Here is a 69,417-nt window from a genome sequence, read left to right as displayed (position 1 = left end):
TTTTTTTGTAGTGCGCGTCTGTTGCAGGTGCTTGTGGTGTTCAAGAAGGAATATCTTCAACCGGTGCAGTAGGAAGGCTTGTAGTGGCTGCTGGAGGTCTGAGGTATTTCCCGTTAGGGACATACTGATCATCCCGTGGAAGCATGGCTTTGGTGTCCCTAGATCTGTAGGAGACTCTGGCTGCTGAGACAAGATCTGAGATCAAGGCGGGAAAAGGTAAGTTGCCCGCGATTTGGACGTGTCCCATGGCATTCCGGATATGTCTTGGTAGATTCAGAGGTTGGTCTGTAAGGATGCACCATAGTTGAACGGCCATGTCCGCAGTGAAGGAGGACTCGTAAGTGCTCAGAAAGACATAATGGGACATGATCTGTGCCCATACGCGAGCCTCCAAGGTAAGTGCTAAAGCCGATATTCCCTTAGGGCGGGTACGATGGTATCCATAGATCCAACGGCTGCCAGGTAGTGCGATAACTCTGAGAACAGCTTCCCAGTCAAATTGGTACATCTGGCGCTTGAGTGCGGCTTCTTGAAAGGCGTCCAATCCTTCTGGAATAGGGGGAAGACCTAAAGCTTTTTGAATGGCCTCTTCTGTAATGGGGACTTGCTTCTGACGGACAAAGACAGACTGCAGGGTAGGCAGGTAGAAGTTAGAGTAGAACTCGACTACCCAAGAAAGATTGACCTGCCTTGGTTGTCTCTGTAGGAAACCCCAATTCTTCGTTCAATTTACGGCTCAACAAAAGTAGCAATATTGGGCGGGAGGATAAGAAGGTGTTTGTTGTTGTAGCTCCTTTCAGCTAGGATGGGGAACATCTGCTCACAGTAGCGATTGGGAAATCACGCGGTGTCCTTTGCTTGAAAGGCTTTCTCCTTTTCATCAACCTTTATGATCCTCTTAACTCTTTTTGTTGAGGGCTTGACGGCAGTTGAAGAAGGCTCTGCCACTAGTGCTCTTTTAGTTCCTCTTCTTACTGGGGGTTTAGGAGTAGCTTTCTCTTTTCCTTTTTTGGTGGCCATCCTAAAAAAGGGAAAAGAAAGTAAATTAAATTCAAAGAGATATATAGCAAGGAAGAGAACGGAAAAGGTGGTAATGGATGCACATTAAGAGGTAATTGACATTAACACACGCTCATGAGTACATGTGAAAAGTCATCAATGGAAAATAGCTAGTGCATATAATGACAAGTGAATGCAAGGTGTTTATTGGCATGCCGGCAAAGGGCATGAGTAGCATAGATCAAGCATCACGTTGTAGCAAACTATCACGTTTGTATTGACAATTAATTTTAATTAATACAATAGTAAAGGGAGTTTATGAAAAGTAGCATTGAATAGTAGAATAACATAGAGAAGTGCATAAGGCCATATGGGCTTTTTCACAAACACATAGCATGGTGAATAAGGTATAGAAAGTATTAAAGTGAACATGCAAGCAACCCTTTTAAAGAAAATAATATATAATTGCCAAACAATTTGCAACAATCCACAAGCATATAATGAAGAATAATGACTCAAATAAAATTCTAACACCATGTAAAAAGGAAAGAAGAAGAAAGAAAATATGGATAATGAAAAGACTAATTTTTGAAAGAAAAGAAAATAACATATAAAATAAGAAGAATGATAGAAAAGGAAAGAGGGAAGAAGAAAATAAAACCTTGTTAATGGAGGTGAAAGAGAGAGAGAGAGAGAGAGAGAGAGAGAGAGAAAGGGGAGATAGAAGGAAGAAGGGAGAAGGAAGAAATAAGGAGGGAAAAGAAAAATTAGGATTTGGAGAGGAAAAAGATAAGATATTTTGGCAATTAAGGTTGAGCTGTGCGGCGCAAGCGACGCGGCCGCATGGGGCACGCGTTCACACGATTGCGCTTTAGTTCAGGTGACGCGGTCGCGTCAGTCACGCGGTCGCGTGACCCATGTTGTGCTTCTGGCGCGAGTGCAGCCTCGCGCCTGTACAACTCTCTGTTCGAATTGATATATTTGCCAAATTTGGGGTGACGCGATCGCGTGGGGCATGCGATCGCGTGAGCGGGCTTCAGAAGGGAACGACGCGGACGCGTGGGCCATACGTTCGCGTGGGTAGAATTGTGCGTTCAGCACCAATCCAGCACCACTCTCGCACAATAATTCGTTGTGCACCTTTTTTACGTCGAAAATCAGGGCACGCGGCTGCGTGGGAGGACATTATACCCATACGACGCGGACGTGTCGATGACGCGACCGCATGGGTCGAATTGTGCCACTGGCACGCCTCTAGCCACGCTCCAGCGTGACTCTCTATTCGTTTTTATTTTTCTCCCCTCTCCTTGCGACGTGGACGCGTCGCTGATGCGGTCGCGTCGCGTGGCATTTTTTTTTTTAATAATAAGAATATGCAAATGTAGATGCACGAAATGTACTGATAAAGAGAAGAGTTGTTGAATAGAAAAACTAAAAATAAAGAAAAGAACGATCATACCATGGTGGGTTGTCTCCCACCTAGCACTTTGCTTTAACGTCCGTAAGTTAGACGCTCCACTAGCTCAATCTTCTGCTATGTGGGGATCTTCCAAGAGGAAGATCTCAAGCTCCTTGTTTTTCGGCATCTTCTCGCCATGGTATAACTTCAAGCATTGTCCATTAACTTTGATAAGTTCAGAACTTGAAGGATGACTTAGGTGATAAACTCCGTACGGTTCGGCCTTCTCTACTCTGTATGGACCTTCCTATCTTGATCTCAACTTACCTGGCATGAGCCTCAGTCGAGATTTGTAAAGGAGGACTAAATCTCCAGGTTGGAACTCTTTTTTCTTGATGTGCAGATCATGTGCAACCTTCATCTTCTCCTTGTATAGTCTTGAGTTCTCATAAGCTTCTAGGCGAAGGCTCTCCAGTTCTTGCAGTTGCAACTTCCTTTCAGCTCCGGCTTTCTCAATTCCCATATTGCACTCCTTGACTGCCCAAAAGGCTCTGTGCTCTACTTCAACTCGGAGATGACAAGCTTTTCCATAAACTAAGAGGAAAGGACTCATCCCAATGGGTGTTTCGTATGCTGTTCTATATGACCAGAGTGCATCTTGTAGCCTGGTGCTCCAGTCTTTTCTATGAGGTTTGACTATCTTCTGCAAGATATGCTTTATTTCTCTGTTTGACACCTCGGCTTGCCCATTGGTCTGAGGATGTTATGCTGTCGTAACCTTATGAATTATCCCATGCTTCTTCATCAATCCTGTTAGTCTCCTGTTACAAAAATGGGTGCCTTGATCGCTCACGATTGCTCGTGGTGATCCAAAGCAACAAATAATATGGTTTCTCACAAAGGAAACAACAGTGTTAGCATCATCAGTGTGGGTAGGAATTGCTTCCACTCATTTGGAAACGTAATCCACAGCTAACAATATATAAAAATAATCATTAGAATTTGGAAATGGATCTATGAAGTCAATGCCCCAAACATAAAAAATTTCATAGAAAAGCATAATTTATTGAGGCATCTCATCCCTCCTGGATATATTACCAAATTTTTGGCATGGGAGACAAGATTTACAAAATTCAGCAGCGTCTCTAAAAAGAGTAGGCCACCAGAATCCACAGTCTAAGATCTTTCTAGCTGTTCGTTGAGGGCCAAAATGCCCTCCACTCTCAGATGAGTGACATGCCTCTAAAATGGACTGGAATTTTGATTGAGACAAACAACGTCTAATTACCTGATCAGCGCCACATCTGCATAAATATGGGTCATCTCATATATAATATTTAGACTCGCTTTTCAGCTTGTCTCTTTGATGCTTAGAAAAGTTTGGAGGAAATGTGCGGCTAACTAGATAATTAGCTACAGGTGCATACCAAGGGAATACCTCAGATACTGCTTGCAGGTTATCAAATGGAAAATTATCATCTATAGGAGTAGAATCATCCTTAATATGCTCAAGGCGACTCAAGTGGTCTGTCACTAAATTCTGGTTACCATTCCTATCCTTTATTTCTACATCAAATTCTTGTAATAGCAGTATCCAACGTATAAGCCTTGGTTTGGACTCCTTTTTAGCTAATAGATACTTTAAAGCTGCATGGTCCGAATACACTACTACTCTAGTACCAAGTAAATAAGCTCGGAATTTATCCAGAGCAAAAACAATAGCAAAAAGCTCTTTCTCAGTAGTAGTATAATTGGACTGGGCAGCGTCTAAAGTCTTAGACGCATAAGCAATAACAAAAGGATCCTTACCTTCACGCTGAGCCAGCGCTGCTCCTACTGCATGGTTGAAAGCATCGCACATGATTTCAAACGGCTGGCTCCAGTCTGGTCCTCTTACAATTGGGGCTTGAGTCAGGGCGGCCTTCAGCTTATCAAACGCTTGTTTGCAATTCTCACTGAACTCGAACTCAATATCCTTCTGCAGTAATCTGGATAAGGGAAGTGCTACCTTACTAAAGTCCTTAATAAATCTCCTGTAAAAACCTGCAAGGCCAAGGAACGAACGGACTTCCCTCACAGAGGAGGGGTAAGGTAAATTAGAAATAACATTCACCTTTGCTGGGTCTACAGAAATGCCATTATTAGATACCACATGTCCTAATACAATCCCTTGTTTTACCATAAAATGACATTTTTCAAAATTCAATACAAGGTTTGTATTAACACATCTATCTAAAACTTTAGATAATCCATCTAAGCAAAGGCTAAAAGAATCACCATAAACGCTAAAATCGTCCATAAAGACCTCCATACAGTCTTCAATAAGATTAGAGAAAAGACTCATCATGCACCGTTGGAAAGTAGCTGGTGCATTGCACAAGCCAAAGGGCATTCTCTTGTAAGCATAAGTCCCAAAAGGACATGTGAAAGTGGTCTTTTCCTGATCCTCAGGAGCTATATGAATCTGGAAATAACCTGTGTAACCATCTAAAAAGCAATAATGTGATTTACCTGATAGGTGATCCAGCATTTGATCAATGAATGGAAGTGGGTAGTGATCCTTATGGGTGGCTTGGTTGAGACGCCTGTAATCAATGCAGACTCTCCAAGCGTTCTGAACTCTAGTTGCTATGAGCTCTCCATGCTCATTCTTCACTGTCGTGACTCCAGACTTCTTGGGCACCACTTGCACTGGGCTAACCCATTCACTATCTGAAATGGGATAGATGATACCTGCTTCCAATAGTCTGGTCACTTCCTTTTTGACAACTTCCAAGATAGTGGAATTCAATCTTCTTTGGGGTTGATGGACAGGTCTTGCTCCCTCTTCTAAAAATATTCTGTGCTCACATACTTGAGGGTTGATGCCTACTATGTCTGCCAAACTCCACCCAATTGCCTTCTTGTGCCTCCTCAGTACATCAAGTAACTGCTCTTCTTGTTGAGAAGTGAGCTCCCTTGCAATGATAACGAGAAACTTCTGCTCATCTTCAAGATAAGCATATTTGAGATGTGGAGGGAGAGGTTTTAATTCCAACTTCTGATCATGGGCAGGCTCTGGATTGTCTGAAGCTTGTGAAAATGCCGAAGTGCCCTCATTGTCAGTCAAGAAGGTCCCCACACTTGGACCTTGTCCAGTGTGCCTCTCTTCTAATTTTTCCTTGTGAACTTCAGCTACAGTTTCATCTATGACATCACACTAGAAGATAGAATGATCTTCTGGAGGGTTGTTTATGACTCCATTCAAATTGAAGATCACTATTCGGCCATCTATTTCAAAAGAGTATGTTCCTGAAAAAGCATTCAATTTGAATTTTGATGTCTTCAGGAATGGTCTTCCAAGTAGGATTGATGATGGCTTATCTGAGTCATTATGGGGCATCTCCAAGATATAAAAATCAGTGGGAAATGTAAGCCCTTTAATGTTCACTAAAACATCTTCAGCAACTCCAGCCACTGTAATAATTCTTTTATCTGCTAACACAAAACGAGCTGCCGACCTTTTTAAGGGAGGGAGCCTCAAAATATCATATATAGACAAAGGCATTATACTAACACATGCTCCTAAATCACACATGCAATCATAAATTACTACTCCACTAATAGTACAACTAACTATACAAGGACCTGGGTCACTACACTTTTCAGGTAATCCTCCCATTAAAGCAGATATGGAACTACCTAAAGGAATAGTTTCTAATTCATTAATTTTGTCTTTATGTATACATAAATCTTTTAGAAACTTTGCATATTTAGGTACCTGTTGAATAACATCAAAAAGAGGAACAGTTACCTCAACCTTTTTGAATATTTCTACCATTTTGGGATCGGGTTCCAGCTGCTTCCTGGGCTTCCTTGCAAGTTGTGAAAATGGAATGGAAGTGGTGTTTTCTGTAGTGTCTGCGCCTTTTGGTGCTTCCTCCTGTGGTTGGACTTCTTCTTTTTCATCCATGTCCTGTATGTCCTATTCCTCTTCAACATCTTCTATTTCTACTACCTCTTCAGCTGAGGCGTGTTCTGGTGGGCTTGGCTCCTCCTGATTCCTCTCTTGTAGTGTGGTTCCGGACCTTAGGGTGATGGCATTAATGCCTCCCTTTGGATTGGGTAATGGTTGAGAGGGAATTCCAGTGGAACTTGAAGGTTGGTTATTGGAATTTTGCATTGATCCAATCTATGAGACAAGAGCTTGCAAAGTAGAGGTCAGACCATTCAGACTGGCATTAATGTTATTCATAATGTTATTTTCCATGGTCTGTTGTCTCCGCTCAAAAGATTGTAGTAACTCTTCATTAGAAGATGAAGAAGGATGAGTAAATTGAGAGATCTGCTGTTGGGTATTCTGTGGTCCTTGGGATTGCCTCAAGTGAGGTGCTCTGTAAGGTTGATTATGCTGCCTGTTGTTGTTATTATTCCACGTCTGATTTCCCTGATTATCTCTGCCTCCTCTGTTATTGTTGTCCCTCCAATTCTGGTTAGAATTATCCTGCCATCCATGGTTATGATTTCCACCTTGATTGTACCCTTGGTTGGGGCGGTCATAGAAGTTATGAGTGGATGCCGCCATGTTGTCTTCCTGCTGGAGCTGCGGGCATTCATCAGTATAATGGGTATAATCAGCACAAATGCCGCAGACTCTCTGTGGGACTAACTGTTAGCTTTGCTGTGCTGGAGAAGGTTGAGCTTGCTGAACTTGTTGTTGATTCAGTTGCATCTGCTTTAGCAAGTTGGTCATTTCACAGTTACTCTGAGCTAGAGCAGCAGTCTCTCTGCTAGAGGATACTTCTGCAACGGCTTTTGAACGGCCTTGTTTCTGCCTGTGGTTCCTAGTAGATTCAGCTAAGTCGTTGATCAATTGCCATGCCTCATCAGTGGTCTTGTACTTCTTCATAGACCCATTGCTAGCACTTTCCAACGTGGTCTTATCTTGGGGCCTCATACCCTGTGTGATATAGCTGAGTAACACTAACTTGTCAATCATGTGGTGGGGGCATGCTTCCAGAAGATTATTAAAGCGCTCCCAGTATTCGAAGAGAGTCTCGTTGTCATCCTGAACAATCGTGGAAATGTCCTTCCTCAGTTTATCAGTAACTTCAGATGGGAAGAATTTCTCCAAAAACTCTTTTCTGAGCGTATCCCAGTTGGATACATTTGCTAGGGGTTGAGTGTAGTACCACTCTCTTGCTTTTCCCTCAAGAGAAAATGGGAAAGCTTTCAGCAAAATTGAAGTTTCATCTGCACCATCACGCCTGACAATAGAACAGGCTGCTTGGAAATCTCTCAGGTGCTTGATAGGCTCTTGAGAAGGTAAGCCATAAAACTTGGGCATCAAATTGAGCAATGCAGTCTTTATTTCAAAATCTGTAGCCACCGCTGGGTGATGCGCTTAAAATGGTTGCATTGTAAAATCAGGGGCTCTTTCCTCCTGGATAGTAATTGTTCTGGCTGCCGCCATGTTACCTGTACGTAAATCAACCGAATCAGTAGAATGGGAGATGGTTTCTTCCTCAAATAGCGTATCAAATCCGCCCTCAGAGAGGACTAACCGACGCCGAGCTCGCCTTATTCGTGAGATGGTTCTTTCAATCTCAGGATCGAATACTGGCAAGCGTGGATCAGGATGTGAACGCGTCATCTAGCGAAAGAAACAAGCAGCTCATAGTAGCAAAACAAAATAAAATGCAAATAAATAAATAAAAATCCAATTAATAACTTTAGCACTCTATTGCAACTCCCCGGCGACGGCGCCAAAAATTGATGTGGGCAGAGATTGGCGAATTAAAAATTGTTAATTTATATACGTTGTAAGTATAGTTCTTAACTCGCCAGAAATCTGCCTATCAATTTAGAAAGGTGTCACAGAAAATTGAAATTAAAATACTGGGAGTATGAATCCCAGGTCGTCTCCCAACAAGTTGCAGAAAAGTATGCTATTTTATTAATCAGATGTTTTCAAAAAGGTTTGAGTTGAATAAACAGGAAATTAAATTGGTGAATTTGAATAATGTAAATAAAATCCTTGACTGGGAGTTGATTAGTTGGAATCCCTATTATTGTTGGAATACTCTCAAGATTAATTGACAATTAAAGGTTGTCCTGTTTAGTTATCCTTTACTAGGTAAGGGAAAGTCAAACAAGTTGGAATGCTACGTCTGTTCACAAGTTGTAATCCACTTAATTAAAAGAGATTGGTGTTAGTGACTAGAAGGCAATCCAACCATAAACCCAATTACAATTTTTCTTTCAAGCTTTCCAACTCAAAAGTTCCTTTCAATCAACTCCCTATCAAGTTAGGGAACTACTCACTCATTGTGAATATAAAATTCATAGCATATGAAAAGGAATTAAGGAAAGACATTGTAAATAAAAATTGAAATAGTCAATTAAAAATAAAAGTGATCCTTGTATTAAATAATTCTAAAAATATTCCAATGGTAAAATTAAACAAAGCAAAGGACATGGAAGAGTAAAGCCAAGTAAAGAAAACGAACTAGAATGACGAAGTCTTGATGAGGTAATAGCTCTTATCAATATCTCAATGCAAAAGCGAGAGAAAATTAAAATCCTAAGAACTTTGAATGTACAGAGAGAAAACTTAGGGGAGGAATAAAACTAGATCTAAAACTAAAACTGTGTAGAATGAATGTTGTTGTTGGTTTCCGCATGTTCTCTGGCTCTAGTCTGCTGTTCTGGGCCAAAAACTGGGTCAAAATAGGGTCCAAAATCGCCCCCAGCGAATTCTGCAGATTATGCAGATCGCACACGTCACGCGTTCGCGTCGCTCATGTGGACGCGTCATTCGCGCTGTTCCATGCCGCGCGGTCGCGTCGCCCATGCCTCCGCGTCGCTTGTTCTTTTCCATTCTGCGCGGTCGCGTGAGCCATGCGGCCGCGTCACTGCGATTTCTCCTCTTCCGCGCGGTCGCGTGAGCCATGCGGCTGCGTCACTTCTCGCTGGTTGTCTCCTTAATTTCTTGTGTTCCTTCTATTTTTGCTAGCTTCCTTTCCAATCTCCAACTCATTCATGCCCTATAAAGCCTGAAACGCTTAACACACAGATCACGGCATCGAATGGAATAAAGGAGAAGTAAAATGTATAATTAAAAGTCTCTAAGAAGCAGTTTTCAATCATGTAATAATTTCACGAAGGAAATATAAATCCATGCTATTTTAATGAATAAGTGGGTAAGGATCATGATAAAACCACACAATTAAACACAATATAAACCATAAAATAGTGGTTTATCAATCAGCGTGTGCACGCACACCCCTGTGCGTACACACACATCCTGTTTCTCAAACTTAAAATTTGTTTTCAACTATTTCATCTTTCCAACAAGCTTGTATGCTTCTGTGACACCATTTTAATACTCTTGGGTTCAATTTTGGATATTTAAACATGGGATAAAACCTGAGGAATCTGATTTGGTATTATTTCAAAAAGTTAGAGAACGGAGGTTTAGGTTTCTGATGCATGGATGATGAGTTAGGATGAAAGAGAAGGAGGAGTGGTGAACTTGGTGATTACTGATAACGACTTGAGGAACTGATGAACTAATGAGTTCAAAATGGAAAGTTATGGATTGATGATGAGTGTGATGAGATGAGAACTTGGACATGAATGATTATGGTTGATGATATGAGTATGAGTGGAAGTGTGCTATGAGGAGTGGCCTCTGATATTGAATTTGTGATTATGATATGTTTTGTTCTCCGTCGTAGGGACTGTGGCAGTCTCCCGCCTACGTTCAGATGTGAGAGTTGAAGCTGGGCTTCTCACTCATATTTCTCGCAACTAAAGGAAGGTGGTAGGGTACGCTCCCTCGGAATGTTTCACTCTGAAAGGAGAAGGTGGTAGGGCACTCATCCCTCAGAATTATTCCTCCTTATGCGCAATAGAGAAACTAATCCGGGAGTTGTCGATCGGATTTTCTATCGGGTTTGGCAATAACCGACATGTGATATCACAACCAATAGGACAGACCATCATCATGTGCATCTTCTATATGTTTGCTTGCTTTGATTACTTGAGTTTGCCTAATTGTATAATATGCCTACTTGCTTCTTGAATTACTTGTTATATATATGAATACTACCTGTGTTTTACTTGCTTGCATCAATTGTGATTGTCTGGCGATGAGGAGGATAGGTAGGTGGTGGCGATGGGATCGCATGGAGGTTAGGTTGGCGAAGGCTGTGGGATACAGCGGTGTGATTAGAGTTAGTTAGAATTCTCCCTAAGTTTAAATAACCCGGTTATGGTTTAAGTTCCTTATTTATTTATTTTATTCCAAGCTTGAATATCCGTATTGATGTGAAGTTCTCGGATCGCCTTCAGCATCCCGGAGCCTTATATCTTACATTATTGGGAACTGTTTCCATACTGAGAACCTCCGGTTCTCATATCATATGTTGTTGATGTTTTTCAGATGCAGGTTGCAAATCCACCTCGGTGAGATTATGGATATGGTGACAGAGCGGAGTATGGTTCCTCCTTGGTTTATTTCTATTTTCTTGTGGTAGTTACTCTCACATCTCTTTGTATATTTATCTTTTATAGCCTTAGGGCTTACTTGAGAGATAAGTTGTATAAGCTGTTTTACTTCAAAACTCTGTATTTTTCTAATGGTAACTAGTCGGCTTAAACTCCGCAAGCTGCGGCTAGTTCCCTATGATTTATTATATTTTTATATCTATATATGTTCCATTCTTTTACATCTATACATTGGGTCTTGTGCGTTAGCTTCGTGTGGACGTTTCACGCTTTCGTAACTCTATTTTTGAGCTTAATCCTTTATCGAGCTTCTAGAATATATTATTTCCCTCTATATAAATATGTATAAGCCTTAGAATTGTCGTAACCTTTGATTGACCTTTGCCTTACGGCTAGAGGTAAGGCTTAGGGTAATTGGGGTGTTACAGAAGGTCTAGGATCGCCTCTGGCTTTCCCGGGACATTATATGTTATTTATGTGGGCACCGTCACGATGCTGAGAACCTCCGGTTCTCACTCCATACATATTTATGGTTTTCAAATGCAGGATATGAGGCACCTCGCTGAAGCATATTGGAAGCTTTCTGCAAGCGAAGAACTCTACCCGTTTAGGATTCTATTTTGGGTTTTAGATGCATATATACATAGTTATATATCTCCACTACATATAAATATAATGTTTTGTCCCTCTTAGAGGCTGACTTGGAGAAACAGGTTCTGTAAATAGTATTTTGGGTACTTTGGGTTTCACATGTATATAAGTATGTATGTATATATACTCTGGCCGGTGTTAACTTCGCAAGCTGAGTCAGAAGCTTTGTTATCTGCATCTTGGAACTCTTCTTTTATGGATTTATGTTTTTCTTTACTCTTATCCTATTCGGTTTATGCTTATCGCTTGTGTGAGTGATGCACTTTTCTATTTGACGCTTTTATTTAACTTTCCTTCAAAAGGCTCCTAGATATAAACCCTTTTCAACTATATTATGTGTATATTTTACTTTAGAGGTCGTAGTGCCTCGCCACCTATGTTTTACATCCTAAGTGTAAAGCTCTGTGTAGTAGGGTGTTACAAATTTTGGGGCTGGTTTCACGAGGAACTCATGGAAAAATTTGATGGGATTTAATGGATGAGAGATTAACTGAAAAATGGTGGAAATTGGTAACCCTAAAGCTCGAAGACAGATTAAAAATCATATATATTTTTGAGCAAATTTCAATAATGGATATTTGGTTTTTCAGAGCTATGTTTATCACTAATATAACATTATTATTTTGTGAATAAAATTATATTTTGATAAAAGTTGAGATTGATTTTGTAAATATATAAATTTCGGGATATTTTGAGTAAAAAGTAAGAGTTCAGAGATGAACGGATATTTTATAAAATTTATGGGTTACTTTTATAAATATTAAAATATGTGAGATTTAATTAATATTTTTCTAAAAATCTTAGGAAAAAAATAAATATTTACAAGCTTGGGTTTTAAAGTATAATTTCTAAAAGTATAAGAATAGATATTTAATAAAGCTAGTTTTTGTATAACAAATATAAATATTAAATATTAATACTTCTTTATTATTATTGTAATTATGAATATTTAATTAGTATGTTTTTGTTAAATTCAATATTGTATTCTTTGTTAGTTTTTATTTAATAAGAAAGAAAAGTAAAGTAATAAGTCTTTCTAAAAGTATTAGAAACATATAGTATTATTAAAGAGTTTATAATTCTCTTTTCATAAGACATTTAGGAAAAGGTGAGAGAATAGTGCGAACATAATTGGATATTTTATGATTTATAAAGTAAAAGACTAGAGAAAGAGAAAAGATAATTCGGCACGTGTGACTATGGAAAGGTCACGGGAGGGTGACGATAAGTATGGTTATGGTGCTGAAAGATAAATGTTAACAAGATGTGGCTTTGTAAGTGAATGATTGTGTGGGAAAATTTGGAAATATTGAATGTCTTCTGTGAGAAGGGTCACATGCTTCAGCTGGAAAATCAACGCCTGCAAGAAGTAGGAACTTGCAGAGGTTATGTCACTAGAATGCCTTATCTGACTTGCGAGTTGGATTGCATCAGGTGTGGGTCGAAACCAACAAATGAGCTCATTACCTGCGATAGGAATAGACATATATCATCCTTGTTTGCACATTTTGTATTTGGTTTGACGTTGTGAATTATTTATGATTGCTTGAGTGTGTTTGTGATTTTCATTGATTGTTAAGCTAATTTTCTGTGACTGGTTATTGTTCTGGTTCCCTGTGTTTGGCTGTGATTATCTAAAACTATGATAATAAGAACTTAATTACCTACCCTAACCCTACTAAGAACTTTCTAGTTCTTACCCCTTTATTCCTCCCCTTCAGATGGAGACAGGAGTTCTGTTCTATGAGCTAGAGCATCCATAAATACATGAGGACCTTGTATAGCATAGTTTTTATATGGTAGCTGCTAAGCCTAGGGTACGTATGTATGTGCTGCGTGATCATGCCTTCCGACATCCGATCAACACTCTGCTCTTTAACCCCGATATGTGTCACGAGTTTCCCTTAGCATGGCTTCACTCAAACGCTCCTCATCATCCGTTCCACAATAGACCTAGACTTCATCAAGACCCTGTTCAGCCTGAGGATCATGTTGTTCGTACCCGAGCCTGTACCTGAGTGGGATCTTTCTTTAGAGCCGATTTCGTCATCCTCATCTGAACGTTCGACAGAGGATCAGCATACGACTTCTATCAGTAGCCTTGTGTGCATGGATTAGATTAGTGATACTAGTGCCAGGATTTCCCGTGAGATTATTAAGATCATTGAGGACAATGACGAGGATTTGAAGGAGTATCCTAATATGATCGAGATTTCTTCCTCTGATGATGACAATTGATGATTTGGATTGACGGTGTGATTTTGTGAGTTTCTGATGTTAGCTTAGATTTTTTATTTAGTCTCTCACGTTTAATTAAATTCACCTTGAGAGTAAGCTATGGATAGTTTGACTACGCTAGTTTCAGGCATTAACTTAAGGGCTTCCTATATGAACCAAGGCCAGGAGTGTCAGTTGTTTTTATAGTCATAAGTTGTGAAGAGTTGTACGCTAACTAATATTTTGTATGATAGTATATAATTATATATGTATGTAAGTAGTGTACATGATGTATATTATGCTTATCCTTGACGTTCATTTTATTGTTTTTTGTATTTAATTTTATATAATCGTTTGTCTACACATAATTGGTTGTCTTGCGACTCTTTTTGTGTTAAAAAAGAAAAATTTTTTCTGAAACACAATTTCGTACTAACACGATCACAACCTTAATCATAAATATTAGTTAAGTTTTTGGGTGACAAGTTGGTGACACTCCGTTTTCAGTACGATCATGACATACTGAAAATTGGGTCATTACAGTACCACTCATGCGTCTGTGGTTATCGTTTGAAATATTTGATGGTTGCTCACTTATTAATGATAATTGGTCTTTTGAGTGACACCCCGACTGATTTCGTTTTAGTTGCTTTTAATTTTCTTTTTTTCTATTTAATTGTAGGTTGTTTATACAATTGCTTATCCACCATTATTTGATTAAGTTATTGGGAAGGAAGTTTTGTCTTCAAAGTAGTCCAGAAGAAAGTTGGTTATGCACCATATACTGGAATATTCAAAGTAGTTAATTGTTGTGATGATCATGTGATACTAAGCAAATTTAGGACATATCCTGTTTCTAGTGTTAGTAATTTGATTCAGTGTTTTTACTTTGGGTTTTGCTAGATATGAATTAATCTTCTGCTCTTTAAAATACACATAGTGACCAAACCTTTTTGCTTTTTATTCCTATTTTTGATGAATTAACATTTTGTGTAGAGACTTGTGTTACCAGCTTATTTTTGCCAATTTATGAGGATATCAATCAAAATCCTCAGTCTCATAATGAAATATCATATCTTGGTACTAGAATTTCAGTTACTCCTAACAACATAAAATCTATTGAAGTTGATGTGGAGACTTTGGGTGCTGCATACAATCTTTCAAAGCCGGTACCAAATTTTCTACATTATTTCTATTCATGTTTAGGTCATCTCTTTAGATATATTTGCATATTACTTGACTAATATGGTTTTGTGTCCTTAGGGAATTTAGATATGATATGGAGTGTATAAAGTTAATTATACTAGGCTAATATACTAATTTTATGAACAAGTTATTTAAATCCAATTTAATTATTCTCATCCTATTTCTTTTGTTTCTTTTGGACCATTGTTCCGAGGGTTACCTGAAGATGAAGGTCGATCTCGGATAAGATCTACTGTGGTGGTCGGAGCTGTCGTGTCCGATTTGTTGGATCTGGTGGAGCTGGAGATGCCGCAGATCCTTCGTAACCGGAGGGTAGTGGTACCTACAAGAGATTCCGATGCTTAAGTTAGCATGGGCTTTAAGCAGGTTTTTTAGTAGAATCAGAGTATGAGTTATACCTGGGTGCTCCAGTGTATTTATAATGGTGTGGAATGATCTTCCTAGAGATAAGTTAGCTATCTTATCTTATCTTCGAGTGAAGTCATCTTATATTTAAGGGGAACTGCCTTTATCTTTCTAGGCTTTAGCTGCCTTCAGATTTGGGCCGTGCTCCTTTATTTGGGCTTGCTTTGGGCACCCATGGCGATTTGGCCGACGTCTTTGAGAAGAGGTAAGGTATTTCAGATCTGAACAGGTCGGTCGTCTTGTCTTTAATCATCCCGGGCCGTATAGCTCGACCCAGGACATGAACAGTGCCCCTGCTTGAGTGCGAACTTTCTTCTGAGGTCGAGTCCTCTTTTTTAGATTTCGATCTCTTTTTGGAGTAGCCGAGCTCGAGCATCTTTGGTCGGCCTTTGCGGTAGAACTCCCTTTGGTGATTTGAATGCAAAGCATTTGTCTCGCTCCTTTTTAATTGTGACGTTCATTTTGCGTTTCCTTGGAAACGTGCGAAATTAAAGCTCATTATCCCTCATTTTGCCATTTCTTTTGCTTTCCTCTCTGTATCACTTTTGAATTTTCAAAGACTCCCTTTTCAGTTTCTCTTATCTTCGCTTATTGCCACTTCTTCCTTCTTCTTACTTTCGCGCTTTCTCCTACTTTCAAAGAGGTGATCGTCGGTGCTTATTGCTTCATTCTTTGACCGGTTATCGTCTCCTCTCCACTGTAGGTTGGCTTTTCTTTCTTCTCTCTCCCTCTGAAAAGAACTGAAGATTGATGGTTTAGAAGTTATAGTAAACTCTCATTGCAAGTATAGTTACTAAACCAAGCAATCAACCTTTCTTACAAACGTTTTGGTTGTCACAAGTAACAAACCCCTAAATAAATTGATAACCGAAGTATTTAAACCTCGGGTCGTCTTCTCAAGGAACTGCAGGGAAGTATGTTCTTATTATTGGTTATGAAGATTGTAAATTGGGGTTTTTAAGATGAGGAACCAGTAATTTAAATTGCAATTGAAATAAGTAAAAGACTATAAAATAAATAAATAACTGTAAAATAAACTTTTGGCAAGGTATGAGAAATTAGAAGTCCTATCCTAGTTATCCTTATCAATGATGATGAAGATTGAATCTTAATTCCACTCTGTTAGTCTTTACTTAAAGTAAAGAAAGATCACATGACTAATTAGTTAGATCTTCAAATCCTAGTTAATCCCTAAGGAAAGATTGGGATTATTGAAGTTCAATTCAATTAGCAAAGATAACAATTATCAATCATGTTTGAGTTTGATAACTCCCGAGTTACTGATTTCTTAGCCAAGACCAAAAGGGGAAAGATAAATCTACTGGAATAAAAAATGTCTTCAGATTGGAAACAACAGTAATATAAATAAAAGAAACCAATCATAAACTAAAATACCTCAATTAACATTAAATTCAAAAAGTAATCTGTAACATAGAAGAATTCATAAACTAAATTGAGATGACAAGTAATTAAAAAGGAATGTTGAACCTGATAAAAAGAGATAGTCCTGAAAGCGAATAAAATCCTAAATCTAAATCCTAAAAGAGAGAGGAGAGAACCTCTCCCTCAAAACTACATCTAAATCATGAAAAGTAACTAATTGGAGACTCTCCTCTGAATGGATGCATTCCCCCACTTCATAACCTCTGATCTGTGCCTTCTGGACTTGGATTTGGGCCAAAAAGGGCTTTAGAAATTGCTGGGGGCATTTTCTGTAATTTCTGGTGCGTGGCCTCTGTCACGCGTCCGCGTGGGTCACGCGGTCGCGTCAATTGGAGTTTTCCTTGTCACGCGGTCGCTTCAGTCAGGCGTCCGCGTCATATGTGTTTCGCTTAAGGCGCACGGTCGCGTTAATCACGTGGTCGCGTCACTGCTATTTCGCGTTGGCACGTGGCCGCGTCTTCCATGTGATCGCGTCACTGCCAGTTTCTTCCAAAACTCCATTTTGTCTTCCTTCCATTTTTGTATGTTTCCTTTCCATCCTTTAAGTCAGTTCTGCCTTAGAAGATCTGAAACTACTCAACACACGAATCACGGTATCGAATGGAAATAAAGGGTAATTAAAATAATTACTTTTAAAGCATAAGAAACATGTTTTTCACATACATCACATAATAAGGAAGGGAAAGTAAAACCATGCAATTAACATGAATAAGTGGGTAAAGGACTGAATAAATCACTTAAATTAGGCACAAAATATATCATAAAATATGGGTTTATCAACCTCCCCACACTTAAACAATAGCATGTCCTCATGCTAAATCCAAGATAAAGAGTAAGGTAAGGTTCAAGTGGTGGAATCTCATGCAATGCAATTTATCCTAAATGCAACTACCTAAATGAATCATGCAATTCTAATTTTTATTCACTTGTATATAAAACTTACATGTAGTCAAATTAATTCACATTCTCAAGGAATCGTATATGCATAGCCAAACCTTAGATAATGATAAAGCACTTTTACAATTGAGATGGGAAAGAAAAATATTTTACAAACTTGCAAGACAATTAATAATTTAAGCATAGATATATGTTGATGAGCTATTGAACCCTTACTGGATTTTGGGTTTACTCTCTAGTCACTCAGTGTTTATTGGGTTAATCACTCTATTCTTCTTTTTATTCTTACTTTCTATAACTTTGTTCTTCATCTAACCAATAAACAATTATAGAATATAGGCATACAAAAATCATGAGGTCTTTAATCAAGGTTATAATGGGGCCAAGGTAAAGGTAAGGGTATATGTATAAGGCTAAGTGAGCTAATAAGTGAATCATTGATTAGTCTAAGATCTCACCTAACATATATATTTTGTAAAGCAAAGCTTCTTTACTTATTTTCCCATATTTTTCCCACTTTTTATGTTACATGCTCATGCATTAGTTTTAATTTTGTCCTATGTGCATTTGCTTTATCTTGCATTTGGGGAGTTCTTTTGTATCCCCTTTATTCAAATACTGAAATTTTTTTTTATGCACATGGTAATTCAATTATTTTGATTTCACATGAGCATGCTTTTCAAAATTTTTATTTTGAATTATTTTATTCTTTTTAACTTTCTACCCTTTGTTTTTATCATCCATGTTCCCAATAGGTTTCCCACACTTTAAACAATACACTTTCTATCTTAAGCTAACCAAGGATTCAACTTGGGATTTTTATTTTATTTTTCTGCTTAAGGCTAGTAATGTGGTTATAAAATAAGAGGGGAATTAAAGGCTCAAGGGGGCTAACAAGGGTGATGTAAAAGGTAGGCTAATTTGGGAATAGTGAGCTAGAATCAAACAATGGCCTCAATCACTTTCTTGGTATGTATCTATATTCTATTATCGGACATATAGATTAAAATAAAGTAATGAACATCAGAATAAAAAAGAAGGGCGGAACACACAGGAATAAAATATTATGGTTTAAATGTAACCATACAATTAAGCTCAAAACTCACAGGCTGTGTGTTCTCTAACTCAAAAATTATATATCAGTTATATATGTCATGCAAGTAAAAATTAAGAGTTCCCATTATTCTCAATGTAATTCTTAAGGTGGCTCTAAAGTTTTAGTGTTTCTCCTTGATAAAATGTTGTTAACTAACTAACATACAATGCTATATATACAAGGTGTGGGTTGTTTTTATTCTGTTCAAGTCTCTAGTTTACTTCCTTTTTATTTTTTTCAATTTAAACTAAGTTATCTTATGCTAAAAAGGGTAAACTATACTAATTAATCCACATTTTCTATAACTAATAAGTTATAATTGCAACTAAACTAACTAGCTAAAATAACTAAGGTGGAAAATGCAAAAATAGAGTAAAAATACATGAAAATAGCAATGTATAAGTACTGAGAAAATAAAAATAAAAATAAAAGAGAAAAATATAGAAAAATAGCAAAATAAAATAAAAAGAGTCTGTAGTGGTTCAACAAAAGATACGCCAGAGATGGCGACCTCCCCACACTTAAAATGAAGCATCGTCCCTGATGCTCACTCAAGCAGGGTCTGAAAGGGTGTCATCACTGGAAGGGTGGGTAGCTGGAGTCTCTGTGGTGGTGGTCTGAGGATCTGCCTGCTGCAGAGGAGGTTCTGACTGAATAGGGATCTCTGGGTCGGAAGCCTGAATCTAATGCGGGGCCTCCTGCTGTGATGTAGCCTGCTCTGTGCCTGCCTGCGCAGCCTCTCTCTGTGGATGGGTCTCTGCCTCGTGGTCATCCGCCTCCTCCTCAGATGGCTCGGATGGGGTGTCAGGCTCGGAGGGGATGTCGCTGCCAGAACGGATCATCAGCTTCAGGTGCTCATAGCGTCGCCTGCTGCGATGCTCAGATCTCTCGTATCGCCGCCGGTTGCGGCGCTCCATCTAGTCTAGCTGCTGAAACAGGCAGTGCACTAAGTGATAAATTAGCTCTAAGGCAGGTGGAGGTGCAGTGGTGGTAACAGGGGTAGCCGTAGAGGAAGAGGGGCCGGCAGATGGTGTGGCTGTCTCATCAGTAGGAGTGAGGAATAGAGGTCTGTAGCCCAAAGCCAGAAAGTTCCTGCTATGAGGTATAATTTTCTTGCATTCTGCAGCAGGTGGCTTTTCATCAGCATCCTCCCAAGGCACGTCAGCTCGACGGCCAAGCTGTGTAATCAGATATGGAAAGGGGAGAGTACCTCGGACATGGACCCTGACCATGTAGTACCGAATGAAGCATGGCAGGTACAGGTCCTTACCCTTCATCACATACCATAGGAGGGTGATCATAGCGGCAGGTAGCTCCGTCTCGTGAGTACTCGGCATAATAAAGTTGCTTAGGATCTGATGCCATAGCCGAGCCTCATCGTTCAAGTAGATCCACTTAACTCCCTTTGGCATGGTGGTGTTCTGACCCATGATCCATGGAACGGTTGGGTCAAGGGCTATCCTGGTCTTGACTGCATCCCAATCAAACTTCATGAAGCGCATGTCCTCCTCAGCCTGTTGATAACCATCTGGCTGATCGGATTTAGGCAGGAGCTTTAGAACATCCTCTATGGCCTCTTCAGTGACCAGTATCTGCTTCCCTCTTAGGTTTACTGCATCTAGAGAAGTTTTGAAGTAATTGCAGTAAAATTCCCTTACCCAAGATGCATTGACCTCAGTCAGGTTTCTCTCTAGGAAGAACCAGCCTCTTTGTTTGATCTGATCAGAGGTGTATTGATGGAGTTCTTCTGGGATCTTCAGAGTCCTCTCCAGGTACAGGTTCCTAGAGGTTGCAAACACCGGATACTTCAGCTCGCAGTATCGGTTTGCAAACTTAATGGGATCAGTAGCAGGCAGTAGCTGGTCAGCCTTCTCCTGCGGGGTAAAGTGTTTCTCCCACCAGGAGTCATCATGCATGATGTCCAAGATGGACATGGAGGATTCACCTCTTTTCCGTTTGCCAGTTGTTGCCTTTTGGTGCACGAAATTGTGATCCCAGGCAACGGCGCCAAAAACTCTGTGCCCACGTCTTAATAAATTATTTTTCATTCACAACTTCGATACAACTGACCAGCAAGTGCACTGGGTCATCCAAGTAATAAACCTTACGTGAGTAAGGGTCGATCTGATGCCAGGACATCTTGGCCAGTTTCACTGACCTTTTCTTTACTGTTTTTAGGTTAGTTTCATGCATTTCCTTAGGAAATAAGCTAGTTTTGGATAGATATTCACTTACACCTTGACTCAAGCATACATTGTGCATTTTACATTATTTCATGAGGATTTTGCATAAGTGTAGTGACAAATTGTATGTTGCGTTGCCCATGACTTGGACTAGAACTTTGATGCACTCTATTGCTTGATTTCAGGACCAAAGGAAGCAAGGAAAGGGAGGAAACTTGCAAGGTTAATGAGAAAAGTGATTGCCAATGACACTCTCGTAGCCATCATTGCCCACGTTAAGAGTCACGTTAACTAAGTTAACGTGAACTCTAACGTGGGAAAGGGAAGTTGAGCCAACGTTAGTGACACTTAACATTGTCACTAACGTTGGCAAACACTCATGAGTGGCCACGTTAGAGCCCACGTTAACCTAGTTAATGTGGCCTCTAACGTTAAAGGGGGAAGAGAAGCCAACGTTAGTGACATTCAACATTGTCACTAACTTGGCCTAAGGATGCAACACACCACATTAACTCCCACGTAACTTGGTTAACGTGGGAGCTAACGTAAGAAGTGAGAGTTGTCGCCAACGTTAGTGACACTCAACATTGTCACTAACGTTGGAAGCAACCACACAATCCCCCAAGGAGCCACGTTAACTTCCACGTTAACTTAGTTAACGTGGAAGCTAACGATGAGGAATGAATGATGAGCCAACGTTAGTGACACTCAACATTGTCACTAACGTTGGGATGGCTAAGAATGGCCACGTTAACCTAGTTAACGTGGACTCTAACGTGAGATCTAGGGGCACATTGGAACGTTAGTGACAATGTTGAGTGTCACTAACGTTCTCGAAGGTTGGCAAGGCGACGTTAGAAGCCACGTTAACTTAGTTAACGTGGAGCTTTAACGTGAAGCAAAAAAGGGCACACTGGAATGTTAGTGACAATGTTGAGTGTCACTAACGTTCTCAAAGTTTGGCAAGGCCACGTTAGAAGCCACGTTAACATAGTTAACGTGGGCTCTAACGTGAGGCAAAGGGGTACATTGGAACGTTAGTGAAAATGTTAAGTGTCACTAACGTTCTCCAACTTATACTTTCAATAAATGTTAACACCCCTAACGCCCTGAGCTGAAGTCTCTGCCCACTTAGCACTTTCTCTCTGCAAGTAAAGCCAAGCCCAAATGAAAAAAAGAACTGCTTCAAACTCAAGATCCAAAGGCCCAAGACTTGAAGAGCAAACTAGAAGCTGAGAAGAGTAGTATATATAGGAGTAGCTTTGAATTGTAAAGAGAGTGCTGGAGTGCTGGAGGCTGGAAAAAGAGAACTACTCTCTGTATTTTACTTTCTCTGCATTTTCTAGTTTTATGATGTATTCTCCATCTTTGTTTTCATTTTCAAGAGCTATGAACAACTAAACCCCTTTCATTGGGTTAGGGAGCTCTGTTGTAATTTGATGGATCAATACTAATTTTCATTATTCTTCTTCTATCTTTTCTCTTGATTTTACTTGAAAGCTTTCGATCTTCATCCAATTGAGTATTTATCTTAGAAGAGAAGCTATTCAAACTTGGATCTCTTTTGAACGTTGAAAGAGGAATAAAGAGATCAAGCTAGAAATGCTTTCTCATGCTGGACCAAATTGGGTTTGGATGGGTATGTGACTATAACCCTCTCAATACTTGATTTGGGAAATGCATGTGGTATAATCAGTGACCATACTTCATCTCTTCTCATGAGCAATTGACCAAGGAATTGGCTATTGATCAAGATTTGAGAGATTGAATTGCAAGAAATTGTAATTCAATCACTTAAGATTGCCAAGGAGATCAATGAGTGCATTGATTGAGGAAGAGATGAAAATGAACTTGATCCGGAGAATTGCAACATCTCCTAAGCCCAATGAACTCCCCATCTCTGATCTTACCCATTCTCTTTAATTTCTGCCATTTACTTTTATGAGCAAATCCCCCATTACCATTTATAATTCTGCAATTTATTTTCAGTCATTTACTTCCAGTCCTTTAATTCTAGCATTTACTTTTCTGTTATTTACATTCCCGCCATTTTATTTTCTGCAACTCTCAACCCAAATTCTGAATTCGCTCAACTAGAACATTCTTCTAATTAAAGTTGCTTGATCAATCAATCCCTGTGGGATTCGACCTCACTCTATTGTGAGTTTTTACTTGACGACAAATTCGGTACACTTGCCAAAGGGAGATTTGTTGTAAGACAAGTTTTCCGTGCATCACGATCCCACGGAGATTATCGGCTTGAAGCAAGCTATGGTCACCTTGTAAATCTCAGTCAGGGGGATATCAAATAGTTATGGAGTTTTTCAAACATAAATAATAAATAGAAAATAAGGATAGAAATACTTATGTAATTCATTGGTTAGAATTTCAGATAAGCGTATAGAGATGCATTCGTTCCTCTGAACCTCTGCTTTCCTGCTATCTTCATCCAATCAATCTTACTCCTTTCCATGGCTGGCTTATGTAAGGACATCACCGTTGTCAATTGCTACTTTTAATCCTCTCTGGAAAATGGTCTGATGCGCTATCACTGCATGGCTAATCGTTTGGAGGCATCACCCTTGCCAATGGCTGCATCCTATTCTCGATCATGCTGGAATAGGATTCACCCTCCTTTTGCGTCTGTCACTACGCCCAGCACTCGCGAGTTTGAAGTTCGTCACAGTCATTCAATCCCAGAGTCTTACTCGGAATACCACAGACAAGGTTTAGACTTTCTGGACTCTCATGAATGCCGCCATCAATCTAGCTTATACCACGAAGATTCTGATTAAGAGATCCAAGAGATATTCATTCAATCTAAGGTAGAACGGAAGTGGTTGTCAGGCACGCGTTCATAGGGAAACGATGATGATTGTCACATTCATCACATTCAGGTTGAAGTGCGAGTGAATATCTTAGAAGCGGAATAAGTTGAATTGAGTAGAAAAACAGTAGTACTTTGCATTAATTCATGAGGAACAGCAGAGCTCCACACCTTAATCTATGGAGTGTAGAAACTCTACCGTTGAAAATACATAAGTGAAAAGTTCAGGCATGGCCGAATGGCCAGCCCCCATGATCTAAGAACCAGACGTCCAAAGATGTCTAACACAATAGTAAAAAGATCTATTTATAATAAACTAGCTACTAGGGTTTATAGAAGTAAGTAATTGATGCATAAATCCACTTTCGGGGCCCACTTGGTGTGTGCTTGGGCTGAGCTTGAATGTTACATGTGTAGAGGCTCTTTCTGGAGTTGAACGCCAGGTTGTAACGTATTTCTGGCGTTCAACTCTGGTTTGTGACGTGTTTCTGGCGTTTAACTCCAGACAGCAGCGTAGAACTAGCGTTCAACGCCCTTTTACGTCATCTAAACTCGGCCAAAGTATGAACTATTATATATTGCTGGAAAGCCCTGGATGTATACTTTCCAACGCAATTGGAAGCGCACCATTTTGTATTCTGTAGCTCCAGAAAATCCACTTTGAGTGCAGGGAGGTCAGAATCCAACAGTATCAGCAGTCCTTCTTCAACCTCTGAATCTGATTTTTGCTCAAGTCCCTCAATTTCAGCCAGAAAATACCTGAAATCACAGAAAAACACACAAACTCATAGTAAAGTCCAGAAATGTGAATTTAACATAAAAACTAATGAAAACATCCCTAAAAGTAACTAGATTCTACTAAAAATATACTAAAAACAATGCCAAAAAGCGTATAAATTATAGGCTCATCACAACACCAAACTTAAATTGTTGCTTGTCCCCAAGCAACTGAAAATCAAATAGGATAAAAAGAAGATAATATACTATAAATTCCAAACTATCAATGAAACATAGCTCCAATCAGATGAGCGGGACTTGTAGCTTTTTGCCTCTTGAATAGTTTTGGCATCTCACTTTATCCATTGAGGTTCAGAATGATTGGCATCTATAGGAACTCAGAGTTCAGATAATGTTATTAATTCTCCTAGTTCAGTATGATGATTCTTGAACACAGCTACTTTATGAGTCTTGGCTGTGGCCCTAAGCACTTTGTTTTCCAGTATTACCACCGGATACATAAATGCCACAGACACATAATTGGGTGAACCTTTTCAGATTGTGTCTCAGCTTTGCTAAAGTCCCCAATTAAAGGTGTCCAGGGTTCTTAAACACACTCTCTTTTTGCTTTGCACCTTCACTTTAACCGCTCAGTCTCAAGTTTTCACTTGACACCTACACGCCACAAGCACATGGTTAGGGACAGCTTGGTTTAGCCGCTTAGGCCAGGATTTTATTCCTTTAGGCCCTCCTATCCACCGATGCTCAAAGTCTTGGGATCCTTTTTATCTACCCTTGCCTTTTGGTTTTAAGGGTTATTGGCTTTTTGCTCTTGCCTCTTGGTTTTAAGAGCTTTTGGCTTTTTCTGCTTGCTTTTTCTTTTTCTAATTTTTTTCGCCTCTTTTTTTTTTCTGCAAGCTTTGTTCTTTGCTGCTTTTTCTTGCTTCAAGAATCATTTTTATGATTTTTCAGATTATCAAATAACATGTCTCCTTATCATCATTCTTTCAAGAGCCAACATATTTAACATTCTTAAACAACAACTTCAAAAGACATATGCACCGTTTAGGCATTCATTCAAAAAACAAGAAGCATTGTCACCACATCAATATAATTAAACTAAGTTCAAGGATAAATTCGAAACTCATGTACTTCTTGTTCTTTTGAATTAAAACAGTTTTCATTTAAGAGAGGTGATGGATTCATAGGACATTCATAACTTTAAGATAGAGTTACTAAATACTAATGATCATGTAATGAAGACACAAACATGGATAAGCACTTAACATAGAGAAAACGAAAAACAGAGAATGTAAGAACAAGGAATGAGTCCACCTTAGTGATGGTGGCGTTTCCTTCTTGAGGAACCAATGATGTCCTTGAGCTCTTCTATGTCTCTTCCTTGTCTTTGCTGCTCCTCCCTCATTGCTTTTTGATCTTCTCTTATTTCATGAAGGATGATGGAGTGCTCTTGATGTTCCACCCTTAATTGTCCCATGTTGGAACTTAATTCTCCTAAGGAGGTGTTGATTTGCTCCCAATAGTTTTGGGGAGGAAAATGCATTTGAGGCATCTCCGGGATCTCATGGTGATGAGCTTCATGCGTCTCTTGAGATCCATGAATTGGCTCTCTTGCTTGCTCTATCCTTTTCTTAGTGATGGGGCATAATTCTTTGGGTTTGGGTTCTTACTTTGATCATGGTTCCTAGTGATCCATGCATTGGCATAGAACTCTTGAACCATTAGGATGCCGACTTGTTGGATGGGGTTTGTTAGAACTTCCCAACCTCTTCTTTGGATTTCATGTCGGATCTCCAGATACTCATTCTTCTTGAGCTTGAAAGGGACCTCAGGGATCACCTTCTTCTTGACCACAACATCATAGTAGTGATCTTGATGAGCTTTGGAGATGAATCTTTCCATCTCCCATGACTCAGAGGTGGAAGCTTTTGTCTTCCCTTTCCCTTTTCTAGAGGATTCTCCGGTCTTGGGTGCCATCAATGGTAATGGAAAAACAAAAAGCTTATGCTTTTACCACAGCAAACTTAGAATTTTGCTCGCCCTAGAGCAAGAGAAGAAAGAATAGATGAAGAAGAAGAAGAAAATATGGAGGAGAGGGGCGAGGGGTGTATTCGGCCAAGAAGGGGAAGAGAGGGTTGTGTTGTGTGAAAATGAAGAAGAATGGAGGGCTTTATATAGGGAAGGGAGGGGGGGTAAGGTTCGGCCATAAGGGTGGGTTTTGGGTGGGAAATTGATTTTGAATTTTGAAGGTAGGTGGGGTTTATGAGGTAGGTTTATGGGGAAGAGTGGATGGATGTGAGTGGTGAAGTGGTGATAGGGAAGAGAGATTGAGGTGATTGGTGAAGATTTTTGGGATTGTGTGAAAGAGGGGTGAGAAGAAGTGAGTGGAGGTAGGTGGGGATCCTGTGGGGTCCACAGATCCTGAGGTGATCCTGTGGGGTCCACAGATCCTGAGGTGATCCTGTGGGGTTCACAGATCCTGAGGTGTTCAAGGATTTACAACCTTGCACCAAATTAGGCATGCAAATTGCCCTTGCACACAACTCTGGGCGTTCAGCGCCAGATTGGTGCTTGTTCTGGGCGTTGAACGCGCAATTGTTGCCCATTTCTGACGTTAAACGCCAGAACCATGCTTGTTCTGGGCGTTCAGCGCCAGCTCTTCTCCAGGGTGCAATTCTGGCGTTGAAACGCCCAGATGCTGCCCATTTTGGGCGTTCAGCGCCAGAACCATGCTCTGTTCTGGCCTTGAACGCCAGCCAGATGCTTCTTACTGGCGTTTAAACGCCAGTAAGGTCTTCCTCCAGGGTGTGATTTTTCTTCTGCTGTTTTTGATTCTGTTTTCAATTTTTATATTTATTTTGTGACTCCACATGATCATTAACCTAATAAAACATGAAAGAACAAGAAAAATAAAATTAGATGAATAAAAATTGGGTTGCCTCCCAACAAGCGCTTCTTTAATGTCAATAGCTTGACAGTGGGCTCTCATGGAGCCTCACAGATGTTCAGAGCATTGTTGAGACTTCCCAATACCAAACTTAGAGTTTGGATATGGGAGTTCAACACCAAACTTAGAGTTTGGTTGTGGCCTCCCAACACCAAACTTAGAGTTTGACTGTGGGGGCTTTGGTTGACTCTGTTTTGAGAGAAGCTTACTGTGCCTCTTTTTCATGTTTACAGAAGGATGTCCTTGAGTTTTAAACTCAAGGGAGTCCTCATTCAATTGAAGGACTAATTCACCTCTGTCAACATCAATCACAGCTCTTGCTGTGGCTAGGAAGGGTCTTCCAAGGATGATGGATTCATCCTCATCCTTCCCAGTATCTAGGACTATGAAATCAGCAGGGATGTAAAGGCCTTCAACCTTTACTAACACGTCCTCTACTTGTCCATAAGCCTGTTTTTTGGAATTTTCTGCCATCTCTAATGAGATTCTAGCAGCTTGTACCTCAAAGATTCCCAGTTTCTCCATTATAGAGAGGGGCATGAGGTTTATCCCTGAACCAAGGTCACACAGAGCCTTTTCAAAGATCATGGTGCCTATGGTACAAGCTATTAGGAACTTTCCAGGATCCTGTTTCTTCTGAGGCAATGTCAGTTGATCCAGATCACTTAGTTCATTGGTGAACAAGGGAGGTTCATCTTCCCAAGTCTCAATACCAAATAATTTGGCATTCAGCTTTATGATTGCACCAAGGTACTTGGTAACTTGCTCCTTAGTAACATCCTCATTCTCTTCAGAAGAGGCATACTCATCAGAGCTCATGAATGGCATAAAGAGGTTTAATAGAATCTCTATGGTCTCTAGTTGAGCCTCAGATTCCTTTGGTTCCTCAAAGGGAAACTCCTTATTGATCACTGGACGTCCCAGGAGGTCTTCCTCCTTGGGATTCACGTCCTCCTCCTCTTTTGTGGTTTCGGCCATGATGGTCATTTCAATGGCCTTGCACTCTCCTTTTGGATTTTCTTCTGTATTGCTTGGGAGAGTACTAAGAGGGATTTCAGTGATCCTTTTACTTAGCTGGCTCACTTGTGCCTCCAAATTTCTAATTGAGGACCTTGTTTCATTCATGAAACTTACAGTGGCCTTAGATAGATCAGAGACTAAGTTTGCTAAATTAGAAATATTTTGTTCAGAGTTCTCTATCTGTTGCTGAGTGGATGATGGAAAAGGCTTGCTATTGCTAAACCTGTTTCTTCCACCATTATTAAAGCCTTGTTGAGGCTTTTGTTGATCCTTCCATGAGAGATTTGGGTGATTTCTCCATGAGGGGTTATAGGTGTTTCCATAAGGTTCACCCATGTAATTCACCTCAGCTGTTGCAGGGTTTTCAGGATCATAAGCTTCTTCTCCAGAAGATGCCTCTTGAGTACTGTTGGATGCAGCTTGCATTCCATTCAGACTCTGAGAAATCATATTGACTTGCTGAGTCAATATTTTATTCTAAGCCAATATGGCATTCAGAGTATCAATTTCAAGAACTCCCTTCTTCATAGGCGTCCCATTACTCACAGGATTCCTCTCAGAAGTGTACATGAACTGGTTATTAGCAACCATGTCAATGAGTTCTTGAGCTTCTACAAGCGTTTTCTTTAAGTGAGTGGATCCACCTGTAGAGGTATCCAATGATATTTTAACTAATTCAGACAGACCATCATAGAATATGTCCAGGACGGTCCATTCTGAAAGCATGTCAGAAGGACACTTTTTGGTCAGTTCTTTGTATCTCTCCCAAGCTTCATAGAGGGATTCACCTTCTTTCTGTCTGAAGGTCTGAACATCCACTCTAAGCTTACTCAGCTTTTGAGGAGGAAAGAACTTGGCTAAGGAAGCCTTGACCAGCTTATCCCAAGAGTTCAGGCTATCCTTAGGTTGAGAGTCCAACCATACTCTAGCTCTGTCTCTTACAGCAAAAGGGAAAAGCATGAGCCTGTAGACTTCAGGATCTACTCCATTAGTCTTAACAGTATCACATATCTGCAAGAATTCAGTTAAGAACTGAAAAGGATCTTCAGATGGAAGTCCATGAAACTTGCAGTTCTGCTGCATCAGAGAAACTAATTGAGGTTTAAGCTCAAAATTGTTTGCTCCAATGGCAGGAATGGAGATGCTTCTTCCATGTAAATTGGAATTAGGTGCAGTAAAGTCACCAAGCATCCTCCTTGCATTATTATTATTTTCGGCTGCCATCTCCTCTTCTTGTTCCAAAATTTCTGAAAGGTACTTGCTGGATTGTTGTAATTTAGCTTCTCTTAGTTTCCTCTTCAGAGTCCTTTCAGGTTTTGGATCTGCTTCTACAAGAATGTTCTTGTCCTTGCTCCTGCTCATATGAAAAAGAGGGACAGAAAAATAATAATAATAATAGGGATCCTTTTTACCACAGTATAGAGGTCCCTGTGTGAGTAGAAGAGAAGAAGAAGAAAAAAATTCGAACACAGATGGAAGAGGGGGTTCGAATTTGGGTGAGATGAAGTGATAGTAGATGAATAAATAAATAGAAGGAGATAAGAGAGAGAGAGAGTTTTCGAAAATAATTTTTGAAAAAGAGTTAGTGATTTTCGAAAATAGTTTTTGAAAAAGGTTAGTAATTGTTTTGAAAATTAAAATCAAAAATTAAAATAATTAGTTAATTAAAAAGAAATTTTGAAAAAGAGGGAAGATATTTTCGAAAATTAGAGAGAGAGAGAGTTAGTTAGGTATCTTTGAAAAAGATAAGAAACAAACAAAAAGTTAGTTAGTTAGTTGAAACAAATTTGAAAATCAATTTTGAAAAGATAAGAAAATAAGAAGTTAGAAAGGATATTTTAAAATCAAATTTTGAAAAAGATAAGATAAAGAGATATTTTTTAAAAGATATGATTGAAATTAGTTTTGAAAAAAGATTTGATTTTTAAAATCACAATTAATGACTTGATTCACAAGAAATCACAAGATATGATTCTAGAACTTAAAGTTTGAATCTTTCTTAACAAGCAAGTAACAAACTTGAAATTTTTGAATCAAAACATTAATTGATGATGTTATTTTCGAAAATATGATGTAAAATTAAGAAAAAGATTTTTGAAAAATATTTTTTTTTTGAAATTTTCGAAAATAGATAAGAAAAATGAAAAAGATTTGATTTTTGAAAAAGATTTTGAAAAGGATAAGATTTTTAAATTGAAAATTTGATTTGACTCATAAAAACAACTAGATTTTAAAAATTTTTGAAAAAGTCAAATCTAATTTTCGAAATTTTAAGAGAGAAAAAGGGGAAGATATTTTTTTGATTTTTTTGAATTTTTATGATGAAAGAGAAAAACATGAAAATGATACAATGCATGAAAATTTTTAGATCAAAACAACGAATGCATGCAAGAATGCTATTAATGTCAAGATGAACACCAAGAACACTTTGAATGTCAAGATGAACATCAAGAACTTATTTTTGAAAAATTTTTAATGCAAAGAAAACATGCAAGACACCCAACTTAAAAATTTTTCATGTATAGACACTATGAATGCATGATTTTTTCAAAAAATGCAAGATGAATATGCAATTGACACCAAACTTATAACATGACACATGACTCAAACAAGAAACACAAAAAATATTTTTGATTTTTATGATTTTCTAATTTTTTTTGTATTTTTCGAAAATTGTTTGAAAAAGAAAAATAAGGATTCCAAAATTTTTAATATGAATTCCAGGAATCTTGCCATGTTAGTCTAAAGCTCCAATCTGAGGGTTAGACATGGCTTAATAGCCAGTCAAGCTTTAGCATGTAACATCAGAATATACTGCTCATTACTTATCAAATTAGAATTTAGACATGGCTTTACAGCCAGCCAGGCTTCAACATGCTTCATGAAACTCTAGAATTCATTCTTAAAAATTTTAGAATAAGTTTCGAAAACAGATGAGAAATTTTTGAAAGGTTTTTGAAAAATTTTTTGAAAATAAAACAAAAAGAAAATTACCTAATCTGAGCGACAAGATGAACCGTCAGTTATTCAAACTCGAACAATCCTCGGCAACGGTGCCAAAAACTTGGTGCACGAAATTGTGATCTCAGGCAACGGCGCCAAAAACTCTATGCGCACGTCTTAATAAATTGTTTTTCATTCACAACTTCGATACAACTGACCAGCAACTGCACTGGGTCGTCCAAGTAATAAACCTTACGTGAGTAAGGGTCGATCCCACGGAGATTGTCGGCTTGAAGCAAGCTATGGTCACCTTGTAAATCTCAGTCAGGCGGATATCAAACAGTTATGGAGTTTTTCGAACATAAATAATAAATAGAAAATAAGGATAGAAATACTTATGTAATTGATTGGTTAGAATTTCAGATAAGCGTATAGAGATGCATTCGTTCCTCTGAACCTCTGCTTTCCTGCTATCTTCATCCAGTCAATCTTACTCCTTTCGATGGCTGGCTTTATGTAAGGACATCACCGTTGTCAATGGCTACTTCTAATCCTCTCTAGAAAATGGTCCGATGCGCTGTCACTGCATGGCTAATCGTCTGGAGGCATCACCCTTGCCAATGGCTGCATCCTATCCTCTTGTGAAAATGGTCCAAATGCTCTGTCACCGCACAGCTAATCATCTGAGGTTCTCGATCATGCTGGAATAGGATTCACCCTCCTTTTGCGTCTGTCACTACGCCCAGCACTCGCGAGTTTGAAGTTCATCACAGTCATTCAATCCCAGAGTCCTACTCGGAATACCACAGACAAGGTTTAGACTTTCCGGACTCTCATGAATGCCGCCATCAATCTAGCTTATATCACGAAGATTCTGATTAAGAGATCCAAGAGATATTCATTCAATCTAAGGTAGAACGGAAGTGGTTGTCAGGCACGCGTTCATAGGGAATGATGATGATTGTCACGTTCATCACATTCAGGTTGAAGTGCGAATGAATATCTTAGAAGCGGAATAAGTTGAATTAAGTAGAAAAACAGTAGTACTTTGCATTAATTCATGAGGAACAGCAGAGCTCCACACCTTAATCTATGGAGTGTAGAAACTCTACCGTTGAAAATACATAAGTGAAAGGTTCAGGCAAGGCCGAATGGACAGCCCCCATGATCTAAGAACCAGACGTCCAAAGATGTCTAATACAATAGTAAAAAGATCTATTTATAATAAACTAGCTACTAGTGTTTACAGAAGTAAGTAATTGATGCATAAATCCACTTTCGGGGCCCACTTGCTATATGCTTGGGCTGAGCTTGAATGCTACACGTGTAGAGGCTCTTTCTGGAGTTGAACGCCAGGTTGTAACGTATTTCTGGCGTTCAACTCTGGTTTGTGACGTGTTTCTGGCATTTAACTCCAGGCAGCAGCGTAGAACTGGCGTTCAACGCCCTTTTACGTCGTCTAAACTCGGCCAAATTATGGACTATTATATATTGCTGGAAAGCCCTGGATGTCTACTTTCCAACGCAATTGGAAGCGCACCATTTAGTGTTCTGTAGCTCCAGAAAATCCACTTTGAGCAGTCCTTCTTCAACCTCTGAATCTGATTTTTGCTCAAGTCCCTCAATTTCAGCCAGAAAATACCTAAAATTGCAGAAAAACACACAAACTCATAGTAAAGTCCAGAAATGTGAATTTAACATAAAAACTAATGAAAACATCCCTAAAAGTAACTAGATTCTACTAAAAACATACTAAAAACAACGCCAAAAAGCGTATAAATTATCCGCTCATCAGCTTTGCTTTTCCCTTTCTTTGGGTGTTAGACATCCTGAAAAACAGAAAACCAGGATATAATAAAAATAGGAAAATAGGTAGGCAATTAATCAAAAGAAGCACATAATGGCAAAGAAGCAGTAGAAAAATAAGTCAAGTAAATATGCATTAAGGATTGTATAGGAGTTAGAAAACTGAGAAGAGAAATCCACAATCCAAAATGTAATAGAATTTATGTTAATTAGGAAAAATTATCATCATGCCTTGGTTAGAAAGTGAAAGAGAATAGTGAAAAAAAATAAGATGATATATGTTGAAAGTTAGGTTGGTTAGGAATGAAAAAGAGTTTAGGAAGTTAAAATTAGTGAATTAGTAAAAAGTGGATTAGATTAAGTGGCATGATGATTATTCCCTAAGTAACAAAAATTCACAAATTAAAGCAACAGATAACTCATATTCAAACAAGGAAGGTAAGGATGATTCATATGGAAATAGCACAAAAGTGGAATTGAATCATCCAAGATGCATCTTATAAACCAGGAAATTGAAAAGAATAAGAAAGCGTGCCCTGGCATTCATGAATTGGTTTGGTAAAAGCAGAGTAAAGCAGAGTTCAAAGTGCCAAAACCAAGACATGAATGGAAAGAAAACAGTTTACAGAAAATTGGGCAGCATTTTGGCTAAAATTGGATGTTCCCGGAAAATAATCAGCAATCAGAATAGTTCATATGAATTAAAAAGATAGCTGCAATTACATATGAGGACTATGAACATGAAAAAGCAGTGTAAAGAGCAGCATGAAACAAGAAATTACATCATATGAACAATACTAACATCACAGCAACAGCAGAATTGCGAAAGTAAGAAAGCAAGAAACACGAACAGCGCAATTAATCAGGCCTAAATCCACTAACCACATCCTAGGCTACCTAACAACCTAGAATCCACTACAATATGCATATCTAACTAGTCTAATTATGAAGATAAACAGAAAAATATGTAATTAACTACGAATTGATAGAAGGGTGGCGTTCGGCGGAACCTGGTAGGCGTAGGAATGAAAGTGGGGCAGAGAGGTGGCTGGGGGATGGTGGTGGTGGCGGCTGACGCGGCGGTGGAGGGTGGCACGGCGGCGGTGAGGGCTGTTCGGAGGCAGGGGGTTTGGAAAGGTAATGGGGGAGGGGTTAAGGGGGAAGGAAGGGAAGGGTGGTGTGGGTGGTGGTGGGTGGTGCGGCTGGGACAAAGTGGCGGCGGTGGGTGTGGCGGTCGCGGAGGGAGCAGTGGTGGTGGAGGGAAGAGGAGGAAATAAGAAGAAGAAAGAGGGGGAAGGGGGTGGCGTGGCGGTGAGTTTTGGGTGGTCGACGGGGGAAGCGGTGGTTGGTGGTGGTGGCTGGAAGTTAGTGGTGGTTGGTTTGAGAGAGAGAGGAAGGAGAAGGGCTGGGGGGCGCGAATGGGTAGGATTCGCGTGACTGGGGGTTAGTAAATTTAAATACACGCGATCGCGTGGGGCACGCGGTCGCGTGGCTGGGGTGAAATGAGGGTTGACGCGATCGCGTGCGTGGCGCGATCGCATGGAATGGGTAAAAGAGGGAATGACGCGGTCGCAAGAGGCATGTGACCGCATCGCTGGAAATTGTGCTAAACGCACAATTCCAGCATCGTTTTAGCACAACTCTCTGTCTCCTTTGGGGTGTTGTGCAATCCATGCGACGCAATCGCGTCGCTCACGCTGTCGCGTGGGATTGGTGTTGTGCAAGTGACGCGATCGCGTGGGTCGTTTTGTGCGAAACGCACAATGGCCGCATGATTCAAGCCTAACTCTCTGGACGCTGGGGATTTACGCCGATCTCCAGATCACGCGGCCGCGTGAATGACGCGGACGCGTGGGGAGTGTTTTTCGCAACTGACGCGATCACATGAGTGATGCGGTGGTGTCGCGCACCCTTTCTTCTTTTTTTTTTTATGCAGGTATGCAATTATGCAGTATGCAATGTGAATGAATAGTATTCAGGTTCAATTGAAAAGGATAATAAAAATAAATAAGACGAAATAAAACTGAAAAAAAGGAACGACCATACCATGGTGGGTTGTCTCCCACCTAGCACTTTTAGTTAAAGTCCTTAAGTTGGACATTGGATGAGCTTCCTGTTATGGCGGCTTATGCTTAAATTCATCTAGAAATCTCCACCAATGCTTGGAATGCCAACAGCCTCCGGGGTCCCAAACTAGGCATGTAAAGCTTCTGAGCAGCTTCAAACAAATTCTCAGGCTCCCGGGGTGACGAATGTCTGAACAGATTCCAGGATCCCAAACCTTGCTTTTAAATCCGCCTTCGTCTTGATCTATATTTTTCCATCCGGGCGGTTTAGAATGTAGATTTTCACCAAGATGACCAAATATTTTCCGAGATCCATTCGATTGATCATGATGCCAATCCGTGCACTTCGAATTGAAGCGTGGAACCTTATTGAACCTTGTGCACCAGCTCTGAGTGCGAGCCATTTCCCTCTTACTCTTAAAGCCGCAAAGAGCTCTAAGCTGGCCATCTGTTTCAAGCAAACCATATTCAAGTGGGAAAATAAAGTTAAAGGTTAAGGATTGTACCCATTTGAAGCTTGTATTAGGTGGTAGTGGCCTTGGGATAGGTGTTTCCAGTGGTTCTGTGAGTTCTACTCCCTTGTGCTCTACTGTGAATTTCTTCACTTCCTTGCAGACTTCCTCAATTGCATCCATGTCCTGATCAAAGCCTTCTATGTCTTCCTCGTCACTTAAGTCATAAACGGGAGGTTGTGAGAAATCTACCTCCACATCATCTTCGTATTCACTTGGGGAAGATTCTTCGATCTCAGAAAATTCACTTGCTGATGCAAGTTCACTACTGGGAGAACTTGACTTGAGATTATCATCTTCAAGGAAACTTGCTTCTTGGATTATTTCGTCTAGTTTTTCATAAAAGATTTACTGTGGGAGTTGTGCACTATCCTCCTTAGCATCAATTGTAACGTTCATAACAGAATTCTCCACAACTTCGGATTCCTATGGAAGTTCAGCGTCTCCTAAGTCTTCAACCAACTCCTCTTCTTTCATAATGACAGCTTCCTCTACTTGTTCTAATACGAAGTCATGCTCTGTCTTGTCCACTGGAGTTTCTAGTATCTCCTTCATGCTACGCTCTTCATTAGATTGTCCACATGGGGCTCTGGGAGGCCCTTGAATGTTCGAACGTCTAGAAGATAATAGACTTACTGCTTGCTCCAGTTGATGAAGGGTTATTTGAAGTTGATCTACTATTTCCTTGAGGCGAACCTCTGATTATTGGGGTGATAGATTTGGACGTGGTACATGGGGAAGTGGTGGTGTTTGGGAGTAATTGGATTGAAATTTGGGTAGACGAGGATCATACGGTAGTGAATGGTGAAAAGGAGCTTGTGAGTTTGGTGGTGCGAAGTTATGTTGAGAGGATGGCCTATATGCGCAGGGTGGGGCTTGTTGGTAACCACAAGGTTATCCACCATGTCTATTTGCTTGGTATGCATTATAGAATGGTCTTTGTCCATGATATCTTGGAGGTTGTTGTTGCCTAAAGGGTTGATCAGATCCTCTTGGCTCCATCCATCTTTGATTACTCTGACCTTGATGCATGTTCCTGTTATAACTTTCACTCCTTTCAACAATATTAGAACCAAACTCGAAGCGAGAGGGGTGAGAATTCATAATAGCTAATGGAAATAAAAGGGGAAAATTAAGAGAAATAAACAAGTAAAAGAAAAGTATTTACAATAACCAATAATAAGGCACACAATTGCAGTTCCCCGGCAACGGCGCCATTTTGAAAAGAACTGAAGATTGATGGTTTAGAAGTTATAGTAAACTCTCGTTGCAAGTATAGTTACTAAACCAAGCAATCAACCTTTCTTACAAACGTTTTGGTTGTCACAAGTAACAAACCCCTAAATAAATTGATAACCGAAGTATTTAAACCTCGGGTCGTCTTCTCAAGGAACTGCAGGAAAGTATGTTCTTATTATTGGTTATGAAGTTTGTAAATTTGGGTTTTTAAGATGAGGAACCAGTAATTTAAATTGCAATTGAAATAAGTAAAAGACTGTAAGGTAAATAAATAACTGTAAAATAAACTTTTGGCAAGGTATGAGAAATTAGAAGTCCTATCCTAGTTATCCTTATCAATGATGATGAAGATTGAATCTTAATTCCACTCAGTTAGTCTTTACTTAAAGTAAAGAAAGATCAAGTGACTAATTAGTTTGATCTTCAAATCCTAGTTAATCCCTAATGAAAGATAACAATTATCAATCATGTTTGAGTTTGATAACTCCTGAGTTACTGATTTCTTAGCCAAGACCAAAAGGGGAAAGATAAATCTACTGGAATAAAAAATGTCTTCAGATTGGAAACAATAGTAATATAAATAAAAGAAAGCAATCATAAACTAAAATACCTCAATTAACATTAAATTCAAAGAGTAATCTATAACACAGAAGAATTCATAAACTAAATTGAGAGGACAAGTAATTAAAAAGGAATGTTGAACCTGATAAAAAGAGATAGTCCTGAAAGCGAATAAAATCCTAAATCTAAATCCTAAAAGAGAGAGGAGAGAACCTCTCCCTCAAAACTACATCTAAATCATGAAAAGTAACTAATTGGAGACTCTCCTCTGAATGGATGCATTCCCCCACTTCATAACCTCTGATCTGTGCCTTCCGGACTTGGATTTGTGCCAAAAAGGGCTTCAGAAATCGCTGGGGGCGTTTTCTATAATTTCTGGTGCGTGGCCTCTGTCACGCGTCCGCGTGGGTCATGCGGTCGCGTCAATTGGAGTTTTCCTTGTCATTGGTCGCTTCAGTCAGGCGTCCGCGTGAATCACGCGGTCGCGTCACTGCTATTTCGCGTTGGCACGCGGCCGCGTCGTCCATGCGATCGCGTCACTGCCAATTTCTTCCAAAACTCCATTTTGTCCTTTCCTTCCATTTTTGTATGTTTTCTTTCCATCCTTTAAGTCATTCCTGCCTTAGAGGATCTGAAACTACTCAACACACGAATCACGGCATCGAATGGAAATAAAGGGTAATTAAAATAATTACTTTTAAAGCATAGGAAACATGTTTTCCACATACATCACATAATAAGGAAGGGAAAATAAAACCATGCAATTAACATGAATAAGTGGGTGAAGGACTGAATAAATCACTTAAATTAGGCACAAAATATATCATAAAATATGGGTTTTATCACCCTCTTTTTTACTTTTTACGCTGTTTTCTATGCTTGTGCTTGTTTGGGCATGTAGAAGTTTTGAATTTTTTCTGTGTCATTGTGCTTGTAACGCGTGCCTTGGGGGTTTCTTCACTTTGTTGTTCATTTCTACCCTTTTTGATTTCTTTATGCATAGATTTTTCCTGTCTGTAGCCTAAATTAATGAACTATTTCTTTTGAAAACGGTGGTATATTTTGGTGGCTTTTGCATGGTTTGTCTTGGTGTTGATGGCTTGCTGTTTTGCATGAATCGTCATTGGTGGGAGAAGGGTTGATCTTCTTTGTGTTTTTAGAGTTTAAGCTGTGTGATTTTTTCTGAGTCCTTACTCTGTTATTGCCTCCAAAGGATGCCCCTGGACCTTGGTGTGAGTCTCGGGGTTTCCTTTCACTGATGTATTTGACTTCTACGTTCGTGTGCTTTTGTCTGAGTTATTGATAAACCCATATTTCATGATATATTTTGTGGTCAATTTAAGTGATTTATTCAACCCTTCACCCACTTATTCATGTGAAATTTCATGGTTTTACTTTCCATTCCTTATTATGTGATATATGTGAAAAACATGTTTCCTATGCTTTAAAAATAATTATTTTAATTACCTTTTATTACCATTCGATGTCGTGATTTGTGTGTTGAGTATTTTCAGATCTCCTAAGGCAGGAATGATTTAAAGGATGGACAGAAAAAATAAAAAAATGGAAGGAAAGCACAAAATGGAGTTTTTGAAGAAACTGGCAGTGATGCGAACGCATGGACGACGCCGCCGCGTGCCTAGCGCAAAAAAGTAGTGACGCGAACGCGTGACTGACAAGGACGCGTGCTTTGAGCAGAACGTAGATGACGCATACGCGTGACCGAAGCGAACGCGTGACAAGAAAAACTCCCAGATGACGCGACCGCGTGACCTACGCGGACGCGTGACAGACGCCATGCACCAGAAACTGAAGAAAATGCTCCCAGCAATTTCTGAAACCGTTTTTGGCCCAGATCCAAGTACAGAAAGCACAGATTAGAGGTTATAAAGTGGGGGAATGCATCCATTCAGTAGGAGGCCTTCAATTATTCACTTTCATAGTTTAAATGTAGTTTTTAGAGAGAGAGGTTCTCTCCTTTCTCTTAGGTTTTAGGATTAGGGTTCCTCTTAAAGGATTTAGGATTTCAACTCTTCATCAGGTTCAATATTTCTTTTACTTTATATTTCACTTTTACTTTCAGATACTTTAATGCTCTCATTTAATTACTTATGTTGCCAAATTGGCCTATGACCTCTTTATGTTTAGATTGATTTTTTCTTTTTAATGCAATTGAGGTATTTCAGATTTATGATTCTTGTTTAGCTTTTTATATTATTGGCTTTAATTGATTAACTGGAGGCTCTTGAGTTATCAACTTATCATGATTGGTTGTTATATCGGCTAATTGACTGGAATTCCACTAACTCTAGTCTTTCCTTAGGAGTTGGCTAGGACTTGGGAATCTAACTAATTAGTTCACTTGACTTTCCCTTACTTTCGTAAAGGTTAACTAGGTGGGATTAACTTCAATTCTCATAGGAGTAACTAGGATAGGACTTCCGAATTTTCATACCTTGCCAAGAGTTTATTTTACAGTTATTTATTTATTTTACTTGTCATTTAAATTAGTTGTTCCTTACTTTCAAAACCTCCAATTTACAAAACTCATAACCAATAATAAGAACACCTCCCTGTAGTTCCTTGAGAAGACGACCCGAGGTTTAAATACTTCGGTTATCAATTTTAAAGGGGTTTGTTACTTGTGACAACAAAAACATTTGTACGAAAGGATTTTCTGTTGGTTTAGAAGCTATACTTACAACACGATCATATTTTTATATTTCTTTACCAATAGAAAAATCGATCGTCAAAATGGCGCCATTGCCGGAAACTGCAAATGTGTGCCTTTTTATTGGTTATCGTAAATATTTTTCTTTTATTTGTTTATTTATTTTTATTTTTCCCTTTTATTTCTATTAGCTACTATGAATTCTCACCCCTCTCGCTTTGAGTTTGGTTCTAAATCTGTTGAAAGGAATGGAAGCTATAATAGGAATATGCATCAAGGTCTAAGCAATCGAAGATGGAAAGAGCCAAGAGGCCCTGATCAACCCTTTAGGCAACAACACCCTCCAAGATATCATGGGCAAGGACCACTCTACAATGTATACCAAGCTGATAGACATGGTAGACCCCCTTGTAATTACCAACAAGCCCCACCCTGTGCTTATAGACCATCCTCTCAACGTAGCTTTGAACCACCATGGTGCACGAAATTGTGATCCCTGGTAATGGCTCCAAGAACTTGGTGCTCTAATCTTAATTCATAATTTGTCACAACTTCGATACAACTAACCAGCAAGTGTACTGGGTCGTCCAAGTAATAAAACCTTACGTGAGTAAAGGTCGATCCCACGAAGATTGTTGGTATGAAGCAAGCTATGGTCATCTTGTAAATCTCAGTCAGGCGGATATCAAATGGTTATGGAGTTTTCGAATAATAATAATAAATAAACAGAAAATAAAGATAGAAATACATATGTAATTCATTGGTGAGAATTTCAGATAAGTGTATAGAGATGCTTTCGTTCCTCTGAACCTCTGCTTTCCTGCTGTCTTCATCCAATCCTTCCTACTCCTTTCCATGAAAAGCTTTATGTAAGACATCACCGTTGTCAATGGCTACATCCCATCCTCTCTGTGAAAAAGATCCAAATGCTCTGTCATGGCACGACTAACCATCTAGAGGTTCTCGATCATACTGGAATAGGGTTCACCCTCCTTTTGCGTCTGTCACTACGCCCAGCACTCGCGAGTTTGAAGTTCGTCATAGCCATCCCTTCCCAAGGTCACATAGAGCCTTCTCAAAGGTCATGCTGCCTATGGTACAAGGTATTAGGAACTTTTCAGGATCCTGTTTCTTCTGAGGTAATGTCATTTGATCCAGATCATTCAGTTCCTTGATGAGCAAGGGAGGTTCATCTTCCCAAGTCTCAATGCCAAATAATTTGGAATTCAGCTTCATGATTGCACCAAGGTACTTGGCAACTTGCTCTTCAGTAACATCCTCATTCTCTTCAGAAGAAGAATACTCATCAGAGCTCATGAAGGGCATAAGGAGGTTCATTGGAAACTCTATGGTCTCTAGATGAGCCTCAGATTCTTTTGGTTCCTCAGAGGGAAACTCCTTGTTGATCACTGGACGTCCCAGGAGGTCTTCCTCACTGGGATTCATGTCCTCTTCCTCTTTTGTGGGTTCGGCCATGATTGATATATCAATGGCCTTCCACTCTCTCTTTGGATTCTCTTCTATATTGCTTGGGAGAGTACTAGGAGGTGTTTCAGTGATTTTCTTACTGAGCTGGCCCACTTGTGCCTCCAAATTTCTAATGGATGATCTTGTTTCATTCATGAAACTCAGAGTGGCCTTAGATAGATCAGAGACTAAATTTGCTAAGCAAGATGGATTCTGCTCAGAATTCTCTGTCTGTTGCTGAGTGGATGATGGAAAAGGTTTACTATTGTTAAACCTGTTTCTTCCACCATTATTAAAGCCTTGTTGAGGCTTTTGTTGATCCTTCCATGAGAGATTTGGGTGATTTCTCCATGATGAATTATAGGTGTTCCCATAAGGTTCACCCATGTAATTTACCTCTGCTATTGCAGGGTTATCAGGATCATAAGCTTCTTCCTCAGAAGATGCCTCTTGAGTACTGTTGGATGCAGCTTGCATTCAATTCAGACTCTAAGAAATCATATTGACTTGCTGAGTCAATATTTTATTCTGAGCCAATATGGCATTCAGAGTATCAATTTCGAGAACTCCCTTCTTCTGAGGCGTCCCATTACTCACAAGATTCCTCTCAGAAGTGTACATGAACTGGTTATTAGCAACCATGTCAATGAGTTCTTGAGCTTCTGTAGGCGTTTTCTTTAGGTGAATGGATCCACCTACAAATGTATCCAATGACATCTTAGCTAATTCAGACAGACCATCATAGAATATATCCAGGATGGTCCATTTTGAAAGCATGTCAGAAGGACACTTTTTGGTCAGTTGCTTATATCTCTCCCAAGCTTCATAGAGGGATTCACCTTCCTTCTGTCTGAAGGTTTGAACATCCACTCTAAGCTTACTAAGCTTTTGAGGAGGGAAGAACTTGGCTAAAAAAGCCGTGACCAGTTTATCCCAAGAGTTCAGGCTATCCTTAGGTTGAGAGTCCAACCATACTCTAGCTCTGTCTCTTACAGCAAACGGGAAAAGCATAAGCCTGTAGACCTCAGGATCTACTCCATTAGTCTTAACAGTATCACATATCTACAGGAATTCAGTTAAGAACTGAAAAGGATCTTCAGATGGAAGTCCATGAAACTTGCAGTTTTGTTGCATCAGAGAAACTAGTTGAGGCTTAAGCTCAAAATTGTTTGCTCCAATGGTAGGGATGGAGATGCTTCTTCCATGTAAATTGGAATTAGGTGCAGTGAAGTCACCAAGCATCCTCCTTGCATTATTATTATTTTCGGCTGCCATCTCCTCTTCCTTTTCAAAAATTTCTGTAAGGTTGTCTCTGGATTATTGTATTTTAGCTTCTCTCAGTTTCCTCTTCAGAGTCCTTTCAGGTTCAGGGTCTGCTTCAACAAGAATGTGCTTGTCCTTGCTCCTGCTCATATGAAAAAGAAAGGAACAGAAAATAATAATAGGGATCCTTTTTACCACAGTATAGAGGTTCCCTTGTGTGAGTAGAAGAAACGAAGAATAAGAATGAAGAAGGGAAGAGAAGAATTCAAACTCAGAAGAGAAGAAGGGGTTCGAATTTTTTGGTGAGGAGAAGTGTTAGTAGATGAATAAATAAATAGAAGGAGATGAGGGAGAGGGAATTTTGAAAATTAATTTTTGAAAAGAAGTTGATGATTTTCGAAAATTAAAGGAGAATTAAAATTAAAATTAAAATTTAAACAATTAATTAACTAAAAAGAATTTTTGAAAAAGAGGGAGGTATTTTCAAAAATTAGAGAGGGATAGTTAGTTAGGTAGTTTTGAAAGAGATAAGAAACAAACAAAAAGTTAATTAGTTAGTTGAAACAAATTTTGAAAATCAATTTTTAAAAGATAAGAAGATAAGAAGTTAGAAAAGATATTTGAAAAACATATGATATGAAAAGATATGATTAGAAAGATATGATTTTGAAAAAGATAAGATAAAAAAAATATTTTTGAAGAGATATGATTGAAATTAGTTTTGAAAAAGATTTGATTTTTAAAGTCACAATTAATGACTTGATTCACAAGAAATCACAAGATATGATTCTAGAACTTAAAGTTTGAATCTTTCTTAACAAGCAAGTAACAAGCTTGAAATTTTTGAATCAAAACATTAATTGTTGATAATATTTTCGAAAATTATGAGATAAAATTAAGAAAAAGATTTTTGAAAAATATTTTTAAAATTTTCGAAAATAAATAAGAAAAAAGATTTAATTTTTGAAAAAGATTTTGAAAAAGATAGGATTTTCAATTTGAAAATTTGATTTGACTTATAAGAAACAACTAGATTTTAAAAATTTTGAAAAAGACAACTCAAATTTTCGAAAATTTATGAGAGAAAAAGGGAAAGATATATTTTTTATTTTTGAATTTTTAATGATAAGAGAGAAAAACATAAAAAATGACTCAACATGAAAATTATGAATCAAAACACATGATGCATGCAAGAACGCTATGAATGTCAAGATGAACACCAAGAACACTTTGAAGATTATGATGAACATCAAGAAGATATTTTTGAAAAATTTTTGATGCAAAGAAAACATGCAAGACACCAAACTTAGAAATTTTTAATGTTCAGACACCATGAATGCAAAAATGCACATGTAAAACAAGAAAACATCAAGATCAACTTTTCATAGTTTAGATATAGTTTTTAGAGAGAGAGGTTCTCTCCTCTCTCTTAGGTTTTAGGATTAGGATTCCTCTTAAAGGATTTAGGATTTCAAATCTTCATCAGGTTCAATATTTCTTTTACTTTATATTTCACTTTTACTTTCAGATACTTTAATGCTCTCATTTAATTACTTATGTTGCCAAATTGGCCTATGAACTCTTTATGATTAGATTGATTTTCTCTTTTTAATGCAATTGAGGTATTTCAGATTTATGATTCTTGTTTAGCTTTTTATATTATTGGCTTTAATTGATTAACTGGAGGCTCTTGAGTTATCAACTTATCGTGATTGGTTGTTATGTCAGCTAATTGACTGGAATTCCACTAACTCTAGTCTTTCCTTAGGAGTTGGCTAGGACTTGGGAATCTAACTAATTAGTTCACTTGACTTTCCCTTACTTTCGTAAAGGTTAACTAAGTGGGATTAACTTCAATTCTCATAGGAGTAACTAGGATAGGACTTCCGAATTTTTATACCTTGCCAAGAGTTTATTTTACAGTTATTTATTTATTTTACTTGTCATTTAAATTACTTGTTCCTTACTTTCAAAACCCCCAATTTACAAAACTTATAACCAATAATAAGAACACCTCCCTGTAGTTCCTTGAGAAGACGACCCGAGGTTTAAATACTTCGGTTATCAATTTTAAAGGGGTTTGTTACTTGTGACAACAAAAACATTTGTACGAAAGGATTTTCTGTTGGTTTAGAAGCTATACTTACAACACGATCATATTTTTATATTTCTTTACCGATAGAAAAACCGATCGTCAAAATGGCGCCGTTGCCGGGAACTACAAACGTGTGCCTTATTATTGGTTATCGTAAATATTTTTCTTTTATTTGTTTATTTGTTTTTGTTTTTCCCTTTTATTTCTATTAGCTACTATGAATTCTCACCCCTCTCGCTTTGAGTTTGGTTCTAAATCTGTTGAAAAGAATGGAAGCTATAACAGGAATAAGCATCAAGGTCTAAGCAATCAAAGATGGATGGAGCCAAGAGGACCTGATCAACCCTTTAGGCAACAACACCCTCCAAGATATCATGGGCAAGGACCACTCTACAATGTATACCAAGTTGATAGACATGGTGGACCCCCTTGTAATTACCAACAAGCCCCACCCTGTGCTTATAGACCATCCTCTCAACGTAGCTTTGAACCACCATGGTGCACGAAATTGTGATCCCTGGTAATGGCTCCGAGAACTTGGTGCTCTAATCTTAATTCATAATTTGTCACAACTTCGATACAACTAACTAGCAAGTGCACTGGTTCGTCCAAGTAATAAAACCTTACGTGAGTAAGGGTCGATCCCACGGAGATTGTTGGTATGAAGCAAGCTATGGTCATCTTGTAAATCTCAGTCAGGCGGATATCAAATGGTTATGGAGTTTTTGAATAATAATAATAAATAAACAGAAAATAAAGATAGAAATACTTATGTAATTCATTGGTGAGAATTTCAGATAAGTGTATAGAGATGCTTTCGTTCCTCTGAACCTCTGCTTTCCTGCTGTCTTCATCCAATCCTTCCTACTCCTTTCCATAGAAAGCTTTATGTAAGGCATCACCGTTGTCAATGGCTACATCCCATCCTCTCTGTGAAAAAGGTCTAAATGCTCTGTCACGGTACGGCTAATCATCTGGAGGTTCTCAATCATACTGGAATAGGGTTCACCCTCCTTTTGCGTCTGTCACTACGCCCAGCACTCGCGAGTTTGAAGTTCGTCACAGCCATCCCTTCTCCGATCCTACCTGAAATACCATAGACAAGGTTTAGACTTTCTGGATCTCAGGAATGGCCATCCACGGGTTCTAACTTATACCATGAAGACACTAGTAACTTGGACTCGGTCCCCTGTATTAGATATCCAAGATATATTCATTCTAGCTTGTTTGCATGTAGAACGGAAGTGTTTGTCAGGCACGCGTTCATAAGTGAGAATGATGATGAGCGTCACATAATCATCACATTCATCATGTTCTTGGGTGCGAATGGATATCTTAGAAGCGGAATAAGTTGAATTAAATAGAAAAACAGTAGTACTTTGCATTAAATCATGAGGAACAGCAGAGCTCCACACCTTAATCTATGGAGTGTAGAAACTCTACCGTTGAAAATACATAAGTAATGAAGGTCCAGGCATGGCCGAATGGCCAGCCCCCAAACGTGATCAATAGATCAAAAGATAATCCAAAGATGTAAATACAATAGTAAAAAGTCCTATTTATACTAAACTAGTTACTACGGTTTACAGAAGTAAGTAATTGATGCATAAATCCACTTTCGGGGCCCACTTGGTGTGTGCTTGGGCTGAGCTTGAAGTTTACACGTGCAGAGGCTTCTTTTGGAGTTGAACGCCAGGTTGTAACGTGTTTTTGGCGTTCAACTCTGGTTCGTGACGTGTTTCTGGCGTTTAACTCCAGACTGCAGCGTAGAACTGGCGTTCAACGCCCTTTTGCGTCCTCTAAACTCGGGCAAAGTATGGACTATTATATATTGCTGGAAAGCCCTGGATGTCTACTTTCCAACACCGTTGAGAGCGCGCCATTTGGAGTTTTGTAGCTCCAGAAAATCCACTTTGAGTGTAGGGAAGTTAAAATCCAACAGCATCAGCAGTCCTTCTTCAACCAATCTGATTTTTGCTCAAGTCCCTCAATTTCAGCCAGAAAATATCTGAAATCTCAGAAAAACACGCAAACTCATAGTAAAGTCCAGAAATGTGAATTTAACATAAAAACTAATAAAAACATCCCTAAAAGTAACTAGGTCCTACTAAAAACATACTAAAAACAATGCCAAAAAGCGTATAAATTATCCGCTCATCACACCACACTCACAAGCTCTTTTTCATCATTCACCACCGTATGACCCTTACCCACCACAATTCCAATCCAATTACTTCCAAGAACTACCACATTCTTATTTTGAACCCTCTTCCCCAACCAATGAACCCTCATACCCACCCCAACCTCCAATGAATGACAAACTTCGTGTTCTTCTTCAAGGGTAAGCGAGGTTGCAAAAGGGCATACTGGAACTCACTACTACCTTAATTGAGGTAGTAAATATAATGGCTTCCCGACATCTGAGCGCTCAAAATACTCCCATGGCTGCATGTGGAGAATCAAAAGAAGAGCGTAGCATGAAGGAAACACTAGAAACTCCGGTGGACAATGAGGAGCATGGCTTCGTATTGGAACAAGTGGAGGAAGCCATGATAGTTGTAGAGGAAGAAGTGGTTCAAGATTTAGGAGATGCTGATCCTCCATGGGAATCGAAATTGTGCTGAGAAGTTCGAAATTGATGCCAAAGAGGACAGTGCACATCCTCCAAAGCATATACCTTGTGAAAAATTGGACGGAACAGACCAAGAAGTTGATTCCCTAGGCGGTGATGATCATGAATCAAGCTCTCCTAGTCATGAACTTACATCTGCAACTGAACTCCATGAACCTGAAGAACCTTATCCAAGTGAATACGAAGATGATGTCGAGGTAGATTTCTCTCAACCTCCTGCTTATGACTTGAGTGATGAGGAAGACATAGAAGATTTGATCAGGACGCAGTTGCAGTTGAAGAATTTTGCAAAGAAGTGGAGGAATGCACAGAAGAATACAAGGGAGTAGAGCTTACAGAACCACTGGAAACACCTATCCCAAGGCCATTACCACCTAATACAAGCTTCAAGTGGGTACAATCCTTAACCTTTATCTTTACTTTTCCACTTGAATATGGTTTACTTGAAACAGATGGCCAGCTTAGAGCTCTCTGCGGCTTTAAGAGTAAGAGGGAAATGGCTCGTGCTCAGAGCTGGTGCGCAAGATCCAATAAGGTTCCACGCTTCAATTCGAAGTGCACGGATTGGTACCAAGTTCACTTGAATGGGTTTCGGAAGACGTTTGGTCATCTTGGTGAGAATACAATTTCTAAACCGCCTAGATTGAAGAATATAGATCAAAACAAAGGCGGATTTAAAAACCAAGTTTGGGATCCTGGAATCTATTCTGATATTCGTTGCCCCGGGAACTTGAGAATCTGTTTGAAGCTGCTCAGAAGCTTTACATGCCTAGTTTGGGACCCCGGAGGCTGTTGGCATTCCAAACATTGGTGGAGATTTATGAATGAATTTAAGCACAAGCCACCATAACAGGAAGCTCATCAAATGTCCAACTTAAGGACTTTAACTAAAAGTGCAAGGTGGGAGACAACCCACCATGGTATGATCGTTCCTGTTTCAGTTTTTTTCGTTTTGTTTATTTTTATATTGTTTTATTTTCATTGAACCTGGATATTATTCGTAGCATTTGCATTAGCATTGCATACTGCATAATTGTATAAGAAAAATATGCACGCGACGCGTAAGCGTCACTGACGCATCCGCGTCACAAGTGCATTAGGAAGAAAAGGAAAGTGAACAGAAAGTCACGCGAAAGCGTGGCTGGAGGCATGCCTTTGGCACTAATTGTTCCACACGATCGCATCGCTAACGCGTTCGCGTCAGTTGCGAAAAACTACCTCCCATGTGGCCGTGTCATGCACGCGAACGCGTGATCTGGAAATCGGTGTAAAAATCCATCCCCCAGAAATCTGGGCTGGAATTGTGCGGCTGGTGTGCGTTTAGCACAAAACGGCTCACGCGTTCGCGTCACTTGCAAAACACCCATCCCACGCGAAAGCGTGAGCGACGCGTCCGCGTCGCGTGGATAGCATGGCACCCTAATAGAGACAGAGAGCTGCGCTGAAACGACGCTGGAATTGTGCGTTTAGCACAGTTTACAGTGACGCGGTCGCGTGACTCACGCGTCTACCTCATCCATCTTGTACCCAACCCACGCGATCGCGTCAATCACGCGACCGCGTCAATCCCATTTCACCCTAGCCACGCGATCGCGTGCCCCACGCGTTCACGTGGATTTAAAATCGCTAACCCCCTATCACGCGAAACCCTACCCGTCGCGCCCCCCATACCTCCTTCTTCTTCCTTTCTTCTCTGCAACCCACCCTCCCCGACCACCACGCCCGACCACCACCGCCAGCCACCACCACCACGCCACCAGCGCCGCCTCCCACTATTACCACCCCCCTAAACCCACAACCCTCCCTCCCTTCTTTCCTCTCCCCCCTTGCCTAATCCAAACCCCAACCCCCAACCTGAGCCTGCTCCGCCACCATGCCGTCGTGCCCCCCAGCGCCGCCACTTCACCACTACCATATCTCTCTGCCCTCACCTCTGCTCTTACACATACAGGTTCTGCCAAACGCGAATTTCTCTTTCCTTCGTAGTTAGTTGCTTATTTTTCCGATTATGTTCGAATTAGGCTAGTTAGAGATGCATGTTTGTAGTGGATTCATGGTGGTTAGGTAGCTAGGATGTAGTTAGTGGATTTAGGCCTGATAATTGCGCCGTACTTGTTGCTTATTTTACCTATTCTGCAATTTTGGTCTGGCTGTGATATTATTACTGTTCATATGTTGTTCTTTCGTATTTCATGCTGCTGTTGAGACTGTTCTTTACTGTTCCTACTATTTGTGTCTATTTGCAGCTTTATTTAAATTCATATGAACTGTTTTCCTTACTATTTATTACTCGGGAACATCCAATTTTAGCCAAAATGCTACCCAATTTTCTACAAATTGTTTCATTTTTACATTCAGGAATTGGTTTTGGAAATTTTCAATTTTGCACTACTTAGCTACAACTAAACCAATTCATGAATGCACGGGCCAACATTCTTTTTCCTTTCAATTTCCTGGTTCATGAATTGCACTTTTGATGATTTGATTTCAATTTTTGCCATTTCTATATCTATATGAATCATCATCAACCTGATATTCTTGCTTGAATATGAGTTGATTATTCTTTAAATTTTTGAATTTCTTGTTACCTAGGAAACATTTATCATGCCACTTACTTTCACTTTCTTTCTCCTAACTCACTGCTTTCCACTTTCTAACCTCTTTTTCACTTTTAACCACTTTTAACTTTCTAACTTCTCCCTTTGCTTTCTAACTAACTCCTTCAACTTTTTAACTCATGGCATGATTATTGTTTCTCCGAATTAGCAGGTATTCTATTTATAATATATTTTGGATTGTGATTTTTCATCTCAGATTTTTAACTCCGAAACAATCCAAAATGTATATTTTTTTAACTCATTTCATTATTATGCTGCTCTTTTGCCACTATGTGCTTATATTGCTATTATTCTGTTTGCCTACTTGTTTTCCTGTTTTTGTTCCTTCATTATATCTTGCAATTTCTGCTTTTTAGGATGTCTGACCCTCAAAGAAAAGGAAAAGGCAAGGCAACCACTGGTAAAAGGAAAAGAGGTGAATCTTCTATGTCTATCCTGGACATTATGCATGATGACTGATAATGAGTTTTGCTCAATGGTTTAGAATTTCTCTTCTAGAAATAAGAACTTCGTTGTAAGCATAGTTCTAAACCAACAAACAATTCCCACATCAAAAATTTGAGTTGTCACATGTAACAAACCCAAATGAAAAATAACTGAAGTATTTAAACTCCGGGTCGTCTCACAAGGAATTGCAATGAAGTGCTCAATTATTGGCTATGAAAGGGTAAATGGGTTTTGATTTATAAGAGGGGCAAGAAAATAAATGACAAGAAAGTAAATCAAGCAAGTAATTAAAGAAAGCAATTAATAAAGAGAGACATTCATGGCAAGGATTGAGAATATAAGCTTTCTATCCTAGTCATGCAATAATTAATTCATCTTATTTATTCAACTCCAACAAATAGGGAGAATTTCAAACAAGACTAATCAATCATACCACAATAATAACAAGAATTTATCTTATTACGTCAACTCTAACGTTGGAAGAAGGTATCGTAATATCTTCCATGAGAGAAAGTCTAATAAGACTAGCTAATCTCAATCCAAAAGTCCTAATCAACTCACTAATTAAATTAGCAAAAGATTAGCGTCAATGGAAACAATATTAGCTAACAACTCTAGATTACTAACATAAGTTGGGTTTTCATGACTGAAGATTACCTAATTACTCTTTCCAAGCCAAGAATGCTCAAAATCTACTCTAAAGACCAACCAAGCATTTTATCAAACACTTGGAAGGCATAAAATGAAAGCATAATAAATGACAAGAAATAGTAAAATCTATCAACTACCAATTGTAAGAAAAATAAATCAACAATTCAAATCATCAATTAAAAGAACATCAAACATAAAATTGTATTAAAAGAAAATGGAAATCCAACAAGGGTTCATCAACATAAAAGTAACAAAATAAAGGAAATGACAAGTAAAACTAGAAGAGTAGAGATATAACAACAAGAAATTAAAAGGAGAAACTAAATCAAAATAAGAATTAAAACTTGGATCCAAGAAGAATTAACTAAAACTACCCTAAAATCGAGAGAGAGGAGAGAGCCTCTCTCTCTAGAATTCTACCCTAAAACATGATGAAAAAACTAAACTATGACTACTTGGTTCATTCCCCCTTCAATCCTTGGGTTCAATAGCATCTGAAATGGGTTGGATTGGGCCCAAAATGAGCTGCAAAATCGCTGGGGTCGATTTCATTAAAGTGGACCCACGGACAGCATCGGCGCGCACGCGTACATGGCGCGTGTGCGCCCCTGAGCGCGAAGCAACATATAGCAAAATTTATATCATTTCGAAGCCCCGGATTTTAGCTTTCCAACGCAACTAGAACCGCCTCATTTGGACCTCTATAGCTCATGTTATGGTCGTTTGTGTGCAAAGAGGTCAAGCTTGACAGCTTTACGGTTCCTTTATTTCTTCATGAGTCCTTCTACTTTGCATGCTTTTTCTTCATTCCTTCCATCCAATACTTGCCTTATAAACCTGAAATCACTCAACAAACACATCAAGGCATCGAATGGAATTAAAGTGAATTAAAATCACCAATTTTAGAGCCTAAAAAACATGTTTTCACATTTAAGCACAAATCAAGGGAGAATTGCAAAACCATGCTATTTCATTGAATAAATGTGAGAAAATGTGATAAATCCCCCAAAATAAGCACAAGATAAACCACAAAATCGGGGTTTATCAAATCTCTCCACACTTAAAACTAAGCATGTCCTCATGCTAAGAATAAAGAAGGACAAGAAAAGGGGTATGAACATTTATTCAATGCAAACTAACTACATGCAACCTATCTATATGAATGCATCCACTTAGTCAAAATAAATTAATTTCCAAGAATACATATACAAACACAAGGGCTAAGGCAATAGCAATCACTCAACCCACAATTGAATTGAATTATTAAAAAGATTTTACAAACTTGCAAGAAAAGGGGTGATCATGGGTGGAAACATGTAATTGAGCAATCGAACCCTCACCGGATGTGTATCCGCTCTAGTCGCTCAAGTGTATGGGGTTGATTCACTCAATTCTCCCCTAATCATGCTTTCCAAGATTTGTTTTTCATCTAACAATCAACAATTATTTCATGCATGCATACAAATATCATGAGGACTTCCCATAGGTTGTAATGGGGTTAGGGTCAAGGTAGGATGCATATGGTCAAGTGGGCTTGAGATTTGAATCTTTGATTAACTTAAGCTCTCACCAAACACATATAACAACCTATACAACTCTAATACACAACCTAACTACCCATGATTCCCACTTTTTCACTACTCATGCATTCTCTTTTGATTCACATTCCATATGCATTGATTTTTATTGAACTTTACTTCGGGGCATTTTTGTCCCCTTTTTATTTCTTTTTCTCTTTTTTCTTTTTCTATTTTTTTTCTTTATATATATATATATATTCTTTTTTTTTCTCTATCATTTTTTTAAAGTATATACAAACGTATCAATGCATATGGTTTTACATATTTAATGCATAAGCATGTACCCAACTCCCAAAAATATTCAACAAAATACAAAAGCACACATTTTTTTTTCTCTCAACCAATGTCCCAAGTTTCCCATACCCAATTGATATACACCCTCACTAGCCTAAGCTAATCAAAGATCCAAATTAAGGGATATTTATTGTTTTTCACTTAGGGGTAGTGATGTGCTATAATTAAGAACAAAAGGGATTAAATAGGCTCAATGTTGGTTAACAATGATTGGTGAAAGGTAGGCTATTTGGGTAAGTGAACTAAATGAAATGATGGCCTCAATCATATAAATGCATGTATACATGGAATAATGGACATAAAGAATCAAACAAATCAAAGATTACAATCATAGGAAGAGAATAATGCACACAAGAATGAAAATAAGTGGTTATGTATGGTGTAACCACACAATTAAGCTCAAATCTCACATGCTTATGTTCTTAGCTCAAAAATCATGTTCCACAAAGTATATAATTCAAGCAAGTTCTAAAAAAAAAATTTTTTTTTTCAATTGGGGTGCCCTATAAATAAATCCTTGGATAATATCATGATTTTGACTAAGCTTAATATATACATATGCAATGCAACAAAAAATCCTAAAAGACCTAAAAATGAAATGCAAAAGTATTGGGATTAAAAACTTGTCACCAAAAAATACCGAGCGGTCGGACGACCTCCCCACACTTAAAAGTTTACACCGTCCTCGGTGCACTCAAAGATGAGCAAGGGGTACGGCGACTTTCTGATGCGGGTGGAAACTGTCTCTCAACAAATTTCCTTCGGCAAGTATACCGAATTTGTCGTCAAGTAAAAACTCACAATAGAGTGAGGTCGAATCCCACAGGGATTGATTGATCAAGCAACTTTAATTAGAAGAATGTTCTAGTTGAGCGAATCCAAAATTTGGGTTGAGAGTTGCAAAACATAAAATGGCAGGAATGTAAATAACAGAAAAGTAAATGCTAGAATTAAAGGACTAGAAGTAAATGACTGAAACTAAATTGCAGAATTATAAATGGGAATGGGGGATTTGCTCATAAAATTAAATGGCAGAAATTAAAGAGAATGGGTAAGATCAGAGATGGGGAGTTCATTGGGCTTAGGAGATGTTGCAATTCTCCGGATCAAGTTCATTTTCATCTCTTCCTCAATCAATGCACTCATTGATCTCCTTGGCAATCTTAATTGATTGAATTACAAATTCAATCTCTTAAATCTTGATCAATAGCCAATTCCTTGGTCAATTGCTCATGAGAAGAGATGAAGTATGGTCACTCATTATACCACATGCATTTTCCAAATCAAGTATTGAGAGGGTTATAGTCACATACCCATCCAAACCCAATTTGGTCCAGCATGAGAAAGCATTTCTAGCTTGATCTCTTCATTCCTCTTTCAAGGTTCAGAAGAGATCCAAGTTTGAATAGCTTCTTTTCCAAGATAACTACCCAATTGGATGAAGATCGAAAGCTTTCAAGTAAAATCAAGAGAAAAGATAGAAGAAGAATAATGAAAATTAGTATTGATCCATCAAACTACAACAGATCTCCCTAACCCAATGAAAGGGTTTAGTTGTTCATAGCTCTAGAAAATGAAAACAAAGATGGAGAATACATCATAAAACTAGAAAATGCAGAAAAGGTAAAATACAGAGAGTAGTTCTCTTTTCCCCCCAACTTCCAGAACTCCTAAACAATTCAAAGCTACTCCTATATATACTACTTTTCTTAGCTTCTAGTTGACTCTTCAAGTCTTGGGCCTTTGGATCTTGAGTTTGAAGCAGTTCTCTTCTTCATTTGGGCTTGGCTTTACTTGCAGAGAGAAAATGTGAAGTGGGCAGAGACTTTAGCTCAGGACGTTAGGGGTGTTAGCGTTTAGTGAAAATATGAGTTCGAGAACGTTAGTGACAATCAACTTTCTCACTAACGTTCCTAAGTAAAAGCCATGTTAACTTCAACGTTAGTGGCACAAACGTTGCCACTAACGTTGCCTCTAAGTCCTTTGCACACGTTATTGAGACTTAACATTCCCAATAACTTTGAAAAGCCCCCTTTGTTCCCATGTTAGAGCCCACGTTAACTTAGTTAACGTGGCTCTTTAACGTGGGCTTGCCATCCTTCGAGAATGTTAGTGACACTCAACATTGTCACTAATGTTCCAAGGTGCCCCTATGTCTCACGTTAGAGTCCACGTTAACTAGGTTAACGTGGCTTCTAACATGGCCATGCTTAGCCTTCCCCAACGTTAGTGACAATGTTGAGTGTCACTAACGTTGGCCATTCTTTCACTCATCAACGTTAGCTTCCACGTTAACTAAGTTAAAGTGGAGGTTAACGTGTCTCCTTGGGGGGTTGTGTGGTTGCTTCCAACGTTAGTGACAATGTTGGGTGTCACTAATGTTTCGACCACTCTTGCTTCTTACGTTAGCTCCCACGTTAACCAAGTTAACGTGGGAGTTAACGTGGTATATTTCTCCTTAGGCCAACGTTAGTGACAATGTTGAATGTCACTAACGTTGGCGTTTCTCCCCCCTTCTAACGTTAGAGGCCACGTTAACTAAGTTAACGTGGACTCTAACGTGGCCACTTATGAGCATTTGCCAACGTTAGTGACAATGTTAAGTGTCACTAATGTTGGCTCAACTTTCCCTCTCCACGTTAGAGTTCTCGTTAACTTAGTTAACGTGACTCTTAACGTGGTCAATGATGGCTTCGAGAGCGTTATTGGCAATCACTTTTCTCATTAACTTTGCAAGTTACCTCCCATTCCTTGCTTCCTTTGGTCCTGAAATCAAGCAATAGAGTGCATCAAAGTTCTAGTCCAAGTCATGGGTAATGCAACATACAATTTGTCACTAAACTCATGCAAAATCCGCATGTGATGCGCATAAACGTGTTATGCTACGATTTAGGAAATTGCACGATCGGCAAAATTCCTTCCGGCAAGTGCACCGGTTATCGTCGTCAAGTAAAAACTCACAATAGAGTGAGGTCGAATCCCACAAGGATTGGTTGAGTGAGCAATTCGGATTAGAAGTGTGTTCTAGTTGAGCGGAATCAAGATTTGAGATGAGAATTGCGGAATGTAAAATTGGCGGGAAAAGTAAATGACAAGAAAATTAAATGGCTGAATCTTAAATTGCATGAATTAAAGAGCAGAATGTAAATTGCTGAAATTAAAAGGGAATGGGGATGATTGCAAGAATTGAATTGCAGAATGTAAAGAGAAAGTGGAAATCAGAAATGGGGAATTCATTGGGTTTAGGAGATATTGAAATCTCCGAATCAAAACATGTAAATCTCTTCCTCAACCAATGCATTCATTGAATTTTGCTTGGCAATCTTATATGATTGGATCCCAATTCCTTGGCTCACCAATGCTCTCTAAAAACAAACAAATTCCCAATCCCTTGGTTTAAATGTTCATAAGAAGAGATGATGCTTGATCACTGATTATACCACACAATTTCATGAACCACAATTTGGTAGGATTACATGTCACAATATCCATCCAAACCCCAATCCAATCCACTGTGAGAAAGCTTCTCTAGCATGAATCCTCCATTCCTTTCCCAAGGCTCCGAAGGATTCCAAGTATGAGTGGTCTCTTTCCCAAGACAACTACTCAATGGAATTAGATCGAGAAGCTTTCTAACGAAATTCAAGAGAAAAGATTGAAGAAGAAGATAAACTATTATTGATTCATTGAATTACAATAGAGCTCCCTAACCCAATGAAAAGGGGGTTTAGTGAATCATAGCTCTGAATTCAATTACAAAGAAAAGGAAACTAGCTAAAAGTGAAAAGTACCAGTCCCTCTAACTTAACTTTTATCCTATTTATACACTTTCTATATTGAGCTTCAGTTGTGCTTCTTGGGCTTTGAGGCCTCTCCTTGCTTTCCTTTTGCCTTGGGTTTATGATCCATAATCTTGATGAGGTTGTTGATCCAGATCCTGTAACATTTATTGAGCCAACTTAGTGATAATCAAATAATGACACATGACTCAATAAATTGAGATTTCAAACTCATCAATCCTTCAGGCCCAATCCCATAAACCATGATATTCAATTGGGTTTCATACCAAAGTAAGTTTAAGTTAATACTTGTGCTCAAAGACTAACTTAAATCACAATATTTTTGGCCCAGAAACCCTTTTCAAGAGTGGCGTTTAAGTTGTAGTTTAAGCTTAAACTGCAACTTAAACGCCAGACACTTCCAGTGAGGCCATTTGTAGAAGCACGTTTAAGCTTCAGTTAAGGTTAAACTGAAGCTTAAACGTGGAAATGGAAGAAGGTAGCCCTGGAGAGTAATGTAGTCGAACACGTTTAACCTCCAGTTTAAGGTTAAACTGGAGGTTAAACGTGGAAAAGGAATGAGGCATCCAGGAGGTCGAACACGTTTAACCTCCAGTTTGAGGTCAAACTGGAGGTTAAACGTGGAAAGGGGTGTAGGCATACTGGAGGTCGAACACGTTTAACCTCCAGTTTGAGGTCAAACTGGAGGTTAAACGTGGAAGCTTGGAATGGTGGCCCTGGAGGTGTCGAACACGTTTAACCTCCAGTTTGGGGTCAAACTGGAGGTTAAACGTGGAGATGGAGAGAGCAACCCTGGAGTGAAAAAACTATCGAACACGTTTAAGCTCCAGTTTGAGTCAAACTGGAGCTTAAACGTGGAATGGCCCCTGGTACTCTTCCTGGTTCTGGCGTTTAACCTCCAGTTTGAGGTCAAACTGGAGGTTAAACGTGGAACTCCTCCCTGGTTGGCATACTCATTCTGGCGTTTAACCTCCAGTTTGAGGTCAAACTGGAGGTTAAACGTGGAACTCCTCCCTGGTTGGCATACTCATTCTGGCGTTTAACCTCCAGTTTGAGGTCAAACTGGAGGTTAAACGTGGAATGCTCCTTAAGTGAGGCTTTTCATTCTGGCGTTTAACCTCCAGTTTGAGGTCAAACTGGAGGTTAAACTTCAATCCCAGCATTTCTTATCCTTCATGATTTTGGCGTTTAAGCTCCAGTTTAGGCTTAAACTGGAACTTAAACTCCATATGTGATATACAAGCTTCCTTTATTGATTTTGTTGCTTCCTTGCTTAGCCTCTTCTTCCCTGAAATCATCCAAACAATTGCATCAAAGTCTTGCAAAATTTCATGAGAAATCTTTCATTCATAGCATTTAAGTAATATAACTAAAACTCATGGAATTTGCATCAAAATCATATTGTTTGGATGGTTCATTACTTTGTTCTTCATTTAACCATTTTTGGTTACTTTAAGCTCAAGAAAATGCATAAAACAACTAAAACTAACAGAAAAATGCTAGTGAAACTAGCCTATGATGCCTTGGCATCACAACACCAAACTTAATACTTGCTTGTCCCTAAGCAAGTCCTGAGTTATTTGAGAAGAAAGTATGAACAGAAAGTAATTACATTGGCTATATTAGCAAGCAATTGAAGTTCATCAGAAGGGTTCTATGCAGAAAGTTGCAGCATCACTTTTTCATACTTATCAGGTAGGATTATCACTTTTTCATTGCATCCGTCAAAAATTGCTATGGCCTCCTGTTATTCTTATGTCTTTGGCACTTCTCCTTTGTTTTTCTTTTCTTTTTCTTAGAGCTTCTTTTGCTCCTTGCTTGCTTAGTGTCATGTGTTGCACAAGCCTTTGGCATTTTCTTTTTCTTATCAGTGCACTACACATATCCACTTTAGGCATTTTAGTTCACATTTCTTCTTGAGACATTGGTGCCCAGCACCTCTTTGTGTGACTAAATGTTTTGTATTGAGTTTGCTCTTGATAATGGACTTTTGGTTGATAATCCCGGGTTAGTTAACCCAAGTTACCAAGTGTTGAAACACTCCTCAGAACCTATTCATCCAAGCATATCCTTAATACATAAACACCACAGGCATTTGTCTCAGGAGTTCAAACCATTGGTGCCTAGCTTATTTTCTCAATTTTTTTGCTTTTTGGTTGCCTTTTTCCGTGGCTTTTTCTTTTCCTTTTTCTTTCTTTTTCATGGCCAAAGACATTTATTCATCAAGATCCATAGACAATTTTTACTTCTACATAAAAAATGATAATTCTACACTCAAATTTTAGTGATGTGACTAAACAATCAAGCATGCATACCACCACTTAATTCTACTTGATTTGTCACTAATTTAGCCGGTTACTTTTGTTCAAACTTTTCTTTTATTTTTGGAAACAGAACAAGCATGGCACGCACTTGTTTAAGAAGGTGAAGTTATATCCAAACATCTAGGCATTCACTTTATTCAAAGCACTTAACAAACAGACATATTAAAACAAACTACACATTCCAGAAAGATTCAACATATACAGTTTAAACCAGAACACGCATGCTTTTGTTTGGCCTTTTTAAAGAATTATCAAGGAATAATACCACCTTGTGAAATTCCTTGTTTTCTCTTTGTTGTCAGGAAACACTTTGATTTCTCCTTCTTCTTCCTAAATGTTGCTTCATGCTTTAAGGTTCTTGTTTCCTTTCCTGCAAAGAGTAATGAAGTTGCTTGCTCCTCAAGCACTTAAGTGGTTAGCTCAACTATGTGTGGGTAAGTATCGGATTCTTAAGTTGGTGTGTGAACACCAAACTTAGTCTCCCACTTACTTCTCTGTGTTCTTTGAATCCTTGAGTTATCTTGGAATGATGTTGCTACTAAGGGTTTTAAGCATTTCTGTGACTGCTTAGAATAGTTGTTCCTTTCACATAATTCAAAGGTTGTTGTGTTCAGTTGATCTTTATGGTGGAACACCAAACTTAGAGTCACACATTCCCCTTTGACTTATGGATCCATGAATTCATTGTTTGGTGTGAAACACCAAACTTAATTCTTTGCAATGCACAGAAACTACTTTACCCCTTTTATTGAAACAAATAAAAGAAACAGCGAAAAGGTATTACCTCAGGTTGGGTTGCCTCCCAACAAGCGCTTGTTTAACGTCATTAGCTTGACGGTCAGCTTCCTCAGTTGAGGTGATATTTAACTTTGTCCTTCTCCTCCACATCTCCCAAGTAATGTTTAAGTCTTTGACCGTTAACAATGAAGGTTCGTTGTGACTTTTCTTCCATGATTTCTACTTGTCCATAATTGGAGACCTTGGTGACAAGGAATGGTCCAGACCACCTTGATTTTAGCTTCCCTGGAAATAGCTTCAGCCTAGAATTGTAGAGCAATACTTTTTGCCCTTCTTCAAATTTCCTTGGGGCTATGTTGCTGTCATGCTTCTTCTTTGCTCTTTCTTTGTAAATTTTGGCATTCTCATAAGCTTCCGCTCTGAATTCTTCCAACTCTTGAATTTGCAACATCCTTCTTTCTCCAGCGGCTTTGTTGTCCAAGTTCAGAAGTTTCAAGGCCCAGTATGCCTTGTGCTCCAACTCCAGTGGCAGATGGCAAGCTTTTCCATATACTAGTTGGTAAGGCGACATTCCAATTGGTGTTTTGAAAGCTGTCCTATATGCCCAAAGAGCATCATCTAGCTTAATCGACCAGTCCTTCCTTGAAGTTCCCACAGTCTTTTCCAGGATTCTTTTGAGTTCTCTGTTAGATATTTCGGCTTGCCCACTTGTCTGTGGATGGTATGGTGTGGCCACCCTGTGTTTGACTCCATATTTTAGAAGCAATGCCTCTAATGGTTTGTTGCAGAAGTGGCTTCCTCCATCACTGATGATTGCTCTTGGAACCCCAAAACGGCAAAAAATGTGTTTTCTGAGGAAGTTCATGACTACCTTATTATCATTGGTTGGAGTTGCTATTGCTTCAACCCATTTGGAGACATAGTCTACTGCCACAAGAATGTAATTGTTTGAGTATGAAGAGGGAAATGGTCCCATGAAATCTATCCCCCATACATCAAACAATTCAAGTTCCAGAATGAATTGTTGTGGCATTTCATTTCTTCTTGGCAAGTTCCCAGCTTTCTGGCATTCATGGCAGTGCTTCACTAATTCTTTTGCATCTTTGAAGATAGTGGGCCAATAAAAACCACACTGCAACACCTTAGCTGCTGTTCTTTCTCCTGCAAAGTGCCCTCCATAAGTGGAGCCATGGCAGTCCCATAAGACTTCCCTTCCTTCTTCCTCGGATATGCATCTTCTGAGTATGCCATCGGAACATTTTTTGAACAAGTATGGTTCGTCCCAGATGAAGTATTTGGCATCATTTACCAATTTCTTCCTTTGATGTTTGTTAAATTCCAAAGGTAAACTCCCAGTGGCCTTGAAATTTGCTATGTCTGCAAACCAGGGTGCTTTGTGAATTACCATGAGTTGTTCATCAGGAAAGCACTCATTTACATGTGTGCTTTGTGTGCTTCCTTCTTCACATGGTATCCTTGATAAATGATCTGCCACCTTGTTTTCTACACCCTTCTTGTCTTTGATTTCAATGTCAAATTCCTGCAACAAAAGAACCCATCTAATAAGTCTTGGTTTAGATTCTTGTTTAGCAAGTAAATATTTTAAAGCTGAATGATCAGTGAAGACAATGACTTTAGATCCAATGAGATAAGATCTAAATTTGTCAAATGCAAAGACTATTGCCAAGAGTTCTTTTTCAGTGGTTGTGTAATTCTTTTGGTTAGCATTCAAGACTTTACTGGCATAATAAATCACATGCACCAAATTGTTTTTCCTTTGTCCTAACACGGCCCCAATAGCAAGGTCTGATGCATCACACATCAGTTCAAAAGGTAAGTTCCAATCAGGTGGGGCAATGATAGGTGCAGAGGAAAGTTTTTGCTTCAAGAGATCATAGGCTAGCATGCAATTTTTATCAAATACAAAGGGTGTATCAGAGACGAGCAAGTTACTCAAAGGTTTGGCTATTTTAGAAAAGTCTCTAATAAACCTTCTGTAAAAACCAGCGTGTCCCAAAAAGCTCCTAACTGCCTTGACATTACTTGGTGGAGGTAGTTTTTCAATGATTTCCACCTTAGCTCTGTCCACCTCCATGCCTCTATTAGAGATTTTGTGGCCAAGGACTATTCCTTCTGTGACCATGAAATGACACTTTTCCCAGTTTAATACTAGATTAGTCTCTTGGCACCTCTTAAGCACCAAGGCAAGGTGGTGTAGGCAGCTGGGAAAAGAATCCCCAAACACAGAAAAATCGTCCATGAAGACCTCAATAAATTTTTCAATCATGTCCGAAAAGATGGACAGCATGCATCTTTGGAAAGTGGCAGGTGCATTGCACAACCCAAAGGGCATGCGTCTATAAGCAAAAACTCCATATGGACAAACAAATGATGTTTTCTCTTGATCACTAGGATCAACTACTATTTGGTTGTAGCCCGAATATCCATCCAAGAAGCAATAGTAAGCATGTCCGGCAAGCCTTTCAAGCATCTGATCCATGAATGGGAGTGGGAAATGATCTTTTCTGGTGGCTTCATTGAGTTTCCTGTAGTCTATGCACATCCTCCATCCAGTAACGGTTCTTGTGGGTATGAGTTCGTTCTTCTCATTTGGAACCACAGTTATGCCACCTTTCTTGGGCACTACATGGATGGGACTAACCCATGGGCTATCAGAAATGGGGTAGATTACCCCTGCCTGCCATAACTTCCTCACTTCCTTTTGTACCACTTCTTTCATGACGGGGTTCAATCTTCTTTGAGCTTGAATGGAGGGTCTAGCATCCTCTTCTAACAAGATTTTATGCATGCATATGGATGAACTTATCCCCTTCAAATCAGCTAGGGTCCATCCAATGGCATCTTGATGAGTTTGCAGCACCTTGATCAATTCTTCTTCTTGTTCTTGGCTCAAGGCCGAGCTAATGATAACAGGGTGACTCTCATCACTACCCAAGTATGCATACTTGAGATTAGGGGGCAATGCTTTGAGCTCAGGTTTTGGTGCTTCCTTTTCTTCTTTCACTTTCTCTGGCCTACTTAGCATAGTTGTGTCATCATCCTTGATATCACTAACTTCAATATCCTTGGTGAACTCCTCCTCTGCCACTTCCTTTATTGTTTCCTCAAAAGTTTCTTGTACTGCAATGTCCACTACATCAACCCTCATGCACTCCCTTAGTGATTCTGATGGATAGCTCATTGCCTTGAATACATTAAACACTAATTTCTCATCATGGAGTCTAAGAGTGAGTTCACCCTTTTGTACATCTATGATGGCTCCAGCAGTAGCTAGGAAGGGTCTTCCCAGAATTATTGAAGCTTTGGCTTCTTCCTCCATATCTAACACCACAAAATCAGCAGGAAATATAAATTCTCCCACCTTTACCAACAAATCCTCAACTATCCCATGAGGGAATTTAAAAGTTCGATCTGCCAATTGGAGGGCCATTCTTGTTGGTTTGGCCTCTTCAATCTTCATTCTTTTCATCATTGTTAGCGACATCAAATTGATGCTGGCCCCTAAATCACACAAGGCCTTCTCCACCATGACTTCTCCTATAATACAGGGGATTTGGAAACTGCCTGGGTCCTTCAATTTCTGAGGCAATTTGTGCTGAATGATGGCACTGCATTCTTCAGTTAACAACACAGTTTCCTCATTTCTCCAGCTTCTCTTCTTGGTCATCAATTCTTTTAAGAATTTTGCATAGAGTGGCATTTGCTCTATTGCTTCAGCAAAGGGAATGTTGATTTGAAGCTTCTTGAAAATCTCCAAGAACCTGGAGAATTGGCCATCCTTTTCACTTTTCATCAAACGTTGAGGATAAGGTGCTTTAGGTGTGTAAGGCTTCAAGACCTCTTTTTCTTTTTCTTTTGTTGCAAACGGTGTAACAGATTGTCCTTGTTCTTTGTCTTTCACATTTTCCTTTACTTCATCCTCTGTGGTTTCCCTTGAAATCTCCTTTAGATTCTTTCCACTTCTGAGGGTTATGGCCTTACATTCCTCCCTTGCAATAGCCTTAACAGTATGAGAACTGCTTGTCCCAGGGGCTTGCTTAGTCAAATACAAAATTTGATTTTCTAGCTTCTGGATGGCAGCTCCTTGGTTTTGCAAGTTAGAATTTACTTCTTCCTTAAAAGCCTTCAATTCAATTATGTCTTGGCTCATGGTTGCAAGCATTCCTTCCATCCGGTTTAATTGATCTTGAAATTGTTGGTTCGGATTAGGTTGGGTATGTTGATTATTTTGGCCATGATATGATGGTTGGGGGTAAGTGTTTTGTGTGGCTTGGTATGATCTTTGGTTGGAGTTTTGGTATGTGGAATTGTTTTGTTGGTTGTGGTTGTAAGGTTTGTGGTTTTGTGGTTGGGTTTGTTGGTTTCCCCACCCAAAGTTTGGGTGGTTTCTCCAGCCTGGGTTGTAAGTGTTGGAGTGTGGATCATATGATTGCCTTTGTTGGTTTCCCACATAGTTAACCTCATCCCAATCACCTCCTTCAATGCCTACTTCCTCTTGATCTTGTGTGTGTATTGCAGCCACTTGCTTTGTTTCTAATTGCCTGGTAAGCTCTGCTAGTTGCTTGGCAAACACCTTGTTTTGGGCTAGAATTGTATCAACATGGTTCAGCTCCATGACTCCCTTAGTGTTGTGCCTTTCTGATGCATAGTAGTACTCATTCTCAGCCACTGTCTCGATCACTTCAATGGCTTCTTCCACGGTCTTTTTCTTGTTCAATGAACCTCCTGATGAATGGTCTACAGCCTTCCTTGATTCATAAGAGAGCCCATCATAGAAGATGTGCAGTTGCACCCAATCATGGAACATGTTTGGTGGGCATTTCCTTGTCAAGTCCTTGAATCTCTCCCATGCCTCGTAGAGAGTTTCACCATCTTGTTGTCTAAAAGTCTGGACCTCAGATCGAAGCCTATTGACCTTTTGTGGAGGGTAGAAACGTGCCAGAAACTTGCCTTCCACCTCATCCCATGTGGTTAGACTCCCCCTTGGGAATGATTCCAGCCACTTAGCTGCCTTGTCCCTAAGTGAAAATGGGAACAAAAGCAGTTTATAGGCATCTTCCTGGACTCCATTGGACTTCACAGTGTCACAAATTCTCAGGAATTTTGTGAGATGTTGGTTTGGGTCTTCATTAGCACTTCCTCCAAAGGAACAATGATTTTCCACCAATGATATTAGCTGTGGCTTGAGCTCAAAATTGTTGGCCTGAATGGGTGGTTTCTGGATGCTACTACCACAGTTCCCAGAGGTTGGGTTTATGTATGAACTAAGAACCCTCCTCTCAGGAATGGCATTGTTTCCATCAGCTCTCTCATGGTTGTGAACTTCTCTATCCATGTTGAGATCTAGAGCTTCCTCAAAATTGTCCTCAGATTCTCCTTCAGATTCCTCTTCTCCCACTACTCTCTTCCCTCTTGCTTCCCTTCTAAGTCTATGAAGGGTCCTTTCCGGTTCGGTATATGGAGGAGTTGATGTCTCTCATCTCCTACCTGTCATACAAGAACACAGCTCAAACACAAACAAGTGAAATACTCTTGGTTAATGGAAGAGTATGGTTAGATCAATTGAGGAATTAAATCAAACAGTTAGTGAGTCAGTGAGTTAGTTGCATGGATTTAAAGGCATAAAGAAGGAAAGCATGTAACCAAGTGCAGAAATTAAAATTCAACAAGTATCTAGAACAGAATTAATCAAAGCAAGAGAAAATTGCTCAATCTAGTTAGCTTCCAATTTGAGAATTGTCAATCGAAAACCAATCCCCGGCAACGGCGCCATAAACTTGATGCGCATAAACGTGTTATGCTACGATTTAGGAAATTGCACGATCGGCAAAATTCCTTCCGGCAAGTGCACCGGTTATCGTCGTCAAGTAAAAACTCACAATAGAGTGAGGTCGAATCCCACAAGGATTGGTTGAGTGAGCAATTCGGATTAGAAGTGTGTTCTAGTTGAGCGGAATCAAGATTTGAGATGAGAATTGCGGAATGTAAAATTGGCGGGAAAAGTAAATGACAAGAAAATTAAATGGCTGAATCTTAAATTGCATGAATTAAAGAGCAGAATGTAAATTGCTGAAATTAAAAGGGAATGGGGATGATTGCAAGAATTGAATTGCAGAATGTAAAGAGAAAGTGGAAATCAGAAATGGGGAATTCATTGGGTTTAGGAGATATTGAAATCTCCGAATCAAAACATGTAAATCTCTTCCTCAACCAATGCATTCATTGAATTTTGCTTGGCAATCTTATATGATTGGATCCCAATTCCTTGGCTCACCAATGCTCTCTAAAAACAAACAAATTCCCAATCCCTTGGTTTAAATGTTCATAAGAAGAGATGATGCTTGATCACTGATTATACCACACAATTTCATGAACCACAATTTGGTAGGATTACATGTCACAATATCCATCCAAACCCCAATCCAATCCACTGTGAGAAAGCTTCTCTAGCATGAATCCTCCATTCCTTTCCCAAGGCTCCGAAGGATTCCAAGTATGAGTGGTCTCTTTCCCAAGACAACTACTCAATGGAATTAGATCGAGAAGCTTTCTAACGAAATTCAAGAGAAAAGATTGAAGAAGAAGATAAACTATTATTGATTCATTGAATTACAATAGAGCTCCCTAACCCAATGAAAAGGGGGTTTAGTGAATCATAGCTCTGAATTCAATTACAAAGAAAAGGAAACTAGCTAAAAGTGAAAAGTACCAGTCCCTCTAACTTAACTTTTATCCTATTTATACACTTTCTATATTGAGCTTCAGTTGTGCTTCTTGGGCTTTGAGGCCTCTCCTTGCTTTCCTTTTGCCTTGGGTTTATGATCCATAATCTTGATGAGGTTGTTGATCCAGATCCTGTAACATTTATTGAGCCAACTTAGTGATAATCAAATAATGACACATGACTCAATAAATTGAGATTTCAAACTCATCAATCCTTCAGGCCCAATCCCATAAACCATGATATTCAATTGGGTTTCATACCAAAGTAAGTTTAAGTTAATACTTGTGCTCAAAGACTAACTTAAATCACAATATTTTTGGCCCAGAAACCCTTTTCAAGAGTGGCGTTTAAGTTGTAGTTTAAGCTTAAACTGCAACTTAAACGCCAGACACTTCCAGTGAGGCCATTTGTAGAAGCACGTTTAAGCTTCAGTTAAGGTTAAACTGAAGCTTAAACGTGGAAATGGAAGAAGGTAGCCCTGGAGAGTAATGTAGTCGAACACGTTTAACCTCCAGTTTAAGGTTAAACTGGAGGTTAAACGTGGAAAAGGAATGAGGCATCCTGGAGGTCGAACACGTTTAACCTCCAGTTTGAGGTCAAACTGGAGGTTAAACGTGGAAAGGGGTGTAGGCATACTGGAGGTCGAACACGTTTAACCTCCAGTTTGAGGTCAAACTGGAGGTTAAACGTGGAAGCTTGGAATGGTGGCCCTGGAGGTGTCGAACACGTTTAACCTCCAGTTTGGGGTCAAACTGGAGGTTAAACGTGGAGATGGAGAGAGCAACCCTGGAGTGAAAAAACTATCGAACACGTTTAAGCTCCAGTTTGAGTCAAACTGGAGCTTAAACGTGGAATGGCCCCTGGTACTCTTCCTGGTTCTGGCGTTTAACCTCCAGTTTGAGGTCAAACTGGAGGTTAAACGTGGAACTCCTCCCTGGTTGGCATACTCATTCTGGCGTTTAACCTCCAGTTTGAGGTCAAACTGGAGGTTAAACGTGGAATGCTCCTTAAGTGAGGCTTTTCATTCTGGCGTTTAACCTCCAGTTTGAGGTCAAACTGGAGGTTAAACTTCAATCCCAGCATTTCTTATCCTTCATGATTTTGGCGTTTAAGCTCCAGTTTAGGCTTAAACTGGAACTTAAACTCCATATGTGATATACAAGCTTCCTTTATTGATTTTGTTGCTTCCTTGCTTAGCCTCTTCTTCCCTGAAATCATCCAAACAATTGCATCAAAGTCTTGCAAAATTTCATGAGAAATCTTTCATTCATAGCATTTAAGTAATATAACTAAAACTCATGGAATTTGCATCAAAATCATATTGTTTGGATGGTTCATTACTTTGTTCTTCATTTAACCATTTTTGGTTACTTTAAGCTCAAGAAAATGCATAAAACAACTAAAACTAACAGAAAAATGCTAGTGAAACTAGCCTATGATGCCTTGGCATCAGCATGAAATAATGTAAAATGCACAATGTATGCTTGAATCAAGGTGTAAGTGAATATCTACCCAAAACTAGCTTATTTCCTAAGGGAATGCATGAAACTATCCTAAAAACAGTAAAGAAAAGGTCAGTGAAACTGGCCAAGATGCCTTGGCATCACAACACCAAACTTAAAGCTTGCTTGTCCCTAAGCAAGTACTGGAACAAGAGAATGATGAATGGAATGCCAAGAGCAATGAGTCATTCTTGTGGAAGTCATATCACTGATTTTATGGTGGTTTCATGCATAGCAACTTAGGTTCATTCCTTTATTGGCTTTCAGACCTTTATCATGTCCTAAAACACTCAACTTGCTTACATCCCATGAGACTTTTATTCATTGATCCCTTTATTGTCATTTCAGAGCTTATTGGTGTTCTTAGGCTAAGTGCTCTGTAAGGGGGCAACTTTTTAAGATAAGCTTTCAGCCAACACTCCCAAACCAGTTGGTTCAAGGTGCTAGGTGTTGAAGCACCCCTAAGGACTTACTCTCTCAAGTCTCTCCCCCATACATACACACCACAGGCATATAGTTCATTTATTTTCCTTCTTGAGACCTTAGTGTCCAGCACCTCTTTGGGTTACTAAATGTTCTGTGGTGAGGGTTACTCTTGATAATGGACTTTCAGCTGATAATCCGGGTTAGTTAACCCAAGTTACCAAGGGATAAAGCACCCCTAAGAGCTTATTCATCCAAGTAGATCCCTCACACAGGAACACCACAGACACATATCTTAAGATCAAAACTATTGGTGCCTAGCCTTATTGCTTGCTCTTTTTCTTTTGTTTTTTCACTTTCATTATTCTTTTCTCTTTCTCTTCTTAGGATCTTGTTATATACTTAGTCTCATGAGTATATTCAAAGCAAAGTATTCAGGCCAGATAGTTGTCATCCCACCTTATGGTTGAACCAACTTAGCTAACTTATGATCATACCACAAACCCATGAATGTACTCATAT

The 69,417-nt window shown here is 39.2% G+C and overlaps 3 non-coding genes across 3 annotated transcripts; all 3 read left to right on the top strand.

Moving 5' to 3' along the window:
• The first annotated feature begins 29,238 nt into the window (after window positions 1–29,238).
• LOC112788699 (small nucleolar RNA R71) lies at window positions 29,239–29,346 on the top strand. Its single transcript, XR_003196053.1, has one exon. It is a non-coding gene; the product is annotated as a small nucleolar RNA R71 (small nucleolar RNA).
• A 13,208-nt stretch (window positions 29,347–42,554) lies between these two features.
• LOC112787630 (small nucleolar RNA R71) lies at window positions 42,555–42,662 on the top strand. The gene has a single exon (XR_003195033.1). It is a non-coding gene; the product is annotated as a small nucleolar RNA R71 (small nucleolar RNA).
• Window positions 42,663–65,051: 22,389 nt separating this feature from the next.
• Window positions 65,052–65,155, top strand: LOC112788460 (small nucleolar RNA R71). Its single transcript, XR_003195822.1, has one exon. It is a non-coding gene; the product is annotated as a small nucleolar RNA R71 (small nucleolar RNA).
• The last annotated feature ends 4,262 nt before the right edge of the window (window positions 65,156–69,417 follow it).

The sequence above is a fragment of the Arachis hypogaea genome, chromosome 20, assembly GCF_003086295.3.
Source record: "Arachis hypogaea cultivar Tifrunner chromosome 20, arahy.Tifrunner.gnm2.J5K5, whole genome shotgun sequence".
NCBI lineage: Eukaryota > Viridiplantae > Streptophyta > Magnoliopsida > Fabales > Fabaceae > Arachis > Arachis hypogaea.
This window is presented reverse-complemented; position numbering and strand designations above follow the sequence as displayed.